General features: G+C 36.6%; 3 protein-coding genes and 1 pseudogene across 4 annotated transcripts; all 4 read right to left on the bottom strand.

Annotated features, from left to right (window-relative positions):
• Positions 1 to 17,943: 17,943 nt before the first annotated feature.
• Positions 17,944 to 18,892, bottom strand: LOC107827406 (dirigent protein-like; annotated as a pseudogene).
• Positions 18,893 to 21,623: 2,731 nt separating this feature from the next.
• Positions 21,624 to 22,519, bottom strand: LOC107827409 (disease resistance response protein 206-like). Its single transcript, XM_016654545.2, has one exon. It carries the CDS (start codon positions 22,431 to 22,433, stop codon positions 21,858 to 21,860), a length of 576 nt encoding a protein of 191 aa, XP_016510031.1. The 5' UTR covers positions 22,434 to 22,519; the 3' UTR covers positions 21,624 to 21,857.
• Positions 22,520 to 26,875: 4,356 nt separating this feature from the next.
• Positions 26,876 to 27,609, bottom strand: LOC107827407 (dirigent protein 5-like). The gene has a single exon (XM_016654542.2). The coding sequence runs from the start codon at positions 27,511 to 27,513 to the stop codon at positions 26,971 to 26,973; it is 543 nt and encodes a 180-aa protein (XP_016510028.1). The 5' UTR covers positions 27,514 to 27,609; the 3' UTR covers positions 26,876 to 26,970.
• A 2,049-nt stretch (positions 27,610 to 29,658) lies between these two features.
• Positions 29,659 to 37,256, bottom strand: LOC107827408 (cation/H(+) antiporter 18-like). 2 transcript variants are annotated; one of them, XM_016654544.2, is made up of 4 exons: positions 36,926 to 37,256; positions 34,678 to 34,879; positions 31,224 to 32,225; positions 29,659 to 31,098 (listed from the first exon to the last, which is right to left on the bottom strand). In XM_016654544.2, exons 2-4 carry the CDS (start codon positions 34,870 to 34,872, stop codon positions 29,884 to 29,886), a joined length of 2,412 nt encoding a protein of 803 aa, XP_016510030.1. In that variant the 5' UTR covers positions 34,873 to 34,879; positions 36,926 to 37,256; the 3' UTR covers positions 29,659 to 29,883. The 2 variants fall into 2 exon arrangements, with proteins under 2 accessions (XP_016510030.1, XP_016510029.1); XM_016654543.2 differs by having other exon boundaries at positions 34,678 to 34,940; positions 36,926 to 37,226.
• Between the last annotated feature and the right edge of the window lie 34,833 nt (positions 37,257 to 72,089).

Raw genomic sequence — 72,089 nt, forward strand, 5'->3', positions numbered from 1 at the left:
GAAGAATTTTGCCCCGGACTTACACAAAGTCAACGCCCAATAAATGTCTGATAGAATGATCGGGGCAAGAGGGTGATGTTCTTTGGTAGTGAGGACCTGTACAACCCTGGCTATGCGGGTATCATTGTCCGCTCCTCGTTTAGGAAGACCATAATTCCTAGAAATGCCACTATGAAGGCGAAGCAGCGGTGAATCTGCCATGTGTCCTTGTTCTGCTTGTTGTTAAGGCCCTTTTCATGCAGTTCAAATCCATTTGGCTGCCCGAACCTGGAGTACATGAAGTAGAAAGAACAACACCCTCCGACTACGTTGGTCTTTTTGATATGCTTACCGATGTTCAGAAGATCGAAGAACCGGTGTACCGAGGTAACCCTTGGGAATATGACTGGTTTCTCAAATCCCTGCCAAACCTGAAATATCCAGCTATTTCTTCTAAAGTGAGAGTAAGATCAAAATCAGAGAAGCGGAAGACATTGTGAACGGGATCCCAAAAGGTCACTAGTGCCTCAATCAAATCGCCATGTTGTTTAACTTTCATAATATCTATAAGGGCCCCAGGTGCTTGGTGACCCATTTCTGACCATCTTGCCCGAAGTCATACCACCACATTTGAAGCTGAAGTGGAGCCTCATCTACAACCGTCAACGGTGTGTTCTGGACAGTACTCATTTTGTATCTGTGGGTGGTTAAGGTTAGGGTTGACACTAGTTTCAAAAGACAAAACCAATGAACTCTTTTTTACAAAATAATCTTTTATAAATTACCTAATTTTTAATAAAAGTCAAAGAGAGGGTGGCTATTTGTGCAATTATGGCCGAGAAAAGGGTGGCTATTTTTGCAACTATGGCCCCTTCATACTTTCAAGGAAAGCTTTAGGGTCGGGGGGAGGACATTATGGTAAAAGTGACGCCCCATTAACAAACACATCCGTTCTTGCGAGAACATCCCTTCGACACTTTGAAGATGTTCTGGACACAATACTTTCTTTTTGATTATTTTGCAAAAATAGGGCCGAACGCTATGAACGTTGCCTACATATCTCACGTCCGGTGAGAATCAGACTCGCGTAGTTCGTACAGTTTTGACAAAATAGGGGAAATATGACACTTGAAAATTTTGGCTCATTTTGAAACGACCTTTCTTTCTTTTTCAAAAATTCGGCAGAGTTTCAGGATTTTTTAAATATCGGGATTTTTTGGAAATCGGATGAATTTTCTCTCTCCTAGTTCTCGTTCTTGCTTGTTTTCAATTTTCTATCCTTATTCTAGAAACTGGTCAACATGCAAACCAGATCAAATAAAATGCACAAGTAGCACGTAAGATGCATCAGGATGGTCATGTAATTTTGGGTACACTTGTCCTAGACAGACCCAACCCCTGTGTTAAGTCTCCAAAGCCAAATGTACATGATGCAAATAAATGTTCTTACTAGGAATCCGGCATGAGGCTATTTTATTCTAGGTTTAAATTCTGAGGGGGGAGTGTTTTATACCTGGCTTACCCAAGCGGACAGCTCGTGCCGAGGTGGGGGCAACATACCGGGAGCACGAAAGTCTACTTGGCCTAATTACTGACCCAGCCTCGTTCTAATTGGTATAACCTCTAACAGAAAAGTGGGCCACGCATACGTGTGCACTATAAATTCAGAAGACTTAGAAGGGAGACATAAGAAGGCAGTTTATACAGTTCAAATAACATCAAAGCGGTAAATGAGCGAAAATTAGCACATTAGGCCACAAATATAGTAATATCATACAATCAACAAAGCCAAGTATAGATCACATTACAAGCTCGAATTTTGAACCCTGAACTAGAGATTCTGGGTTCGTATTCTCCAACCGAGTTGTCAGAGCTGTCACACCTCCTTTTTACGGGAAAAGGAGGTTTTTCAATTTAAGTGTCATTAGTAAAATTAGATTATTTTAATTTAATAGAGTCGCCACTTGAAATAATTATTTACGGTGTCCCAAGTCACCATTTATTTTAAATCCCAAATCAAGGAAATTTTTTGACTCTGTTTAAATTTGCGAAACATAGAAGACCGAGTAAGGAATTCAGTTAACCCGGGAGAAGGTGTTAGGCACTCCCAGATTCCGCAATTTTAGCATGGTCGCTTTACAATCATAACTTGGCTTGATTATTTGTTAATTACACATTTTAGGAACCTATGAGCATTTTTAACTTTTACCGCTTTTAATTACTTGATTGTGGCGTTATGGAATTAATCTTGGAACGTATCATATGTGTGTGAATCTATTTTATTTGGTGTGCTAAAATCATGTCACGTGTACGTGTACACAATTAGTAACACTTTATTATTATTAAGATTGTTTAGCCAAAGTCGCATGAATGCATACCTTGATTTATTTTTGAAATCATAATTATGTTACACGAATGTATACATAATCACGATACTACATTAATAACGCGCCTAAAGCATTCTACGAGTGTTCATAGGTTAATTAATTTCTAAATGTTTGAGAGTATTGAAAGAGGTCTCACAACTAAGGAATTATTTGGTGAACAAGCATGTTTAAAGAAGTAAATCAGATGCCCAGCCTTTAGTAAAAAGATAATTAATAAGCTCATGACCACCTAAAGTTGCGTTGCTGAATTGCTGACCAAACACGAGACTGGTACTGTACTTTGGTGGAAAATTCGAAATTGTAACGTGATTTTAATGAACATGACTTATTTCAAAATTGATCACATATTTTCTACATTAATTAATTACTTCATCATGGATTAATAACTAGGTGACAACATTATGGACTCAAATGATCTAACCAAATGCACCAGACGTTTAACAGGTCTTGTAGTCATAAATGGGCTAAACTTGAAGCCCAAATCATTATGTTTCAATGTCATTAATCTTTTCAGGAGTCCATAAATTATCGCGGGCCTCAAAAATTGTTGGACCAGGACATACAAATTCGAAATTCTAAACAATAGATTTGGGCCTCAGAAATGAGCCCAGCAGCATTAACAATTGAATAATTACAAATATAAATTAATTAACAACTCAACTAGATACTAAGACAGAGACGAGCAATTTAAATCATACATTTCACTAATCATAGCATGAATTACAAACTCATTAATATAAAATTAAATATAGGCTTCTATTCTATGAGCTTCCATGACAAAAGTCTGCCTCCCATGTTGTTCTCTTTTCTCCAAACAACTTCTAAATTTACAAAGACATAGCCATTTGGGTTACTCTTGTAAATCACTTTGGCTATTTTAAAATCCAGCAGATAAACATACGCTCAAATCAATTACTATTAATGACCACATTAAGTAGGAATTATTATTTAAGAGTGTAAATCATTGTCAGTAGTAGACAAATAATACAAAGGTCAATTAAGAAGGCAAACTAGGCAGATTTGTAACTAACATGCTTGGATCTATAGGAATAAACACAAACAGAGCATAGGCAACTCAAAATTCATTCTCAAACTCAAAAAAAAATGCTACAGATGAAAGTACACGTACCTAAGGCAGAAAACATCAAAACAAAGACCAAACAGTAGCAAACAACAACACTTCTATATTGAAATTCCTAGAGAATATAAAGTAAATGAGCTGAGATTTGGATCAGCTTCTGATTCCCTTTTTTTTTTTCAACTTTGGGTTTTTGAAACTTCTCTGAAGTTCAGATATGGAATTCTCAAATTTCCAGCTGCTATAGGGCACAGGCGTGTGAAAAAATGTGTGTGTGGTTCTGTGAGAAAGTGTCCTTTTATAGCCAAAGATTTAGGACTTCTTCCTTAATTTTCTTTTCCTTTCAACCCTTTTAGTTTTCTGTTTTTACTCATTAAATCCCTCACATCTGCCGTCAAAGGATTTAACCAGTAGCAACGACAACCAAATTTGGGAAAAGAGGAATGAAATCCCAAGAATGCCTCTTCAAATAGCCAAAAAAATTTAGCTGATGAGTATTCATTCTGTCTTTCAGTCCGATAAATACTTCATAGGTCAGAAATCTATGAGGAATCAAAGGCTTGGACGAAAAAGAAATCTAAGAGAAAGATTTGGGAATTCTAGCCGGTCAATGGCCATTTGACCGGAATTCGGCCATCAACGAACTAAGTCAGAACCAACATCAATCAACTGTCCTCATCAAGAGTAATCGATTGATGTAAGTTTTATCACCAAAGAGGGCTGGATTAGGAAAAAATTGGAAAGGGGATGAAAAGCTTGAATTTTTATTTTTTAGAACCACTAATCGTGGAGCTTGGATGGATTTTTGAAGAAATGGTTGATGAAATAAGGATGAGGAAGGGGTGAGGATTGTAAGGTGAAACTATGATGACCCAAAATATCATCTTTAAATTTAATGATTAATTATGTGATCTAAGTACTATTTACCATTACTCGACTTGAGCGTGCATTCCGTAAAAATATTTCGGAAAGTTTTCAGGTGAAAAATGAATTAAAATGTGAATTAGAGCTTTAAAACTCAACTGAGTTGACTTTGGTCAACTGTTTGAGCAAATAGACTCGGATCAGTATTTTGATAATTTTGGTAGATCTGTATCGTGATTTGGGACTTAGGCGTATGCCCGAAATCAAATTCCGAGGTCCCTAGCCCGAGATATGGAATTTTGATAAAAAATTTAAAGTTTAAGTTCAAATAGTGACCGGATGTCAAATTATGTGCAAACGACCCCGGAATAGAATTTTAATAATTCCAACAGCTCCGTATGGTAATTTTGGACTTAGGAGCGTGATCGAAATTTTATTTGGAAGTCCGTAGTAGAATTAGGCTTGAAATGTCGAAAGTTAAATTTTTGGAAAGTTTGACCGAGGGTTTGACTTTTTGATATCGGGGTCGAAATCCGATTCTGAAAATTTTCATAACTGAGTTATGTCATTTATGACTTGTGTGCAAAATTTGAGGTCAATCGGAATTGATTTGATATGTTTCGATGCAAAATATAGAAGTTGGAAGAACTGAAAACTCATAATTCGATTCGATGCGCGATTCGTAATTTCGGCGTTGTTTGGCATAGTTTGAAGCCTCAACTAAGTTCATATTGTATTTTGGGACATGTTGGTATATTTCATTAAGGTCCCGAGGGCCTCAGGTGGATTTCGGAAGTTTAACGGAATAGATTTCGGACAAAAAGGAACTGCTGGAATATTTCTGCTGCAGAAGCTATTTTTGGACAGCAACCGGTGCAATCGGAGAGCTGATTTTGGAAGCTTATATCTCGAAATCTATAAGGAATCTGAATATTATCAAAACATGAAAGTTGTATCTCTTTGATTCTAGTTTCCAGAATGATAAACCATTTATCATTCAGACATTTATACAAAATGTTATAATCGATTGACTGAAGCTGGTACTGCAGATTTTTGCTACAGCTGTGTGCATCGCCAGAAATTTCTGCTGCACAGGGCTGATTTTGGGAGCTTATATCTCGCAATTTATAAGGAGTTGGGCAATGAGCAAAAGATGAAAGTTGTAGTACTTTGTATCTAGTTTGCAGAACTTTAAACCGTTTGGCAGTTGGAGTTGAGTACAAGAAGTTATGATTGATAAACTACAGGCTGTCGAGGAAGAGTTTGATGTTTTCAACATAAGCATGTAATGATCCAAAAGTCCATTTTTAGTTCTATAGATCGAAATTTGATTTCGAGACTTTCGACATTTTGATAATGAATTATAGGAGTGATCTGAAAAGTTTGGTCTAATTTCATCAAGTCGCGATTGAGTTTTAAGCGCGAAATATGAGTTAATTGTTTAACGAGCGAAATTGGTATCACATTGAGCAAATTAGCTCTGAATTGAGTTTCGATTGAACGAATGGGTTCGTAGTTTTATTTGTGACTCATAGGAACAAGAATCGTCGAATTCCGAGTTCGTATGATGGAGTTAGAGCCTTTTTAGTGAAATAAAATTGCTGGTGTAAATAGTCCTGGTGTGCACCTTTAGCGACCAGATGTGACACTTTTAGCGACGGGATTGGACTTTTAGCGACCGGAATAGTATTTTTTGGGGCAGAAACTTAAGGACCAAAAATGGTCATTTCCTTCATTTCGTTTTGGAGTTTTGGAGCACGGTTCTTGGGCGATTTTGAGGATTTCTTCAAGACTTCAACTTGGGTAAGTGTCCTATATCCAAATGTGATTATATCTCATAAATCCATGGTCATATTCATCATTTATTTCGGATTTAAATGGAAGAAATCAAGATTTTTGCAAAATCTTTTAAAAACGAAAATTTAAGATTTGGAGGTCGAGTTGTTATCGGATTTTGGTAAAATTGGTATGGGTGGACTCGTAATTGAATGGGTTGTCGGATTTTATAAGTTTCGCCGGATTTCGAGATATGGGCCCCACGGATAAAGTTTGAGCTAATTTCGGATTTTTAATGAAAATGTAATATTTTCTTATGAAAGTGAATATTATAATTTTTGTTGATTGTATCGAATTAATTATGACTAGATACGAGTCGATCGGAGTCGAAAATTCGAGGAAAAAGCATAATACTTGATTAAATTGGAGCAAGTCGAGGTAAGTGACTTGTCTAACCTTGTGTGGGGGAAATTTCCTCTAGGATTGGTATTGATGTGATTATTGAAATGTGTTGAAAGTCGTGTGCACGAGGTGACGAGTATGTACACGGGCTAAATTGCGAAAGATTATATTTTAAAATTGTGTAGATTACTGTTGCGCATTTATTAAATTATTTTATCTTGTTATATTCTTCATCATTGATCTGAGATATATACTTCAAATTTGTTTGATCTTTTCTTACTAATTGTTTTACCTGTTTAGTTGAAACTTGGTTTCTTTTATTCTGTGCATTATTTGAAGGTTGATTTTTTTAAAATTAAATATTATTAATATGAAGTATTTGACATTTTTAAACTTGATATTGAAGCAAAATAGTAAAGATTTTGAAATATTATTTTCCTAAATTATTTACTCATGAATATTTTTATACTCATTGAGAGGGAGCCGTGAGCTCTTTATTGTGAAAAACTATTATTGATGATTTATTTTGGCATGAGCCGTGAGCTCTTTATTGTGGAAAAATATTATTGTTGAATTATTTTGGCAAGTTAAATTATTTGAGCACTTGAGGTGCAAATTGTGATATATTGTGATATTGATACGCATGCGGTGGTATAAGGTCTGGGTGTTGAAACGCATGTGGTGAGATAAGGGTGGCTTGATACGCGTGGCTAATAGGGAAACTACTAGAAGTCATGCGGTGTGAGAAGGGTGGCTAAAACGCGGGATGCTATTTCGGAAAAAATATTTTCTTTAAAATAAATTGTGAAGGCTCCCGCAGTGATATAAGGAAATGAGATATTGTGAATTTATTTATGATTTGGGACTACGAGGCGGTACCTCGGGAGTGCCCTTGTTGATATTGATTTATGGCCATAGTTGCTTTCGATTAATTGTTGTGATTTTCATAAAGTTGAAGAAAATTCTGTTTTGATTCCACGAGATATTATTTGTAATTATTTGATATCATTAAACGTGACATACTATTTGATTCATTTCCAATGTCATTTTATTTTTACTACATTGATAAACATTTTACCATGTCATTATTATATTCCAGTAGGGCCTCACCTGACCTCGTCACTACTCTACCGAGGTTAGGCTTGGCACTTACTGGGTACCGTTGTGGTGTACTCATACTACACTTCTGCACATCTTTTTGTGCAGACCCAGGTACATTTTACCAGCCTAGACGTCAGTGAGTTACATGCGCACGGAGACTTCGAGGTATATCTGCCAGCGTCCGCAGACTCCGGAGTCCCCTTCTATCATTTTATGTTGCTTCCTTATATTTTATTTAGATCTTGACATATAGAGATATTGAGAATAAATTCTTAGAAGTTTGTGACTTATTTCTACCGGGTTTTGGGAGTTGAAATTATTTGAATTGTAGTTTATTTATTTCAGATATTTATTATTATTCTGCATTGATAGGCTTACCTAGTCTTACAGACTAGGTGCCATCACGACATCCTACGGAGGGAATTTGGGGTCGTGACAAGTTGGTATCAGAGCACTAGGTTCATAGGTGTTATGAGTCACAAACAGGTTTAGTAGAGTCTTGTGGATCGGTACGGAGACGTCTGTACTTATCTTCGGGAGGCTATGGAACTGTTAGGAAAATATTCACTTCTTTGATTCCTTATCGTGCGGCATTGATTTAGCTTGAAACATATATCTCATATTCCTTTGTATCCACTCGTGTATGACATTGCGCACTCAATATCAGTTGTGCGTCGACGGTTCGTGATGCCGCAGATGGACTACGAGGGAGCCAGAAATGCTCAAACATTGCCTTAACGTGTGGTTCCGACTGAAGATGTGGGCGTATTGAGAGATCACCTAGTGAATCATGTGCGGGGTGCAACGGACATTGGCGTCTGGTTGATTTATACGAGCTGTGAAGGTTATTATTGTGGATCATCGGACGTTGTGACCTATGACTTCACGTCGTCCACTACCAATGGGTGGATTGCGGGGTCATGTATTATATCAGTTTTGGCCTGAAATGTATATATATGATACTGAAAGGTTCCCTAAAATTTACACATGTTTAAAACCTGAGATTTTGTAGAGGATAAGGTTGGGACTTAGGGTATGTACGCCTCCTTAATAATCATGTACTTCAGTACCAAAGGAGTTATAGAAACAACTCTAAATTTTCAGAAGGTCTACTCAGCGTGGACGTCACGGTTGCGGATTTTGGGGTGCTTCGGAGGAAGTACACTTGTTGACGAGAGTCTGGACTATGTGGTTCGTGACAAGATTTGTCTGTATGGAGCTCTACTTTTGTGATTGTTGTGTATAAATAGGGGTAAGGGTTACCCCAAAGAAGAATCTAAGAGTATATAAGGAAATTGGCTGCTCAACAGTGTTGAGTCAGCATAACAAAAGAAGAAATTTGCCTTGGGAGATATAAAATTCTCCACCGGTGTTCGTGGAAAGCCTATGAAGAGGGCAGACCAGCCAATGCAACACCGCCCACTTGGCTCAGTTCTCAGAAATGCTTTTGAAAGAGTTTGTTTCCTGGACTCTCCGTAATGCGTGGCGCATAGGGTATGAACGGTTGCATCAGGTCATCATTGACGGTGTCAGAATATGCCATCAAGTTCAATAAGTTAGCCCGTCATACCCCTACTTTACTTCCTATAGACAGAGGGCGAGTCCACGGACTCATTAAATGAGTCAATTATGATCGTAAAGTTTTGTACGACTCGGGAGCTACAAGCTGATACTTCATTTCTGCTAGTTGTACAAATTGCCAAGTTATTAGAACGTGTTCGGGGTAAGGAAAAAGGAAACTGAGGAGACCAAGACGTCTCGAGGTTCTGGGGGATTCAGTGGATTCTACTCTACAAGTATAAATCATTATGGCGGGGGCTTAGGTAGTCGTCCAACCCAGTCTGCACATCAGATTACTCGGGGTGCTCTAGTAAGTTCTTTTAATGCACCACCGACATGAGTTCCTACAATGGTTATTCTAGTTATCTGGCACAGACTCAATATGAGCAGCCTAACCCGCAAAGGAGTTGTTATGAATACGGTGATACTAGGCACATCATGAGAAAATGATCCCAAACTTGGGAGAGACATATTTCATCAAAGCACTCAGGCTACGTGCCCCATTGCAGTTACTACACCACCCACACGACCAGTTAAGTGTGAAGGACAGACGGGTAAAAAGCATCCTAGAGGTGGAGACCCAGCTGTTGATATATTTATTTTACGGTATGGCGAAGGTCGCTACATCAGATGGTGTCGTTACAGGTACGACCTCGATTTAATATAAAGGAATAATTTCCTTAAGTTGATTCGGTTCTCAATATCGAAACGAGTCTTCCTATTGTGCTCCACTTATGAGTGAGCTTCATAATTCTATAATCTACTTATGTGTTTACCCCTGTTGGGAGATTTTATGGAGATAACTATGCCTATCATTTTGTGTTGGTCACTAATAAGAGCTGCGAGGCTAAATGTGGCTTTCTGTTACTCATTTGGGTAAATTTTGATGTAAATTCCGAATAATTAATTGCAAATTATGAATTATATGCCCTACCGGTGTGAGGTTCATTATATGTTGTGATTTGGTGTAACCGAAATTATTTAAAAGGAGAAAATAGAAATTTGCAATTGGCACGATGTGCATATTACTTGAATATTTGGTGGCATTATTAGTACGGTGTCCATTGTGAGGTCTACACCGATCACCGAAGTCTATAGCATCTATTTAAACAGAAGGATCTTAATTTTCGGCAGCGGAGATGGTTGGAGTTACTTAAGGACTATTATATCACCATTCTTTATCATCTTGGGAAGGCCAATGTAGTGGCTGATGCCTTGAGTCATAAGGCGAAGAGTTTGGGCAGCTTAGCATATTTACCGGTAGCAGAGACGCCTCTATCCTTGGATGTTCAGGCCTTGGCCAACCAGTTTGTTAGACTGGATGTTTTCGAGTCGAGCCGAGTTTTGCTTGTGTGGTTTCTCAGTCTTCTCTTTATGATCGTATCAGGGAGCGTAAGTATGATGACCCCTATTTGCTGGTCCTTAAGGACACAGTTCAGCACGGCGATACCAAGGAAGTCACTATTGGAGATGAAGATGTATTACGGATGCAGGGCAGGCTATGTGTGCCTAATGTAGATGGTTTTCGTGAATTGATTCTCCAGGAGGCTGATAATTCGCGGTACTCCATACATCCGGGTGCTGCGAAGATGTAGCAGGACTTGAGGCTATATTATTGGTGGAGGAAGATGAACAAAGACATAGTGGAGTATGTAGCTCGGTGTCTAAATTGTCAACAAGTGAAATATGAGCATCAACGACCGAGTGGATTGCTTCAGAAGTTAGTGATTCTAGAATGGAAATGGGAGAGGATCACTATGGATTTCGTTGTTAGGCTCCCACGGACTCAGAGGAAGTTCAATGCAGCTTGGGTGATTGTGGGTAGATTGACCAAGTCAGCTCATTGCAATCCTATGATGACTACCTACTCTTCCGAGCAGTTGGCTCGAATCTATATTCGCGAGATTGCCAGATTTCACGGCATACCGATATCTATCATTTTTGATCGGGGTATGCAGTTTACATCACGGTTCTAGAGGGTAGTACAACATGAGTTGGGTACTCGGGTAGAGTTTAGTACAACATTTCACCCTCAGACGGACGAGCAGTTCGAACGCACTATTCAGATACTGGAGGATATGCTTCGTGCGTGTGTGTTAGATTTTGGGGGTGCTTGGGATCAGTTCTTACCACTTGCGTAGCTTGCTTACAATAACAGTTGTCAGTCAAGCATTCAGATGGCTCCGTATGAGGCCTTGTATGGTAGGTGGTGCCAGTCCCCAGTGGGTTGGTTCGAACCAGGCGAGGCTAGACTTTTGGGTACAGACTTGGTGCAGGATGCCTTGGAAAAGGTTAAGTTGATTCAGGATTGACTTCGTACAGCCCAATCTAGACAGAAGAGTTATGCGAATCGGAAGGTTCATGATGTTGCATTCATGGTTGGTGAGCGGGTATTGCTCCGGGTTTCACCTATGAAGGGTGTGATGAGGTTCGGGAAGAAGGGCAAGTTGAGCCCTAGGTATATTGGGCCTTTTGAGATTCTTGAGAGAGTTGGAGAGGTGGCTTACAAACTTGCATCACCACCTAGTCTTTCTGCGGTTCATCCGGTATTCCATGTTTCTATGCTTCGGAAATATCACGGCGATCCGTCTCAGGTGTTAGACTTCAGTTCGGTTCAGTTGGACAAGGATCTATTTTATGTTGAGGAACCAGTGGCTATTTTAGATAGGCAGGTTCGAAAGCTGAGGTCAAAGAATATTGCTTCCGTGAAGGTTCAGTGAAGGGGTCATCCGGTCGAGGAGGCGACTTGGGAGACCGAGCATGATATGCGCAGCTGTTATCCACACTTATTCACCAGCTTAGGTACTTTTTCTAACTCCGTTCGAGGACGAACGTCGTTTTAGAGGTGGAGAATGTGATGACCCAAAATATCATCTTTAAATTTAATAATTAATTATGTGATCTAAGCACTATTTACCATTACTCGACTTGAGCGTGCAGTCCGTAAAAATATTTCGGAAAGTTTTCAGGTGAAAAATGAATTAAAATGTGAATTAGAGCTTTAAAACTCAACTGAGTTGACTTTGATCAACAGTTTGAGCAAACAGACTCGGATCAGTATTTTGACAATTTTGGTAGGTCTGTATCGTGATTTGGGACTTAGGCGTATGCCCGGAATCAAATTCCGAGGTCCCTAGCCCGAGATATGAAATTTTGATGAAAAATTTAAAGTTTAAGTTCAAATAGTGACCGGATGTCAAATTATGTGCAAACGACCCCGGAATAGAATTTTGATGATTCCAACAGCTCCGTATGGTGATTTTGGACTTAAGAGCGTGATCGAAATTTTATTTGGAAGTCCGTAGTAGAATTAGGCTTGAAATGTCGAAAGTTGAATTTTTGGGAAGTTTGACCGAGGGGTTGACTTTTTGATATCGTGGTCGAAATCCGATTCTGAAAATTTTCATAACTGAGTTATGTCATTTATGACTTGTGTGCAAAATTTGAGGTCAATCGAAATTGATTTGATATGTTTCGGCGCAAAATATAGAAGTTGGAAGAATTGAAAACTCATAATTCGATTCGATGCGCGATTCGTAATTTCGGCGTTGTTTGGCATGGTTTGAAGCCTCAACTAAATTCATATTGTATTTTGGGACATGTTGGTATATTTGGTTAAGGTCCCGAGGGCCTCGGGTGGATTTCGGAAGGTTAACGGAATGGATTTCCGACAAAAAGGAACTGCTGGAATATTTCTGCTGCAGAAGCTATTTTTGGACAGCAACTGGTGCAATCGCAGAGCTGACTTTGGAAGCTTATATCTCGAAATCTATAAGGAATCTGAACATTATCAAAACATGAAAGTTGTAGCCCTTTGATTCTAGTTTCCAGAATGATAAACCATTTATCATTCAGATATTTATACAAAATGTTATGATCGATTGACTGAAGCTGGTACTGCAGTTTTTTGCTACAGCAGTGTGCATCGCCAGAAATTTCTGCTGCACAGGGCTGATTTTGGGAGCTTATATCTCGCAATCTAAAAGGAGTTGGGCAATGAGCAAAATATGAAAGTTGTAGTACTTTGTATCTAATTTGCAGAACTTTAAACCGTTTGGCAGTTGGAGTTGAGTACAAGAAGTTATGATTGATAAACTACAGGCTGTCGAGGAATAGTTTGATGTTTTCAACATAAGCATGTAATGATCCAAAAGTCCATTTTTAGTTCTAGAGATCGAAATTCAATTTCGAGACTTTCGACATTTTGATAATGAATTATAGGAGTGCTCTGGAAAGTTTGGTCTAATTTCATCAAGTCGCGATTGAGTTTTAAGCGCGAAATATGAGTTAATTGTTTAACGAGCGAAATTGGTATCACATTAAGCAAATGAGCTCCGAATTGAGTTTCGATTGAACGAATGGGTTCGTAGTTTTATTTGTGACTCATAGGAATAAGAATCGTCAAATTCCGAGTTCGTATGATGGAGTTAGAGCCTTTTTAGTAAAATAAAATTGCTGGTGTAAATAGTCCTGGTGTGCACCTTTAGCGACCATATGTGACACTTTTAGCGACGGGATTGGACTTTTAGCGACCGGAATAGTGTTTTTGGGGCAGAAACTTAAGGACCAAAAATGGTCATTTCCTTCATTTTGTTTTGGAGTTTTGGAGCACGGTTCTTGGGCGATTTTGAGGATTTCTTCAAGACTTCAACTTGGGTAAGTGTCCTATATCCAAATATGATTATATCTCATAAATCCATGGTCATATTCATCATTTATTTCGGATTTAAATAGAAGAAATCAAGATTTTTGCAAAATCTTCCAAAAACGAAAATTTAAGATTTGGAGGTCGAGTTGTTATCGGATTTTGGTAAAATTGGTATGGGTGGACTCGTAATTGAATGGGTTGTCGGATTTTATAAGTTTCGCCGGATTCCGAGATGTGGGCCCTACGGACAAATTTTGAGCTAATTTCGGATTTTTAATGAAAATATAATATTTTCTTATGAAAGTGAATACTATAATTTTTATTGACTGTATCGAATTAATTATGACTAGATACGAGTCGATCGGAGTCGAAAATTCGAGGAAAAAGCATAATACTTGGTTGAATTGGAGCAAGTCGAGGTAAGTGACTTGTCTAACCTTGTGTGGGAGAAATTTTCCCTAGGATTGGTATTGATGTGATTATTGAAATATGTTAAAAGTCGTGTGCACGAGGTGACGAGTGTGTACACGGGCTAAATTGCGAAAGATTATATTTTAAAATTGTGTAGATCACTGTTGCGCATTTATTAAATTATTTTATCTTGTTATATTCTTCATCATTGATCTGAGATATATACTTCAAATTTGTTTGATCTTTTCTTACTAATTGTTTTACCTGTTTAGTTGAAACTTGGTTTCTTTTATTCTGTGCATTATTTGAAGGTTGATTTTTTTAAAATTAAATATTATTAATATGAAGTATTTGACATTTTTAAACTTGATATTGAAGCAACGTAGTAAAGATTTTGAAATATTATTTTCCTAAATTATTTACTCCTGAATATTTTTATACTCATTGAGAGGGAGCCGTGAGCTCTTTATTGTGGAAAACTATTATTGATGATTTATTTTGGCATGAGCCGTGAGCTCTTTATTGTGGAAAAATATTGTTGTTGAATTATTTTGGCAAGTTAAATTATTTGAGCACTTGAGGTGCAAATTGTGATATATTGTGATATTGATACGCATGCGGTGGTATAAAGTCTGGGTGTTGAAACGCATGCGGTGAGATAAGGGTGGCTTGATACGCGTGGCTAGTAGGGAAACTACTAGAAGTCATGCAGTGTGATAAGGGTGGCTAAAACGCGGGATGCTATTTCGGGAAAAATATTTTCTTTAAAATAAATTGTGAAGGCTCCCGCGGTGATATAAGGAAATGAGATATTGTGAATTTATTTATGATTTGGGACTACGAGGCGGTACCTCGGGAGTGCCCTTGTTGATATTGATTTATGGCCATAGTTGCTTTCGATTAATTGTTGTGATTTTCATAAAGTTGAAGGAAATTCTGTTTTGATTCTACGAGATATTATTTGTAATTATTTGATGTCATTAAATGTGACATACTATTTGATTCATTTCCAATGTCATTTTATTTTTACTACATTGATAAACATTTTACCATGCCATTATTATATTCCAGTAGGGCCTCACCTGACCTCGTCACTACTCTACCGAGGTTAGGCTTGGCACTTACTGGGTACCGTTGTGGTGTACTCATACTACGCTTTTGCACATCTTTTTGTGCAGACCCAGGTACATTTTACCAGCCTAGACGTCAGTGAGTTACATGCGCACGGAGACTTCGAGGTATATCTGCCAGCGTCCGCAGACTCCGGAGTCCCCTTCTATCATTTTATGTTGCTTCCTTATATTTTATTTAGATCTTGACATATAGAGACATTGAGAATAAATTCTTAGAAGTTTGTGACTTATTTCTACCGAATTTTGGGAGTTAAAATTGTTTGAATTGTAGTTTATTTATTTCAGATATTTATTATTATTCCGCATTGATAGGTTTACCTAGTCTTACAGACTAGGTGCCATCACGACATCCTACGGAGGGAATTTGGGGTCGTGACAGAAATATTGGGGGTGATTGGGGTGGCCCGCTGCCGTAGGGCAATTTTCGACGGCGGTTGGACGGTGGTCAACGGTGGCGGATAGGCGGCGGAGGTGATTTTCGGTCGGCCAGGATTCTAGAAATTGGAAGAGGACATTTGGGAGTAGGGTTTGAAGAAAAACAAAAATCAGATCTTTAAAGGGGTATTTTATAATAAGGGATCCAATCAACAAAATGATGTAGTTTGGTTATAGAACTACGTCGTTTGGGACGGTCTGAGGGGTCAGGTATTGGACCGGGCATGGGAGTGGGTTTGGGCAGATTTTGAGCAATTGGGATTCAGAAAATTGTGATCAAAGAGCAGATTTTAGAGAGATTCTTCATCGATCTAGTGGCCAGTGAATCACTGATCAAAGAGCGAGCAGCCACCAGATTTAATGATTTGATGGGATCTACAGATGTAGTGGATGGTGAACCGTTTCTTCTTCTTCCACGAAGATTCAGACAAAGCCACACCGACTCCCCTTTCGTCATAAGGCGTGGAATTAGACCAAGGAGAATCTCTATAGGAACTAGTCCCTTATATTTCCCACATAGGAGATTGAGACACAGTCTCAGGGCTATGGGGAAAGATGTAGATCGATCGCCCTAGATAAACAACTACATAGAGGGTCTCTACTAGTCTATATATTCTTTGATTTCGTTCCCCCCGTAAGAAAAATATTACAACCTATGAGGTCTGCAAGTTTCATATCTAAGTAATACCCGAACTCCCCAAAGCCACTAAACCGCTCTCTTCCACCCGATTTGAATTGAACCGCGTTCTAGTGAGATTTTTTCTCTTTTTTAAACCGAAACTCAGTTGCCTATCTGATTGTTGGTCTAATTGGGTCTTTCTCTATAGCTCGAATCGAATAGCTGGGCTACCCCTTCCCTTGGCTTGGTTGGTTATGTAAGAGAATCCCGGGAGAAAGCAAGTTAGACCTTACTTAGGGCGAAAGATTTATTGGATGGTTTATTCCAGTCTGAAATTAGTCAAGTCATGGAATTGGCAGAAGTTCCCCCTTAACCAACCCTAAGAGGGAATTCTTCTATTTATTAAGATGAAGCCATTCAGTCAGCTCTGAATCTGAACTCAATGATTGCAAATCAAGAAGGGCATGAAGCTTTGGCTCAGCACAATAGCATTTGATTTTGGGAAAGAGAATCGATCGCTTACCTTGCTTTGGCATGCTAGAAGCATTTCGTTGTGGTTCTCATTGATTGAGTCGATTCCGAGACATGGCCCAGTCTCATTTGAACTCAAAAAAGCTTTAAGCTCTTTCCTCTTCATTTTGTATTTAGTCACTAAACAAACTAACTTAATATTTAAAGTTCAAATAACGAAAATTTAGTGTATTGGGCTGCTTTTTTGGTAGAATAAATTGATAGTACCAAAGTCATGTCAATCGTCATGACTTGTGAACAAAAAACAAATAGTAACAGTCATGTCAATCTGTCATGACTCGTAAACAATTGAAGGTAAAATAATGATAGTACTAAGTCACTGCTAATTTGTCATGATTTGTGAACAATTCTAAGAAGGGGACTTTGATCATGAGAAGAGTGTAGATTAGCTTTTCGATACGACTGTTGCTCTTCAATCTTTTTTGAACGAGTTCTGCTTACCATTTACTTATAAATAAAAAAAAATGGAGTTCTCCTTCTGTCTGGTTCATTAAGCTAACAAAATTTAAAAAGGATTCAGAAGTTTGTCCTCAATCTTGAATGTTGCCAAAGTTGACGACTCCAACCAAGATGGATTGCAGGAAGATATCGAGTATATGTTGATATTCCAGCAGCTTAAGGCTATTATTTTAGTTCAAATTTTCATTAAACTTAAAACGATCTTTTTTTAAAGGAGTCTCGGAACAATGGTAAAGTTGTTTGTGTATGATCTATAGGTCACAAGTTGGAGTAGTAGAAGCACCTACTAATACTTGCATTATAGTAGGGTGTCTACATCATACTCTTTGGGGTGCGGTACTTCCCCGAACCCTACGTCAATACGGGATACTTTATCTACCGGGCTACTCATAATTTGATCTTTCTGCACAAATTTCTAAAGAGGGAACAGAATAAATAGCGACGCAAAATGATTCTAAAATCTCCCTAATTTAAATGGCAAGTGGAAAAAAATTGTTTGGTGAAACAATAATAAAGTTGCTCGTCAACCATCTATCGTACTCCTTACATAGGAAACCTTATTACATAATATGTACTAAAGAAAAGAAGAGAAAGAAAGTGGCTATTCCTCTAGCCATGAAAAAATCACCAGTTCCACCAATTACTGAAATGTCCCTAGTTTTGTTCATTAAAGGGTCATGACCAGCAAAATTCAAGCTTCCTTTATAATCTGTATTATTGAACACAAAAGAGAAACCAAGCCAAGAACTAAAAGTGTCCATTTGATCGTAAAAGTACATGCCTTGTGCCCTTCCAACTAGGGTTGAGTGTAAATTGTTGTCAAGTATAATTGGATCATCAAACACAATTAAGTCCCCAAAATTGTTAGGACTTGCCATTATGGTCTGGTCTTATTGCCCCATTCTGGCGCGCCTATTATGGCTGAAGTCGCGTTCTTATAATTTTCACCATTGTAAACAATGTCGTGAAAGTAAAACACCATTTCTTTACAAGGAGCACGAGCACGACGAGTGTAGCTCTCATGTGCATAAATGGAGAGAAGAAGAATGCATAGAAGTGTAAATAATGACTTAGAAACCATTGTTATACAAAATTTGGGAGAGAAAAAGAGACTCTAATTGGCTTTGTAATTGGCTTCTGTTAGGATCGGGAACCCGGGTAGCGCGGAATATAGCCAAACAACGGTATAATGGCAATAACAAAGATAATGGAAGTTGATAACAACGGCAATTAAAGTAGATAAAGAAGACACAAATTTAACGTGGTTCGGTCAAAGTGACCTACGTCCACAAGCGGAGAGGGGCAATTTACAATAACAATAAGAGTACAAAATTAGAGTAAATACTCTAATTAATCCCAAATATCCTAAGGGAATAACCTCACAAGATCATTCCAAAGAAATGGTTCAAACAAGTGTTTTCCAACACTAACTCTCATATAAAACACTCTTAATAAAGGAAGAAAGGAAGAAATAAGAAATGAAGACTCAAGTATTGTTGGCGTGTTTCCAAATGAATAGAGAGTCCTTAGGAAGAGAAGAAAGAAATGCTTGGCCAACAATTGGTCACATCCTCTCAAAGTACAAGGCCATTTATTTGGCCAACAAGGCCTTAAATAAAAGGTTTCAAATGTGCCAACAAGGCTCACAAATAAAAAGCCTAAAATAAGACCACCTTTTACAGATTCGAAGGACTTGCTATTCTTGGTCTCTTTATATAGAAGTGTGTGTGTGTTTTGATAAAATAAATTAAAAGTTAACTAAGGTTTTGGATTATTAAACACCATGCTTCCAGAATAAGGATACTGATGTTTCAACATTAATTTATTGGTTTTATTAATTAACCCTACATGTTGTAATAAAAATATTGATCAGTACCGACATGTGAAATGCTTTCCATCTGTTGAACCTGCTTTCAGCTAATACACAGCTAAAATATTGTAACTAGCATATTAACTACGGGTTTGATGATTCATTACAGTATTACATGGAGTAACGTTGAAGTAAACAGAGTTACTTCCTTGATCACATGTAGGGGTCTCAAATGGGCGGGTTGGGTTAATTTTGGGCGGTCAAAATGAGCCGAGTTAATAAATGGGCGGGTCAATAACCCATCCAAAAAGTCACTTAGACTGAGATGGACTGGATCAAGATGGGCTAAAATTTGGGTCATAACCCAACTCGTCCAACTCTTACCGAGCTTTAATTAAGAGATTTTTACCTTCTTATATATTATTTGAAACTTTATTACCCCCTTACTCAAGTTTTAATTTAATTACATAGGCATATACAATTTACTAATTATATACATTTTAAAAATTAAATGAGTATCTCTTTATATTAGGAATTGAATAAGAAAATCAATTATTTCACATCCTTATTCTCTCTCCCTCCTGCGCTCTCTCTCCGTCTCTCTCTCTCTCTCTCTCTCTCTCTCTCCCCTGCGCTCTCTCTCTCTCTCCGTCTCTCTCTCTCTCAATCTCTCACTCTCTATTCTTTCTCCAATTTTTCTTCCTTTAATGTTCTTTATTTTTTATCCTTTCATGTTGTATATATTTTTAAAGGAATTCATCAATGAATTTCAATCGTTTTACTATAGAGTTTTAACTTAGCAATTTCCTTTCATAATGCACAATTGGTGTTCAAATTGAAATTGTTAATCAATAAATTTTGAAGGTATGTACTCTCCACCATTGGCAGCCATTAAAAAGTTTTGAAGCTTTGAATTCGAATTTGGATTTTTAAAAACCATTATTTATTTGGATTTGAATGTTGTTGCAAACAATTGAGAATATTGTTTGGAGATTATATCTCAATTTTGAGGGTGTTTGGTGAAGATTAGACTTGATTTTGGCTGAATTTCAGATTGAAACTCGAAGAAGAAGAAGAAGAAGAAGAAGAAGAAGAATACATAACATACAACATACTTACGAAATTGTAGTAAAGTTGTAGTATAATTGTATGTAAATTGTATTCTGTTGTAGGTATATATGTATATTTATTTTTTTATTTTTTTATTTTTTTATTTTTTATTTTTAAAAAAAAATTGAATGTTGTATGAAAATTAAAAAATAGTTGTATAATGTATGAATCGTTGTGTAAAATTTATATTTAAGTTATCAATACTACCTTTTTACATAAAGTTGTTGATATGTATCAAAATTGTATTAAGAGAGTTTTGATTGGAATTTTAGAGAGGAAGAAGCACACACCACATACAAAATATATACAAATCAGATACAAAATATACAAAAGACATATTGTATGAAATTTGTATTTAAGTTGTATGATGTTGTAAATGTATTTTAACTGGTAAAAATAATGTATGAAAGTTGTAGATAAGCTGTAAATAAGTGTATACTATATAATTAGTTGTATGAAATTTATTTTTAGTATGTATGAAAGTTGTAGATAAGTTGTATATTATATAATTAGTTGTATAAAATTTATTTTTAGTTTATATGCTATTTTAGATGTATCAAATTTATATCAAATTTGTACGAAATTTATTTTTAATTATATATTATTGTACAATATATTACGGTCATCACGTTATTGAACGTAAAATAGAAGATTTTAAGTTACTATAAATTCAAAAATAAAAAGGCATCACTCTTTGAAGTACTGAAAATAGTGTCAGATAAAAAGAAAGATATTGATAATACAATTCTCTTTAGAATTTGGATTAATAGTATTTGGCTACTGACAGAAAGAATGTCAATGCCAGAGAGAGCGGAAGAAATGGAAAAGTCCAAACGAAATTATACGAGAGAGACAGACAGAGAGTGTAGTAAAACATGTGAATAGCACGCACTTTTGTGACTGGAGCAAGTTTCATATGTTTTTGGACGAGTTTGTGTTTAGCTTAAAATAGGTAATCCACAGAAAAAAGGATAAGGGTGTAACTTAATACCCTAATTTAAGGTACTAATAATGGATTGTATATAAATTATAATCAAATCTTATTTAGAGCGGGTAATTTTCAAAATTGGGACAATTTTGCTAATAAGATTTCATATAGTGTATAGAAAAAAAAATTTTCTTTAATTAATTTATATTTTTTCTTATGAATTGTTTAATTATCAAAGAAGTCTCTCTTTTTTTGTTTTGGTCATATATAAAATATCAAATAAAAATGAATTATTTTATTCCAACACATGAGCCTTTGTTCGAAAGATAGGGATATATTTAACGTTGATTATTAATAGAGCGTAAATTTGAACCATTTCACAAACCTCAGGATAAATTTGAGCATATTTCCTTGTATTTAATACAATTTCACTATCAATACAAAAAACTTAAACCGAAAATTAAATGGTGCATCTTATTGGACAAAATTCTTGGATTCTTTAACCAACAATAAACCCTCCAACATAAAAACAAAAACAACCAACCTCTTCTCTTTCTCCCCACACAAAAAAAAGAAAAAAAGAAAAACGACAATAACAACAACGACAATAATAACGTCTAAAATTATTACCAGCACTCATATAGTTTAATATCAACACGAAGTCGAAAATAAACTTCACCCTCAAAGGCATCAGTCATGAGAGTAGCAATTCCTCTTGTCATGAAAAAATCACCAGTTCCACCAATTACGGAAATATCCCTAGTTTTGTTCATTAATGGATCAGCTCCAGCAAAATTAATACTACCCTTATGTTCAGTAGAATTGAAAACAAATGAAAACCCTAACCATGAAGTAAATATTTCTTTTTTATCATAAAAATAAAAACCTTGTGCTCTTCCCACTGGAGTTGAATGAAGATTGTTATCCAAAGTAATTGGATCATCAAAAATAACTAAATCTCCAAAATGGTTTTTTCCTCCCAATTTTGTAAAATTTCCCCATGCTGGAGCTCCAACTATAGCTGAAGTTGCATTTTTGGCATTTTCACCATTGTAGATTATGTCATGGAAATAAAACATTAGGGTTTTACACAGGTGGCGAGCGCGTATTTTATTGGCTGATTCGACTACGAAAAAGTTTATGTGACAAAGAAGGAAAAGGAAAATTAAAATGGCCATGGAATTAGATTTCTTGGCTGCCATTTTTGAGAGAATTATCCAATAATTGGTTGGAAATGAAGAATTTGAAGGTTGGTTTCTTAATCTTGACTTATATATAAGAGGATTTCTTCTTTAATTTCTTCCAATTGTTGTCTTGTAACAGAAAATGGTCCAAAATATTAACAAGCTTGGCTTTTAAGGGATCTAAAATGCCCATGTTGTATAGACGTAAAAACTAAGGCACATTTCATGGATATTATCTTTAAGTCTATGCCAGATGAATATTTTCTTGGTAGCTATAATCATTTTTTATATGCTACAGAAACATAAACGGTATGTCTTATTTCCATGGCAATATCGGATTGGATTTCAAGCCATGTCTATGAAATCAACCAGACCAGCTTTATTCCAACAAATTAGTGTAAAATTGCAGTGCTGAAATATCACGCAATAACATTGAAGTTAGTGTGAAGTGTTGGATATTGGGTTAGAGTTACGGGTCGCCGATGTGTACTACTCCGGCCCACTTAGAAGAGAAGAGATAAGACTGAAGTAAGTTAATTATCAGAGAATTTATTAACTCCCAAAAGATTAGGAGAAGTGTCGCACGTTACATTAATAGTTGGAGTGTGCAAACGGTTGAAGCGATAGGCAAATCTCCCCATCTTCGATACACATAGATTCTCCCTCATACAAAAAGATTGAACACAGTAAAGTTAAGGCATCTAGGATGTGTTTGCTATGAAGGAAAATATTTTTCGGAAAATGATTTCCAATTTTCTCATGTTTGGTTAGCCTAAATGTTTTCCCTATTAAGAGAAAGGAAAACATTTTCTAAAACTCCTTCTCAACCTTCCCCACCCTATTCCCCATCCCCACAAATACCCACCTCCACCTACCCACTCCACCCCACCCCACCCTAAATAAAAATATTATTAATAGTACTTTCTTTTCATGTTATAAATAGATTTTTTTTTCATTTCAACAAATGAGTATTTTTTTTTCATGATATAAAAAAATATTTTTTTCATTTTAACAAAAAAAATACTTTCTTTTCATGTAGAAAAAGTATTTTTTTTATTTCAACAAAAAAATATTTTCTACTCTCTAACCAAATACTAGAAAATATTTTTCACTCACCAACCAAACAAGGGAAAATGAGTGATAAAACCACTCATTTTCCATGAAAACATTTTCTAGGAAAACATTTTCCTTCATACCAAACACACCTCTAATTTGTGAACAAGAACTCTGTTTTAATTTATTGAGATTCAGAGTACGACTTAGGGCTATTATTTTGGTGGTGAGTTTAATAATTCTTCCGTTGCGTTATTAACAAGTACGCTAATGTTGTTCTCGCCTCGCGATTTAATCTGTCATAAAGGATTTTGCCTTTAATCGTGTACAATTTTGGTCTAATTGAATTTTCAAGTTATCATGTCTTGTTTATTATAAAAAAAAGTTTGCGTATATTGACGTGATAGTATATTATATTATATATATAGTGCACAAAACATAAACTCTTTATTAGCTGGTGTCAAGCTCATGAACATTTGCCGAAACCGACACACAAAGATATAAACGTTAAATAAGACTCAATCATCAAGGATTGTGATAGGATGAATAGGATTTCTCCATCCTTTTGAGTTCGAACCAGGCCTGAGCCTTATTACGCGACACAGATTCGAATTAATCGGAGGCTCATGCGGTATGGAATACATAGTGGGAAATCAAAAAAGAGTTACATAAGACTCTGAATATAACTGCATATTACTTTCATTTTCGGGAATATGTATGTATAATAGTAAAAGTCGTTGAAAAGAAAAAAAGTACTTAAGAAGTAAACCATAATGTGCAGACGTAAAAATACTATATAGAGTTAATTAAGTTCCACCTTTACACTCCTCACTTTTTCCAACACCGTACAATTTGTTTTTTTTTCCTTTTCTTTGTTGCTAGAGATGATATGTTTGATAAAGAGGATATATTTGGTAATGTATCTTAAAGTCTAACAATCCATCAACTTTCATTTTATTTTCCATTGTTTGACTTGTGAATTGTGATGAACATAGAGTAAAATCATAATCTAATTATCATATGGCTGATCAATAATTGGATCACCAAAGGTCAAAGAAATATAATTGGAGGATAAAACCTTTAAGTCTCCTACGTGGAAACAACAGCTTTCGAAAGGGAAAGAATTACAATAGAGCTAGCAAAAAATTAGGTGTCCAAATCCATTAATTATGAAAACGTAAATCCTAAGACGAAATAAATCTAAAATTTGTTAATATGAGAATTCAAAGTACTACCCACCTTTTTATTGAGCAAAAAATACTTTTAGCCCGCGGGCCAAAATTATTTATATTTGATAGCCACAAAAGTATCATTTGTATATTTTTCGTATATAATATAGAAAATTTTACCTCCTATAGCAAAGGTATACACCGCATTTATTATAAACCAAAATTATTTTAAAATATTATTTTCTATAGCTACCTTTTATATTTTACAGAAAAATAAGTATTTATGGTATATACTACAATTGATGCATGAAATACGCTGTTTATGTTTTTCCTCTCTCTTTCTTTCAATTAACACATGATTCTCTCTCAGAATTTTTCTTCTTTCTCTCTCTCTTCAAATCATAGATACACGAACGAGAAACAAATCATGAAAGAAGACCGAAAAAACTCATAATCAGAAATATGAAAGTAAACCTATAATCAAAAAAAGGAAGCAGAGATACCTTGGGCGACAGAGAGATTGAAGAGAAAGAGGGATTCTTAGCGTGGTAAGTAAGAGAGAAAGGAGGAAGAAGCGGTCGAAGAAGCGGTCGAATTGGAAGCGTTGTAAATTGTAATGGAAGAGGTAGTGATGAGATACAAGGAGTCTTGGCCGGAAAACGCCATCTTCGATGAACTATCTTCTCTTCTTTGCTGTTTAGTTACATACAATGATACAAATACATTGTATTCTGTACAAATTCACTCAAACACATTGTATTTTTGTATAAATATATTTTATTTGCCTGTGTTTATGTATTTCGAAGGTCTGTATTTTTTTAATACAGCTGAATACACCTGTATTCATGCATACTGTACATACAGTACGCATGAATAGAGGATATAACCATTGAAATATACTGAATATAAATAGTGAATATATTTAATTTTAAAATATAGTAAAATACAGTCAAATACACTGAATACAACCAATGAAATATATTGAATACAACAGTAATAACATGTATTAGGAATAACCAAAATACTATTAATACGAATATATTTGAATACACTGAATATAAAATAGCGAATACAGTAAATACAAACATTGAATCTAATGAACGCAACAGTAAAAAATAATATTGAAACACACTAAATATGAAAGTTATATACAACTGAAAAATTATTCTAATTAATTGGGTTGATAATGAGGCATGATAGAATTGATTTTGTTGAGTTATATTATGAGTGTAGCTAATTGATATTATTTTCGTTATTAGATAGCTGGACATACCTATTTTTAAGGTGATTGCAGTTGCTGTATTCATGAATACATGGCGCGAATATATGTGAATACATGCGCGTACAGCTGCACTGCCCTGATTTTAGGCCTTTTTTGAATACAGCAGCGCGAATACATGTGAATACATGCGCGTACAGCTGGACTGCCTTGATTTTAGGCGCTTTTTGCTGCTATATTCATGAATACATGGCGCGAATACATGTGAATACATGCGCGTACCCTGATTTTTAGGCACCTTTTGTTGTTGTATTCATGAATACAGCAGCGCGAATACAGCGAATACACTACCATAACAACTGCATAGTAGCTATAGGAAGTACTTATGTATACGGTAGCTATAGGAAGTTAATAGCCACTAAACAATAGTGATTTTTGAAAATTCCTCTATTTTAGGGGTAGGAAGGTGCTATCTACTGGGCCAATTAAATAGTGTTATTTTTTATTTTTTATTATTATTTAATATTAGATTTGAAATGTAGTCGAAATCATAGCTAGCGTCAGACTTCCTCAAACCAAATAATAACGGATCTTATACATTAGGTGAGCCAGCCAACTTTGTGTTCTTCCATTTTCACCAACCACTTTTCTAAGAGTTATTGAAGATATAGTTTTTTAGAAAAAAAAAAAAAAAAAAACCTAAGTTAAGTTTACCTATCACATTCTATTTTTCTGTACATCTGAAGGCAAGTACCTCAACTTCAATTCAATTTTATTTTACGAATTGTTTTTGTTTTGTTTTTTTTCTTTATCTTTAGTCTCTTTGAGAATATATGTGTATTTCTTTTGATTCCCGAGGAGAATACTGTACCAGGTCTTCTCAATATTAAAAATTTCACATTTTAAGCAGGCTTAAATATAGATATCCTTCCTTATTATAACTACTTGACAACGTCGCAGAAAAGAAAAAAGAAAAAGAACACAAACACAGTGATCTCTAGTCTATAATAATGCTAGTATATATCTAATAGTATAATTTATAATTCAGTAACTTAAAAAGATAAATTTTGAACTCATTAGCTTCAAATTCTAACACCGCTTGAGTATATATCTATTAGCATTCGTACAACTTAATATCCATTTTTAGACGAAAATAACCCAACCCTTCAACAGCATCAGTACTAAACGTAACAACACCTCTAGCCATGAAGAAATCTCCTGTCCCTCCAACTATAGAAAGATCCCTAGTTTTCTCCCCTATAATATCTGCTCCCATAATACTTAACGTACCATTATACTCACTAGAATTAAACACCAATGTATAAGCAAACCATGCATTATAAGTAGTCTTCATATCATATAAATAAAACCCTTGAGCTCGTGCCACGGGCGTTGACACCAATTTCTGATCTACTGTTATTGGATCGTCGAAAACAACTAACATTCCAAAGTTGAAATCGCTTATGACATTTGGAGGGTTTGAAACATTTGCAGAGGTCGCATTCGCAGTATTTGTAACGTTGAAGAGGATGTCGTGGTAATAGAGAACGAATCGTTTGCAAGGTTTTTCGGGTTTTAGGGTTTTAAAATTGGCTATGAGGAAACATGAGGAAGAAAGTATAATGGAAAGGATCTTGAAATAAGAAGATTTTTCCATGGTTTATAAGTTTAATGGCTTTTTTCGTTGAGAAATTGAAGTGATTTTTTCGAGTTATATAGGGCAAAAGACTCATGTTACTGTTATATATTATTTAGTACGGCGTGAATTCAGTGATCAAAGAATATACCTTAATAGCTTAGTACTAAATTTGGAGAAAATGTTTATCTGCTTGTTTCAATAGTTGTACAGGGTTGAAGACAAAGTTAAGTTGCACGAACTCCATTTTTTAATCTTGTACAGAAAGATTGACCATTCGACTTGTCTTATTTAGTGTTTCATACTTTAAAATCTTACAGATATAGCAATAAATTTTGTACGCTTTTAACAAATAAGACAAAGCTGCCAAGCTGATTATTACACAAACTTTAAAAATTGGGAGGATTTTTTTTTTTTTTTTTGGTCTCAAAGTTTTATGGGAAGTTATATATTTGGCCGGTTGACAAAAAATAATTACATTTGCTAGCCAATATACAAAATATATATATATATTGATTATGCATAAAATATGAATAAATTTTGTATGTTATATATTAATATACAAAAGATATACATTTTGCGGGCTATTATTTTTTATAAAGGCTACACTATATTCTTTTCCCAAGTTTTATCCTTTTGCTAAAGGAGTAGTATCATAAGATTTGGGCCGACAAGTGAAACAAAGTTGGGCCGAGAAACCAGGCCCATATCTTATCAGACTGTCATCATCAAAATGGATTGGAAGTGGAAATTAATTCTTTATTGATTCATAGTGTGGTTAACCAATCAAAATTTAAGGAAATGCACAACTCAATGAATAAAGAGTTCCCACTTCAAATCAAAAGGTCAACAATGAGCAAGAGAGAGTTATCGGTTGTAAAGGGATGAAAAAGCTTTTTCTTCTTTTGATTTCAACCTAATTTGTAGCTTCGAATAGAATAGTAGGCAAAAAGTCCTAAAGATAGTAACGTCCGGTCATAGGCGGATCCAGGATTTAAACTTTATGGGTTCAGCTTTAAAGATTTTAAACATTGAACCCATTATATTTTTAAAGTTATGGGTTCAAATCTATTATTTTTGCAATTTTAATGAATTTTTTCATATAAATTTCTACTCAGCGTCTGAATGTTATGGGTTGAATTGAACCCACAACTACCACACTACATCCGCGTACAATGCATCCCCGTTCACGCAGGGTCTGAGAAAGGACAGTACCCCAGCATTATTGGTTACTTCCATGGCTCGAACACGTGACCTATAGGTCACACGAAAATAATTTTACCGTTGTTCCAAGGGTCCCTTCAAAGAGTCCAAAAGAAAAGAGAAAGATTGTTGTATGTTGATGCTCAGTGAAAGAATAAGCTAACGATGTATCATCAGAATATTAAGAACAGAATGGAATGAGTAAAAATGATTCACTACATTTCCTAGACAACCTTATGTAACACTCACTATTGTCACAACCTGATATATTGAAACATCTGCAAAAGCAACAGTGTAGATAACAATACTATAGTCAATAGCTTCATCATTAAAACAGCCAGAAAAATGTAGTGTCTACAATTATCTAGGTTTATAGAAGTATATGGTGGATAAATGTTATCATTCCTCTTAGAATTATTAATCAGATTATAAAGATTCAAATCTCATGACCTTCATAAGTAAACCCCTTGTTTATAGGCCAACAAGCAAACAACTGCCATAGAAGGGACAACATATATTCATACTTTTACATCATCTATAATTTCTGTATGCCATAGCAGAATACGACTGTAGTTGCAACAAAATGATAAAATGGCAGTCTAGTGCACAAAGCATCCCGCATTCATGCAAGGTCTGGGGAATGGCCGCACCTGTAGGGGTGTGGCCTACCCTAATGCAAGCATTCGTGGCTGCTTCCAAGGGTATTCAAACTTGAAAGAAAGTGAAAAAATTTCTCCGACAAATGTTATTCAATATATATTATATACCTCTAAAACCTAATATATTACCTATGTATACAGTGTAATTTTTCGACGAAGAGTGGTCAATTGACCACCCTTAGGACAATGTGGCTTCGCCCCTGCTTCCACGGCTCGAACTCGTGACCTATACGTCACACGGAGACAACTTTACCGTTTCTCCGAGGCTCCCCTTCAACAAAATGATAAAAGGTGATAATTCTAATTAGGCAACGAAGTTAAACAATTGATACAAATGCCAATTAACAAAAAACTTCAAGAGTTTGCAGTTTTACAAATAATAGAGCAGAAGGAAAAACAAGGGAAAGGAGTACATGTATATAAGCCTTGAGTGCCAGTAATGTATCTTTCTTAGTTGGTAATTCATTCTTGATCTATTACTGTACATTAAACACTTAATAACCTTGATGAATTGCTAGCAAATCGACGTTTATTCTGAATTATAATCACCGTCTGTTGACTCTCCTTCTTCCTTCAAAGAACTGAGTGATTCTCGAGGTAACTGGCTGCGATACTGCTGCACCACCAACACTGACGCTGTCGTTGAAAATTCTGGTGATGTCAATAAGTTCCCTAAAGATCCCAATTCTGGGCAGTCACTTCTTTTATCCAAAGCTAGAACTAATTGTCCCTCGGGCATTCTGCCAACCAGAAACAGATTGCAGCGATTGTATTCACGGATTGCTTCTATAGTCCCTCGAGCATCTTTCACCGTCCTCTCCTCAAATTTGATCGAGCCATCCATTGAAGATTTGTGCTTCACATCAGCAAGGTACTCTTCATCCTCGGATCGAGCCTCGGGGGTAGAGTTGTCGTTCATTTCAATCTTGACACTGCTCCCAGTAACCTCAGGGTCCACTGTGAACCGAACCACCACCAAACTGATCCCCGGGTGCTCAGCGATACGCACACCGTAAGCTAGCGCTTCGCGATCATCATGTCCACCGAAAAACAAGACGGTTATCGAAAAGTCAACATTACTTGAAGGTATATGAGAAGCTCCACCGAGACCACGGTCTACTAATATGCCAACCGAACATGGTGCATGCTGAAGAACTCTCCTGTTCACATGCCTAAGATCACCTCGGGTTGTTTCCAAATGTCCATCAAGTCTCGGGTGCTTATGAAATGGGAGAATTATCATTGCAACCCTTTTTCTCTCAGCACTAGTCACTATGTCCTCATGCATGCTGTTCATAGGAGAGATTGCAGTAGTCGGTCGAATAGACACCTTACTAAGATGCTGGAAAGTCTCAAAAGCTACAACAATTTGATTTGAATCTTGTACCTGTTCGGTGTTCCAAAAGGGCAGCCCATTCTTTTTAGCCTTGTGGACCATCAGAATTGCAGAGGACCTTTCCGAAAGCTCCGTGAGGTGCATCGCATAGACACGAAGTCCTTCCCTCTTCTCAATACCCCGAGAAACCTCAATGAGATTGAGCATTGTAGGAATGTTTCTTGTGCTGTGGAAACAGGTCAAGATTCGGAGCTGTTTACTCGTGTTTTTCCTCTCTATTGTTCTGTGCTTGTATGCTGTCACGGCTAATTTAGCTGGCTTATATACTGATATCACTATAGGCGTCGTGATGAATGTTGTGAAGAGAGCCATCAACACCATGATGGCAAATGTTTGATCATTAAGTACCTGCAAAACCGATCATCAGTCAAAAACGATACAAAACTATAAGTAAAAAAAGGGCAGCCCGGTGCACAACAAAACTATAAGTAGTAAATCTAAAATAAAGGAAGTGTTATCAAGCTGAAGCTTACTCCTCTATCTTTGCCAATGTTGAGAACAATGAGCTCCACCAAACCTTTAGTGTTCATCAAAAAACCGAGAGTTACAGCCTCTTGGACCGGCAATTTGCACAATAGTGAGACCACAATAGTGCCAACAATCTTTCCAAAACATGCCGTAACTATGACAAGAACAAGAAGACCCCATGATTGAGCTCCTTGAATAGTGGCTATGTTCGTTTTCAATCCACTAGACACAAAGTAGAGAGGAAGAAATAGACCAGAGACAAGATCCTCGACTTTTTCCACTAGAGCACCCGCAAAAGGTCCCTCCTTTGGGACAAGAACACCGAGCACAAAAGCTCCGAACAGGGCATGAATGCCAATTGTGTCAGTCACAAATCCTGCAGCCAAAACAGCTGCCAATGTAGCGCACACATATTTTTCGTCCACTGGCTCACCCTCAGAACAACGTCTCGCCATCCATTTGAATATAAGAGGAGCGATGAGTATGCATAGTAGCACAAAACCAGTCCCACACAAAAGGACCCACAACGAAATAAGAGGAGAACGACCAACACCTGAGAGGGCAATAGCTAAAGCGAGTAGAATCCATGCGGCCACATCATTGACTGCTGCAGCAGACATAGCCATTCGACCAACATCAGTTGTTAAAAGCTTGAGTTCAGCTAAAATACGAGCCAAAACGGGGAAGGCAGTAATAGAAAGGGCAACTCCCATGAAGATCAGAAAAGGGCCTTGGTTTACTCCTTGAGAAATAGTTGCCCGGAGAACAATGGATGTCCCGATTCCTAATGCAAAAGGAACACTGATTCCTGCTAGGGCAATGCTTAGAGCTTTCTTTCCAGTCCGACGAAGGGACTTTGGATCTAGCTCCAGTCCAACGAGGAAAAGAAAGAAGAGGAGGCCAAAATTGGCTAAGGTATCTAGCACTGTAAGACTCTTCGGTGGAAATATAGCTTGCAGATACTTCTCGTTGCGGCCTAGAGCAGATGGACCAAGTAGAACCCCTCCCTAACAAAATAAAAATTCAGATCAGATCAATTTCTTGCACTAACAAATAGCAATCAATTTCATAATTGGATGTTCTTATGGGGCTTGCCGTAGCACAATTTCATTCAAAGATTCGTCCATGATATCACAAAACAATAATAAGAATATTCAACCACAATAAATTGTTTAGACACATCACTACATGTATCCAAGAGAGTTATCTCTACTACATGCATTGAAAAGTTCTACTTAAGTCCTTTGCATTATGATGGTAATTGGTTTACTCCTTCCATTCTCAAACTTTGATCAAATCAGTGGCAGACCACAGAAAAGTTCATCAAAAAAAAAAAAGGGCAGCCCGGTGCACTAAGCTTCCGCTATGCGCGGGGTCCGGAGAGGGCCGAACCACATGGGTCTATTGTATGCAGTTTTACCCTGCATTTCTGCAAGAGGTTGTTTCTACGGCTCGAACCCCTGACCTCCTGGTCACATGACATCAACTTTACTAGTTATGCCAAGGCTTCCCTTCAAAAGTTCATCGAAAATTCTTCATAATTTTTTCATTGTGATGTTAAATAACTGGTCAACTTCTACATCAAGATTACATCAAATTGGAGGCTCACAGATGAATCTAGTCAAATTAGATTCCAATAGAAACTTAGAATTATGATCTCAGACAATTTCCAATTTTCCTGGAACAAATGTTCCTTATAGGTTGGTTTTTGACTGCCAGCTTTAACCAATAACAGCATATCAAATGCTTTATGATTAGTTAAAGTCATCATATTTGATTCCTAGTACACATTTAAGCAAAGGCTTGCTTTACTGGCAAGCTGTTGAGAGAAAAATAATAGGGAACCATGTGTTTTGACTTGATCTAAAGCATAAATTAACAAAAGCAACAAGAATGCTGAACTTTCAAGATATCAATATAAATATACTTTATCAAAAAACATAGCAATATACAAAATATATAACACCAATCATCTTATCCCACAATGTTTCCTAGAAGAGGGCAACTATAAACTCACTGGAGAAAATTGTGAAACACCAAGTGAAACTCACAAAATATCAAAATATATCCAAGTCTTGGTGGACAGAGTTAGCGGTATCTGTGGTGTAAGGCACTAAGGCGGAGGTAATATATAGTCAACTAAATCCACCATTTTCAACATATAGTACAAATATATATGTGAAAAATTACTAAAATTTCAAAAAATATTAAATCTTTAGACTCGTTATTTTAAAAGTTTAAGGGGTTCAATTGTAAGAATTTAATCTGTCAAATTTAACTCTTGAATCCGTCTCTGAGTAACTAATGGATTAGTCAAGGTGTGCGCACAATGAGAGAATCACGACTTTCACTAAGTGAATTCAAAATATAAAGAAGTAAACATACAGGAAGCCAAGAAGATTCAACATATAGCATATACACTAAAAAAATGACTTATCTATACAGTACAATTTTTCGACGAAGTGGTGTAAATTGACTCCCATTGGACAATGGTAGCTAGGGGTGGCAGTGAATATTCGAAAACCGACTAAACCGACCGAACCGTACCGCACCGAACCGATTTTTAGGTTTCTTTTAAAGAAACCGTAGGTTTTTAAATAAATCTATTACAACACCGATAATTAGTGTAAGTTTTTTATTTTATGAAAATAAACCGAAAAAATACCGAACCGTACCGAATAAATTTACATGTGAAAAATATATTTATATAGTAAGTTTAAAAATAATAATGCATTAAATTTTTCTTTGGGTCTTGGAATTATGAAAATTGTTGCAAGCCAACAAGTAATTAAACTCAAAATACTAATTCCTAAAACCTATTATGCTACTTCTACTTAAACTAAGTTATTTCAAGTATCTTCATTAGCAAGACACAAAGTATTCTAGCGATTATGAGTAACAAACTACAATATATTGAATATGTCTCCTTTCATATAATTTAGATTTATCTTTTTGAATATTTAATCTTCTATAGACTTTATTGTTGAATCCTACCTTGGTTAATATCTTTTCACTCGTGTGATTTATATTTTCTTTGCCTTTTGCTTGGTTTCTTTTACGTTGTTGTAGAATAGTTGATGAATCTATACTCTAACCATCTTTCATTTTTTTTTAAATTCATCACCCTTTAAATAGTAAAAATGTCTAGAGAGTTTTGCTAAGTCCTATAAAAGAACACATGTTATTGCATTTTACTTTTACTGGTGAATTTTACATGATATTTAAAAAAATACCGAAAATTAACCGAACCGTACCGATACCGATATGATTCGAACGGTTTCGAAAAGTCTAATTTTGATTATAACCGAAAAATTGGTATGGTACAAATTTTATAAAATAACTGGCTGAACTGAACCATTGACACCCCTAATGTTAGCTCCGCCACAAGCTGACCCAAACAACACCATTATAAAAACAAGAAAGAAAATACTAACATAAAGTCAGAGAAAGAATACTTACAACAATCTCAGCAATGACACGAGGTTGTCTCAATGGCCGAAGAAGATAGGCAAGAACACGAGTGAGTACAAGTACTAAACATATCTGAACAATGGCAAGAGGAAGTGCATAATCCAATGGATTATCCCCTTGAAATACACCATTAGATGTAGCTTTCATTGGTGTTGGACATTTCACCGTTACGTTTGAAGCCATATTTTGCCTAAAATTAAACAACCCCAGTTGATCAAAAACACCAAAATCTTAAAAACTTCTTTCAATATCTGCAAATTATGAACATATTCAAAATCAAACCATAGTAAGACGTAGGGTCTTTTACACATTTGGGAACTTTAAGATTTAGATATAGATGGAATGTTGTCCTAGTATGAGTCAAATTTAGAACAGGATTAGAACCTAATCCTATTATGACTGGGCAATTAATCCAAATTTAATTTTGATTAAGTCACTAGATCAGCGGAAAAGGTAAACTCCGCACCCCTTGTTAATTTTGTCACCTTCTTTTATTTTTCTTCCTATTTTTCTTTTTTAGACCCTAGCTCGAGTATGTGTGCTTGGAAAATTTATTGATAGAGCCTATAGTTTGGAGAGTCAAATACATTTAATTTGTTTTTCTTTCCCGAGTAAAATATGTTTATTTTAATTTGGATAATATTATAAAAAGTAAAAAGATTTAAGTTAAATACTACTCCCTCCGTTCACTTTTACTTGACACGTTTTGATTTTTCGCGTCCCTTAAGAAATAATAAATGAAGTGCATAATTTGTCATGATACCCATATTAATTGATGCATATTTTATTGGATTTGAAAAAATGATTTGAAATGAGTAATAAATATTGTGGGTATAACAGAATTTTTTTTTTATCTTCTCTTGATATGTGTAAAGTGACAAGTAAAAAAAAAAATTTATTTTTAATATACCTGCCAAGTAAAAGTGAACGGAGGGAGTACTAACTAATAGTGTAAAATTTCATACTTTCAGTACAGTTTAATTTTCTGTAGTTGGTTAGTTACTATTCCAGTGCAAAATTATCATTTTGTCCTAGAAAGATTGAGAATCAAATAATATAGTTAACACATCATATTTGTACAAATTTGACAATTTTATAGCAGGTTATCTACTATTTTTATCAGTACAAAAATATCATTTCGTCCCAAAAGATTGAGAATCAAATGGAGTTAACACATCATATTCGTAAAAAAATGACAATTGAAGTTCTTGGAAACTAGATTTACGCAATTACAAAAATAAATAAGATTATAAAACATTTCTTTATAGCTAAGAATATTTTTTTAAAATATAGTTAAAGAAAAGTACTTATTATTGGCCCTAACGGTGCCAGAAGAAGCAATTAGTACTTACTCTGTCTCAAAAAGAACAAAGGAGTTTTAGACTACAAGATTAAATTATTTAGTTTTCAGTCTCAATTTGAGCATTAATTTGTAATTTTTTTAAAAACAAAAATTTACAGAATTAGTTGTAAATAAAAAAATATTATACATTAATTTGAAAAAATATTCCTAGATAATATTCCTACGTATATATAGTGTTACCATCAAAGATTATGGTGGGATGGTATCCTTCCATCCTTATGTCTTGCATTTGAGTCCTAAATATAATATTGTCCTCGGTAGAAAGCACTTTACCCCAAAATAAAACTTTTTCGCACAAAATTGAAATAGTAAGGCCCTAATTAATATTGGACACCAAATGAAAAATTAAAAAAACTATATAATGTAGAACGGAGTTTTAAAAAAAAAAACTAATGGTGTCACCGCATCACATTAAACACTTAATTTGGCTTCTAGCGTATAATATAAGATGCTGGTGGATGATGGCAGAACCAACTCCCCTAAGTTTGAAGTCTCTGCTCCTCCAATTAAATGTGTTTATTAACTAATGCTCAAAATCTGCAAAGTTGCAGACTCACATACTATCACCTTATACGTGTCTTCATTTTTTCTCTTGAATCACATACCTTACCTTTGCCACCTTAATTACCCTATTTTGTTTTTACCATGCACCTCAACTAATTTTATAAAACCTGCTATTTCACACTGAAATTAAATATCCTTATGAAATGTTGATTTTCTCACATTTAATTTGTTTAAGCGTTGATAGACAGAGTTATCAAATACTATAATAATAAAGTAGTCGAGGTGCATGCAAACTGGCGTGACAAGAATTCTAGAACAGTTATGGGTATGAAGATAAGTAGCGAATTAAAAAGAGAAATTAAGAGAGACCTGAATTTTGATGAATCCGTCACCCGTATTATTAGTGCAGCATTATATTCTTGGCCAATTTTTAGAGAAGAAAAAAACCTAAGTTTGTGGATTAAACCTTTTGTTGTTTAAGGAGGATAACAAGAAGATACTGAAGGAGAAGGGGGAAAGGAAAAGAAAACAGGTAGTAATAAGGAACCAAACAAAGAGAAGAGAAAAAGGGGTTGTGTTATGACTTTTGGAGAAAGAGGTCTCTTGTCTTACTCTCATCTTCCACTAATACTACTGTTATTTATACCAATTTTGTGCTCAAGTGACACCAGGGATAGATCCACTATACTTGAACTATATAGGGAAAAATTTTAATGTAAGAAGTAGAATGTATTTATAAAGAAAATCATTAAGATTTTTTCTGCACAATTTAAGTTAAAATTTTAAAATATGTCTCTAAGTGTAACAAAGTAAGTGGTTTTAGAATAACTTAAATATATTACCTATAATGCATTAAAGATATCAGATATTATATGCAACCGTAGCAAGAAAATTTGGATATATATTAAAGTTTTTTTCTTTTGGTAGGAGAGTTGGAGTGAGTGTAGGGGTTGGGGCGGGGGGTAGAATCCTTGAATCTAAGATACTATATCTAAAAGGGAAACTTTTTAAAAGTATAAGTGGTGGATTAAGATAGAAGAAGTTTCATGGCTGGCAATTTGTTAGAAAGAAAAGCAAGCTGCATGTTTTTGCCAGTCGGTCTCAAGAGCACGTGTAGTAGACTTCTGAGTTGTAAATTAAAACAGTAAGGCCATTCAAAATTTGAAATTTATGATTTTTTATATTGGCTACAAGTTAATACTATAACAATAATTAAATTTACAATCAAATATTTATAAATATAATAAATAAATAAAATTATTAGGTTCACGTAAACTCAAAACCGACCCTCTAAATCTGCTAGAAAAACTTGTTAACTAGCCCTAACTACATATATGATAGTAATAAAGATCACATTATGCCTGTGGACAATCTTCAGTAAGTTTCAGCCATATTTTTTAACATAGCCCCCTTCACATCCCAACAGTATCCACTTGTGTTGCCTTTAATCTTACATTTATAAAAAGCACTCAATAATTAATTAAGAGAAGAAACTGAATTCGGTTCCAAGTATACTACTCTCAAATCTCAAGCATAAGAGCTTTTATCAAAATTAGTCATCTTTAAACGTCTCACTTAATCTAAGAGTAGATCTAAAAAATGTAACTAATAAACGACTCCTTGATTTTTTAAAACATTATATATTCTGAAACAAATTCTTTCCAAAATTTTCACATGAGAAAGTATTTACCCGTACCTGATGTACGTTTGCACCAATAAACTTCATAACACATAAATTATATATGAAGTCCTCTGTCAATAAACTATAAATATATATTCTTTAAAGTGGAGTTATGAACTGAGAGGCCATTGCTATCATTCAAGAGACTAAAGGTTTTGAGGGAATATGAGAGACATGAGTTGTTGAGGTTTTATTTTTAAGATGTAATATTCTTAAAATGAGGGTGAATGGGAAATGGAGGAAAAATGAAATTTTGAGTAAAATTTTAAGTTTCCCCCTCTTAACAATGAGACATTGTCCCATATTGGAAGTGGAAGACATTTTTGATGGGTATATATATAATTGCTCTTCTTGTAGCTCTTAAAGAGTTAAGAAGAAAGCAAGCCTCGCGCCGTCGTCGTCGTCGCTCGCTCGGCTCGGCTTCGGCTTCGGCTTCGGCTTCGGCTTCGGCTTGATTGATTAATTTTTTGGACCAAATTTATTTGTTAATAGTAAATATTAACGTAAGATTATCCGTATTTGTAAACGGATATTTTTCAATCCGTGTATTGATAATTTGGCAGCCGGATAATGGTCTTCCCACCATGAAGTGCTTGCTCCACAAATATGAAGTGCTTGCTCCACAAATATGTAATGCTTGATCCACCATGAAGGGTGGACGTTTGGTCTTGCACTCCTTCTTGGCTGCTATATATATGAGCAGCAAATGTTGAAGAAATAAAAAACTCAACATACAATTCGCTCAACAAATTGGCTATACATTGCACTCCTTCCTCTCAGAACTTCCATACGTTTTTCTGAGTATATACTCCTTCGTTCTGCATTGTTTTTTAACTTCAAACAAAGCAACTGTAAGTGTGATTTGCTACCGAACTTTGTGTTCGCCGAAACACTGGGGTTTGAAGTACCGCTACACCAGTGTGTTATTCGTTCTATCCTGGGAGGAAATAATTCATTACCTTGGGTACTAGGAGGGGATTAAATTCCTTAAGGAAACACTGTGAATTCAGTGGGCTCGAATTTATTATTATTGTTTCATTACGTTAACTTATATTTTGCAGAATTAATATTTACAAATACAGCAATATTGACCGGGAATAACAATCTTAAGGAATTTAATATTTATTTCTGTACTTGTGTTATTCTTATTATTCTGCAAACTAAAACCTTTGTGGTTTGTGTACTCCCGTTTTGGAGAGTTAAGCCTTCGTGGCATTTTGTTGGATATTAAAATCTACGTGATTTTTACTCCAGTTTGAAAACGTGTATTAAACGTTTGTTTGTGTCATTTTTTTACATAAAAGATGATGACTGAAAACGAAAACCAAGCTGTTCCGATGGCGACTGCCAACGCAACGACAAGCCGAACACCGGCGTTGGCACCGGCAGAAAAACCCGGAAAATTTTCCGGGATTGATTTCAAACGCTGGCAGCAGAAGATGTTCTTCTACTTAACTACGTTATGTCTACAGAAGTTCATCAAGGAAGATGTTCCTGATCTGCCGGATAAAACTCCAGATAATGAACGCTTTCTCGTGATTGAAGCGTGGAAGCATTCTGATTTTTTATGCAAGAATTATATTCTTAGCGGACTGGATGATAATCTGTATAATGTATACAGTAGCATGGAGACATCCAAAGAATTGTGGAATGCGCTTGAAAAGAAATATAAGACTGAAGATGCCGGGATGAAGAAATTCGTTGCCGCAAAATTTCTGGACTACAAAATGATAGATAGCAAGTCTGTTATTACTCAAGTCCAGGAATTGCAAGTGATTATTCATGATCTACTTGCTGAAGGTCTTGTAATCAACGAAGCATTTCAAGTAGCAGCAATGATTGAGAAGTTGCCTCCGTTGTGGAAGGACTTCAAAAATTATTTTGAAACACAAACGAAAGGAAATGTCCCTTGAAGATCTCATTGTTCGGTTGAGAATCGAAGAGGACAATAAAGCTGCTGAAAGGAGAGGCCGTGGAAATTCAACAATAATGGGAGCAAATATTGTTGAAGCTAACAAAAAGAGGAAGAAGGCTTCTGGTCCGAAATACAACCCAAGTAAGAAGCGGTTCAGTGGAAACTGCTACAACTGTGGGAAAATCGAACATAAATCTACGGAGTGTCGTGCTCCGAAGAAAGACAAGAAAAGGGGTCAAGCAAACATGGTAGTAAACCATGATGATGTTGATAACTTGTGTGCCATGCTCTCTGAATGTAACTTGGTGGGAAATTCTAAACTGTGGTGGTTTGATTCAGGAGCCACTCGCCATGTTTGTGCAGTTAGAGAGGCTTTTGCTACCTATGCTCTTGCTGAACCCGGAGAGACAGTTTATATGGGAAATGCTTCAACAGCAAAAGTTGAAGGATATGGGAAGGTATTTCTAAAAATGACTTCTGGCAAGGTCATGAATTTGAACAATGTCCTTCATGTTCCCGAAATGAGAAAGAATTTAGTCTCTACTGGACTTCTTGTTAAGCACGGTTTTAAGTGCGTTTTTGTATCCAACAAGGTTGTAATTAGTAAGAATGAAATATTTGTGGGAAAAGGTTACTTCACCGAGGGCCTTTTCAACCTAAATATAATGGTTGTTGAAAATAATAATAATATTTCAGCTTCTTCTTACTTACTTGAGTCAAATGATTTATGGCACGTACGTTTGGGTCATGTCAATTATAAAACCTTGCGGAAAATGATTAACTTGGAAGTACTGCCCAAGTTTGAATGCGAAAAATCAAAATGTCAAACATGTGTGGAATCTAAGTATGTTAAACATCCTTATAAGTCAGTTGAAAGGAATTCAAATCCTTTAGACTTAATTCACACAGATATTTGTGACATGAAGTCAATACCATCTCGCGGTGGAAAGAAGTATTTCATAACTTTTATTGACGATGGTACTCAATATTGCTATGTTTACTTACTGAATAGTAAAGATGAAGCAATAGACGCATTCAGGCAATACAAAAATGAAGTTGAAACGCAACTTAACAAGAAAGTAAAAATGATAAGAAGTGATATGGGTGGTGAATATGAATCTCCTTTTGAAGAAATATGTTTAGAATATGGAATTATTCATCAAACAACAGCCCCTTACACGCCCCAATCTAATGGGATTGCGGAAAGAAAGAATCGCACATTAAAGGAGATGATGAATGCGTTGTTGATAAGTTCTGGTTTGCCACAGAACTTGTGGGGGGAAGCCATTCTTACGGCTAATCGAATATTAAATCGAGTGCCCCATAGCAAAACACAATCCATTCCTTATGAACAATGGAAAGGAAGGAAGCCCAACTTGAATTATTTTAAAGTGTGGGGGTGTTTGGCAAAAGTGCAAGTTCCTAAACCCAAAAGGATAAAGATAGGACCGAAAACCGTTGATTGTGTTTTCATAGGATATGCGACAAATAGTAAAGCATATCGATTTCTGGTTCATAAATCAGAAAATCCCGACATTCATAATAATACGGTTATAGAATCAGATAATGCTGAGTTTTTTGAAAATATATATCCGTATAAAAAGGAATGTGAGTCGTTTGGTGAAGGATCTAAACGACCTCGGGAAGAAACAAAAGAAAGTACATGTAATCAGGAGAATCCAAGACGTAGTAAACGTCAAAGAACGTCTACTTCATTTGGACCAGATTTTGTGACTTTCTTATTGGAGAATGAGCCTCAAACATTTAAAGAAGCTATGACTTCTTCGGAATCATTGTTTTGGAAAGAGGCAGTCAATAGTGAAATAGAATCCATATTGAACAACCATACATGGGAATTGGTTGATCTTCCTCCTGGAAATAAACCTTTGGGTTCTAAATGGATTTTTAAGAGAAAAATCAAAGATGATGGCACTATTGATAAATTCAAGGCAAGGCTCGTAGTCAAAGGGTATAGACAACGAGAAGGTCTAGACTACTTTGATACATACTCTCCAGTTACAAGAATTACGTCCATACGGATGTTAGTAGCATTAGCCGCAGTGTATGGTCTTGAAATTCATCAAATGGATGTTAAGACGGCCTTCTTAAATGGAGAGTTGGAGGAAGAAATTTACATGGAACAACCTGAAGGGTTTGTGATTCCAGGTAAAGAAAAGAAGGTATGTAGACTTGTTAAGTCTCTTTACGGACTAAAACAAGCACCCAAACAATGGCATGCGAAATTTGACCAAACAATGTTGTCAAATGGTTTTAAGATAAATGAATGTGATAAATGCGTGTACATTAAAAATGTTCCAAATCACATAGTCATTGTTTGCCTATATGTGGATGATATGTTGATAATGAGTAATGACATTGCCAACATAAATGCTACTAAGCGTATGCTCAATAGCAAGTTTGATATGAAAGACTTGGGAGTTGCTGATTTAATTCTGGGAATTAAGATCAATAAGACTCCTCAAGGTCTGGCATTGTCACAATCTCATTATATTAAGACAGTACTTGAAAAATTCAAGCACTTGGGCTTTAAAGTTGCAAAGACTCCAATTGACGTGAATCTTGCATTAGCAAAGAACAAAGGCCAAAGCATATCACAATTGGATTATGCTCGTATATTGGGATGCTTAATGTATATCATGAATTGTACACGACCAGACATAGCTTGTGCTATAAGTAAACTGAGTCGATATACGAGCAATCCAGGCCAATCTCATTGGATGGCAATGAAACGAGTTTTGGGATATTTAGAACATACCCAGAACTTTGAATTGCACTACAGTAATTTCCCTGCGGTGATTGAGGGATACTGTGATGCAAATTGGATCACCGGTTCAACTGATTCTAAGTCCACGAGTGGATATGTATTCACTATTGGTGGAGGAGCGGTATCTTGGAAGTCGTCCAAACAAACATGTATTGCCCGCTCTACAATGGAGGCTGAATTCATAGCCTTAGATAAAGCCGGTGAAGAAGTTGAATGGCTCCGGAATTTCTTGGAAGACATTCCATTTTGGCCCAAACCGTTGGCACCAATATGCATACATTGTGATAGTCAATCGGCAATTGGAAGGGCTGGGAGCGTCATGTATAACGGTAAATCTCGTCATATACGACGAAGACATAAAACCGTTAGGCAATTACTCTCTAGAGGAATTATCACAATTGACTATGTAAAGTCAAGTGATAATGTGTCGGATCCACTTACAAAAGGCCTAACTAGAGAGGTAGTTGAGAAATCATCAAGGGGAATGGGGCTATGGCCGAGAACAAGTCATTGTGGCGGTAACTCTACCTAGAAGACTGGAGATCCCAAGATCTAGGTTCAAAGAGATCAAACAAAGTCATTAATGACGGTTCAACATTGTCAAATAAAATTTTAGTCCATTCTCGTGATGAGACAATGTTCAGTACCAAGGATAAAGCATTAAGGCTTTTTAATGATTTCTAAATTTGATACGGGGTATATCAAATAGTGTATCTACAGGATGACACGTTTAGGAATCACCTATTTAAGTATGAAGTGTGAGCCGCTTCAAGGAGAACTTTGTAAGGCCAGTTCTCTATGCACTTATGAAACCAGGCGGTGTTCATGGCTGAAACGAACACAACAATGAGAACCAAAGACGGTTAAGGGTTGATTGTGTGACTTATGGTTGTCTAGGTATACACCAAAGATCGACGGTTCAAAGATATCAAATCTACCGATTGACCGAGTATATCCGACATAAGTTTACTACGGAAAGTTCAAAGGGAAACCTACTTATCCAGATGCAATTAATCCTTGCTTGTAAATCACACAGTTTTTCATGCATACTTCCGTGATATAGCCATTCCCCATTCATGTGGGGGATTGTTGAGGTTTTATTTTTAAGATGTAATATTCTTAAAATGAGGGTGAATGGGAAATGGAGGGAAAATGAAATTTTGAGTAAAATTTTAAGTTTCCCCCTCTTAACAATGAGACATTGTCCCATATTGGAAGTGGAAGACATTTTTGGTGGGTATATATATAATTGCTCTTCTTGTAGCTCTTAAAGAGTTAAGAAGAAAGCAAGCCTCGCGCCGTCGTCGTCGTCGCTCGCTCGACTCGGCTTCGGCTACGGCTACGGCTTCGGCTTCGGCTTCGGCTTCGGCTTCGGCTTCGGCTTCGGCTTCGGCTTCGGCTTCGGATTCGGATTCGGATTCGGATTCGGATTCGGATTTGGATTTGGATTTGGATTTGGATTTGGTCAAATGATCGATTGATTGATTAATTTTTTGGACCAAATTTATTTGTTAATAGTAAATATTAACGTAAGATTATCCGTATTTGTAAACGGATATTTTTCAATCCGTGTATTGATAATTTGGCAGCCGGATAATGGTCTTCCCACCATGAAGTGCTTGCTCCATAAATATGAAGTGCTTGCTCCACAAATATGTAATGCTTGATCCACCATGAAGGGTGGACGTTTGGTCTTGCACTCCTTCTTGGCTGCTATATATATGAGCAGCAAATGTTGAAGAAATAAAAAACTCAACATACAATTCGCTCAACAAATTGGCTATACATTGCACTCCTTCCTCTCAGAACTTCCATACGTTTTTCTGAGTATATACTCCTTCGTTCTGCATTGTTTTTTAACTTCAAACAAAGCAACTGTAAGTGTGATTTGCTACCGAACTTTGTGTTCGCCGAAACACTAGGGTTTGAAGTACCGCTACACCAGTGTGTTATTCGTTCTATCCTGGGAGGAAATAATCCATTACCTTGGGTACTAGGAGGGGATTAAATTCCTTAAGGAAATACTGTGAATTCAGTGGGCTCGAATTTATTATTATTGTTTCATTACGTTAACTTATATTTTGCAGAATTAATATTTACAAATACAACAATATTGACCGGGAATAACATGAGTTTTGTAGGAGAACAAAATCGCATTTGGTAAATGGACATATAAATCGCAATAGAAATGCGACATATAAAATGCGATAGGATCAATATAATGCGACTTATGAAATAAGGCGCAACAATTGCGAGTTATAAATTGCATTTGACAAATGCTGCTTATAAATCGCATTTGAAAAATGCGATGTACAAATGGGACTTATAATGCCATATCATAAATGCCACTTATAAAACTCATTTGTTAAATGCTACTTATCGCATTGATCAAATCGACATATCCTCCTACTTTTGTTTAATTTGTATTATCAGTTAGATTCAGATATTTTGTTAGTTATGCGATAAAGATTCAGATATTCTGTAGTTATGCGACAAATCCACAATCTTAGCATCTGTCTCATACTATTTTACTTTTACTTTTTAGTCTTATGAATTTGCAGTTTCGCACTTATTACATCTTCTGTTGTCTGAAAATAGATAATTAATCCTCTTCCAGAAATTAACAAAAAGAGAATAAGAAAAATGTTCATGATTAAACAATGGCAGTACTTCAAAAGATAAGAAATATTCATAGTACCAGAAAAGATATCTTCAACTGAAAAATGTCAAAGTAGATATCCCAACTTGAAGTGTGATTAACACCATGCGTACGTGTTAATTGTTTAAAACTTTAATTAGAGTGAAAATTATATAGTTAGCACAAGCATAAAATGAATTAATACGTTTCCATCGATAAGTCAATTCTTGAACAAAAGGTAATTAAACATGTGATTTTCCAGAAGGAAAGCCATCAAAAAGGGCAAAGAGAGACACCTGTTTGTTCAGGTGTTCCGGCCCTGCACTTTAATTATTAAAATAGAAAATTAAAAAGAAGAATAGATATTGCTTACGAATTCAAATTTCTTTTTACACATCATGCAAATAGTTAAATAAGTTGTTATATTTCTTCTTTTGCACACTAAATGCTGCAATACAATATAAGTATATGAGATATTATTTCTTATCTAAATATGATAGAAAAGACCTGGCTGTCACAGAAGCGGAGTTAGGATTTGAAACTTATGGGTTCGATATTCTAGTTTTTTAAGTTATTAGTTCTAATTAAATAATTTGTATATAATTTAATAAATTTCTTAAGACAAATATAGAATTTGGATCAAGCTGCAGGGTTCAGCCGAACTCACGACTGAAAGACTAGCTCCGCCCCCTAGTCAGTCATCCTACGTATTATGATTTAAGTTATATACATTGATAGCGTAGAAAAGAAAATTAATACAACTGTTGTTTATGGGTGATTGTTTGTCTTTTAATTTCTTCTACTTTTTTTGAATTAGCGATAGTTCATGCTCGAGTTTCTAATGAATTCTAACAAAAGAAATAAAGGTAGATAAAAATTGAAAGACAAGAATTTTAATCCCTCTTCTTTTTGTCAACCAAATCTTCCTTTTTAAGTTCTCGGTAATTTAAGCTTTTTCTAAAGTGATGGTCTGACTATATCACTACGTAATAAATATAAACTTGTAGTTTCATGTGCATGCAAATGGATAGGTCCGTGATTCTTTTTTATTTCTTCTTTTGTTTTTTCAATTATATTGCCTGAAGTTATAATCCTGTGACTACAACCATAAATTGCCTTTTGACTATCCAAATTGTGGAAATTGCTCAATTTTCCACCCATCACATTATCAACAAACAAACAAGCAAGATAACACTTCAAACCCCATTGCCCCCAAAACAAAAAATGTCAAAATAACCTTTCTACCTTATAGTGAGATGTCTGGAAGTTTACTCCCTCCGTTTTAATATATTTGTCTTAGTTTGACTTGTCACAAAGTCTAATAAAGAGAAAAAGACTTTTGAAACATTAGTGTGATTATAAACTTATGATCTTAAACAAGTCATAATATTTTGTGTGGCTATAAAAGTTTCTTATTAAGGAAATATTGGAATGTCTTAATCTTTTTTTAAACGGACTAATAAGAAAATAGTCCCAATCTTTTTGAAATTGAGAGAGTAGAACGAAATTACAGGATAATTATGATTACAAATAAATTATAACAATAACTTCCTCACTTAATCATAGAATTATTGTTCATCAAATAAATGTTGGGTTTCCAAAGGGTTAGAGCTTATGTTAATATAATAAAAGTTAACAAATCAAGAAAAGGAAGAATTAATTGTGCTTTGTGTTTTGATCTTCTAACACCACGTTTTGATTTCAACCTTTTACTAAAAATTTCAATTAGAGCTTGCTAATAGCACTAAATAGGAGAGGAATTAGTACAATACCCAAACACACGATCTTTTTCACAAACTCTTCTCTTTCATTTTCCTCTACTCTGAGCTAACACGAGATGTTGTACCAAATTATTGTGAAGCCCATTAGTTTATGGGTCTAAAGCCTGTTAGGTCCAAAAATCAAGTAAATGGGTCTCACTCTTTCAGTTTTGCCGCTTTCTTACTCTCGCAATTTTATTTATTTATTAATTCATGTAAGATTATCATTGCAATATATATTTATGCACCACGAGGTAATAACTAAAAACCAACACCTTTTAACATGCTAATAGTGTATTACTATTCTCGTAACATTAATCACTTTACAGGAATTTAGAGGTGTCTAGGGAAGTATAAAGTAGAATTAGATTTTCTTGGAAATGGTCCATTAAAGAGAACGAACGGCCCAAAATTCTATTGTGGTTCAGTTGAGTCTACGGAATTAGGCCCAACTGGAATATATGTATAATTTATGTATTAAATGTGTATAATTATGTATAATTTATGTATATGGCTAAAAAAAAGTAAACAATTAATATGGCTGACTAATTGTGTAAAAATCCCTAATTCATTCACATCCATTTGATGAAATTTCAAAGTTAGAGCAATCGTGAATTTTGGAATTTGATCTTTTAAAGATATGCCAAGAGAGTTCTTGAGTTGCATAATGGTCTTACTGAATCCTTAAGATTACAAATTATTAGAATGAGTGAGAATAAAGGATGTCGTGATTTGACTTGCAAGAGCCAAATTAATGACGGTTCAATGTATTCAACGCTTCCGTCTATGTGAATTTTGCGAAGAAAGCGACTATTTTCGATAAACACTCGACTCAAGAAAAGCATGAAAAGAAAATACGGTAGTAGAGAAGCCATGAAAAATAAACAGTAATAGCAACAAGATAATAAGAAAATTGAAACAAAAAAGAATAACATGTAATAATAGAAATCTAAAAATAAGAAAATATGAGAATAATACTAATATTAATAATACGAAAAGAAAGACATTCAAGGATGCCCATTTGAGTACGCATTATTCAAGAAATACATATGATTCATATAAATCGACCTCATTTAATATTAAAATGATTTTATTGATTAAGGTGGAAATTAATTGGACATGTGATTTTAAGATAAGTCACACAAATCCAAAAACATGATGAAGAAATCGAATTTATAGGTGGTATAAAGGGATTGGTTACACATGTTGAGACCAAAATAAATTAGAACCCAGCGCTATATATAGGAAAAGTTAAGCCATCAATAGTGGCTCTGCAGTTTTCTCCACTGCTCTATTCATTAATTCTACTCTTATAAAACATGATCTTTTCATTCCCTTTTTCTTTTGATTTCAACCGTTGTTTTTGCTCTATATACTATTCTAGCTTATTTTATGTGTTTTTGTACCTAACAAAGCAAAAACATGTACGTTATTTTACTTCCGACATATTCATGCCGAATATTCACCTACCCACCCCCATTGAATTAACAAAAGAAATAATCAATGGTCTAATTATTTCCTTCACAAATTTATTATCAATTTGGAAGGGGGAGGGACATAATACAACTACAACCTAACTTGTACGAGATTCAACAATCGGAGTTACTAGTGTAGATGGCCTTGCCAGCTTAGTGCGGAAGAGCGTAAAGTAAAAGTTAATTGCGAGTTTATAAGCTTGATGAATGTAAAGCGCATCGATCATAGGAGTACTCTAAGATATAAACCAGAACAACAAACAGAGGCGGATCCACGATTCGAAGGTTGCGGGTGTCACTATATTATGCATACATATACATGCCAGTAGCTACAAAGACAGATTAGGAATAATGGGTCGGTTCGATTAGTTTTTGGTTAATTTGAATAGGCCTTTCATTCACAAAGCAAATAAATTCGATTTTAGTTCAAATTATTAACGCTTAATTTAAACACATTCTAAATAAAAATGCAAAAGAAAAATAACATTTCATGAAAGAGCGTCTCCAATATAAATATTTGCTTAAAGGGTACCTTAACTACACTATATTCTTTGTTTGACTAGATTAATTTACTTGTATTGTTCTTTGTTTATTTTTTCATCTTAATTGTTGAGTTATATGACAATTATTTTCAAAGAAAAACCTTCAACATTCAACATATGATATTCAACTCAAAACAACTATCAATCAAGCCATTTAATTTTTTTCAAAACCCAATAGAAGATATTGCTCAAATTATATTCCAATATATAAATTAATATCGTTTCATTAAAAATAAAGAAATTATATTCTAATTAAAATCAATTAAAATTACTATAGAAAATAATTATTTATAAAGTAAGGTATAATGATAGAAACAAAATTAGGACTGAAAGTTAAAAAAATGAAGAAGAGAGACTTAACAAGTAATAAAAGGAGGGAAAGAACCGAAAAAGAAGGAAAAGATATGAGGCCCTAGGGTTCAACTAAAAATAAAAAAAATCTTAATAAGTAGAAAGAAGGAAAAATATATATTCTTTGTATAATTTTAAGTATATATACACTTACGTATGTTATATATAAAAACTATACAAAATTTATACACTTTTACGGAAGTAATCTTTACCCAAAGTTGTTTGGTTTGGATAGAATCCTTCTATAGTAATTAAAGATTTTAGGTTAAAGTTTTTAAAATAGAAAATTTCTGATAGATAGCGCTTTTTTTAATTGATTTTATGTATCACGAATTAGAATTAATCGAATTTTAATATGACTACCGAGGGTGAAAAACAGAAAAAAGAAGAGAGAGGATGTGAAAAGAGTATTATTTAGTGGAAATTATTGAACCAAAATTGTTTTCAATCGACATGAAAGGTCACTACTATACCTTCATTGATAATGTAATAACAACTTCAATTTGTCATTTCAACTTCAGTAATACAATCAATTTTTCCAATAATTTATGTGAATTATTGTAGTGTAAACAAAAGAAGTCTTCTTATGGCACTTTCGTTTTTCTTTCTTTTCCTTTTTACTTACTTTCTGTGAAATTGGGTCACAGTAGTCCATAATTGACTATTTCTTGGTTTGTTACCCTTTCATTTTATTTATTAGTTTTCTTTCAAAAACGATTGATTATTTTGACAATTAAAACGTGATAAAGTAAGAGATCGACGTCATTAGCTGTTTTCTAAATATGAGATTGGTTTATAAGTTAATGTTTTTCTTATTTATAAATATTCAACTGTATATTGAATCAAATGTCATTACCCTTTTCATAATTCAAGATAAGTTTTTGGTTCGATGCCTCTCACCCACCAACTACTCAAAAATAAACAAAAACTAATACTCCAAAGTTTATGTAGCAAAAGAGTTGTCTCTTAAGCAGCACCAGAGTCAGAAGTTTGAGCTGCAGGTTCGATTGAACTGAGTAACTTTTATTTAAATAGTGTATTTGTATTAAAAAATCGTTAAATATGTACAAATATTAAATTTAAAATTCAATCATTAGCACTTGATATCGTCGTTCTAAAGTCTATAACCCATATGATTAAAAGTCTCGCTCCGCCTCTACTCTTGAGCATCGTTTTCTCGGAAATTTCATGTGCTGTTCAGGTAATTTTCCGAATCTATTAATTTGTATGCTGCTGATTAAACAATTACATAATTAACCTATAGTTTGAAAACTAGAATCAATGAGTAATCGATAAACGTGAAATGGTCAAATTTTATTTTTTTATTTATATATTTCATAATCAGTAGATCTGATGGACCAAAAGACAGGAATGCACTGAATAACGTCTCAGTAATCAATACAATTAGGGAAATACGCCAAATTTACCCCTCTTTTCGGATATTATTTATATTTAACCTTTATTATACTATTCAACCAAATTTATCCCTTCCGTTATTTTATCCGGCCAAATTTACACATACTATCAATAAACTTTTAAAAATTATTTCTCAGTTCGTTATGTAATCCAAAATCTCCCAAATTCCTTTTATTCAAATAACTTGTTTTTCCTCTTGATCCACTATTTTTCGAAATTACTATTAATGTGAATGTTAAAGGTATTAAACTATGCAAATTATCCATGAATATTTTTAATTACTATTATACCCACTTCTCTTCTTGTGATAATGGGATTGGAATTGGTTTATATTTTTATTATTTTTTAACCATATACACACTGCAGAATGCAGTTGGGTCTATTTGTCATGTATTGTATGCGGTTGTTCATCCTCTATGTACATGTATATTCGAATATATTTTATAATTGTCTTGTTAGCTGAGTTCGGTCAACTAACTTAATAGTACACAATGCGTAGGGATTTGATTAAAGCAAAGCTGAATTTGATAATATAACACTCCTCAAATCTACAAAAGCTTCAAGACACGCTAAGTATAGAATTTAAATTTTTTTCCCCTTAAATTATACTACTATTACGGATTTAAACCCTTGTTATTTACTTTTGAGTTACTTCTCTATTTATAAATAATTGGATGTACAATTAGGGAAATATTAATAATTTTAATATTATTAATTTTTAACAATGGGTCAAATTAAATACTAGTTAAGTAAAAAAAAAGCAATAAAATAAAAAAAAGGGAGTCACGTGACTAACCCATAAAGTGGGTATTGAAAAGAAAACAAAGGGCTTAATGCCTTTAAGAAAACAAAAAAAAAAAAAAAAAAAAGCATTTTGTTTGTCACACACACACAAAAGGCTTAAAGCCTTAATCGAACAAACCTCTGTTCATTCACAAGCGGAAGGCTAAAAAGCCTAATTCGAAATAGAGAAACATAACATTGTTCTGTTCACGCAGCAAGCACAAAGGCTATGAAACTTACACACGCATGCAACGAAAATTCTAGGGTTCTTTACAAATCACTAATTCTTGAACTCATGTATATAAAATTCCCTATTGTCAATTATCCTAAAGTAGTGGTAGGTAAGAATTGAATAGTTATTTTCCTTCTTTCTATGTATCAAAATTAAATTTCATGTTTAGGTATGAAACTTTAAAATTAATTAAAATGCACTGGTTGTATAGAATCAATTGTTTGACAGGTATAAATTGGATTGGGGCTTGCGTACTGGCTCAAGGAGTTTTGAGGTGAGTTGATATAACCCTTTACTAAAGTGTTTTAACTCACAAAAGCACGCATACAAGGTGTTTGATGAATTGAAGTTTAGATGATTTATTATGATATATGTGCATAAATTTTCAGAATTTTGTGTTATTCTTATATGTCATTTTTATGTTGAAAATTTATGAAAAAGCAAGAATCTTTAGAAATACTTTCGAATGTTTATTTTATTCTTATGCAATACTTTACATTTAAGGATACCAGCATGAGTATGTATAGGGTGTTCTAGAAAAGATTTAGACTTGAAAGGTCACAAGAAGAAGTTTTAGAAAGAAAAGATTTTTGGGAGTATCATTTATTATGAGAAGGACTCATCGTCCAGGCCGAGGGTCCTGACCAAGGCGTTGACTTCCTGAAACTACTTGTGCCAAAGTAGGGAGCACACGAGCCGAGGGTCTTGTTACTGAGAATTTACTTAGCCAGGCTAAGGTATGATATATGAGCGCTGAGAACCATGAAACGAGTGGCACCTCGTGGATTGGGCCTATTCGATCAGGTTGGGATCGAACCCATGCCGATCACACGGTGACTAAGACGGAAATAAGTCAGGATAGTAGGAACTCCCGAAGTATAAAGTGAAGTATTTTTTTTATAAGAAATAAAAAGAAAAGAATTTCTTTTAGAATATTCATAAACTGTTGTTATGCAATTATTTTAGAATTGTTCTTAGAAACTTTATGTTTTTCATGCATTTAGAACATTTGCTCGTAATTTATATTTTATTAAAGTTTCGCCCCCTGTCGTTGAGACTCACTGAGTACAATGGATGATACTGACGTTCTCTTTTGGGAACCTACGTTAGTCTACGGTACAACGTAGGCACCAATTTTGCAGGCGAGCAGGCTACAAGTTAGGACTTCCCTCTCTTCCAGTGCTATTGGTGAGCTCCGCTTTTGTTCGTGGAGTACTCCTTTGAGTCGTCATTATTTAGCTATTTCTTTGTTTACTTAGAGAACTGGCCAGAAAATCTCATGTCCTGAGCAGTGCGTCAGTTTATCAGTAGAGGCTTCATAGACACAGACGGTGGGTTAAGATTCAGGTATTTTTAATAATAAATTTGTAATATTTCAGTAGTTACTACGAATAACGTTTTGAAGTTGGTTTATTTTAGATATTTAAATTAATTAAAAGTATTTGGTTACAGTAGTGCCTTGTGGCATATAAAGTTTGAAGTTATGATAGATTTGATAAGCGCAGATGGTTCGCTCGGTCATGTTTAGTGATCAGGTGCCGGTCCCGGCTTGTTCAGAAAATGGGTCGTGACAAACTTGGTATGAGAGCCTCAGGTTTATGGAGTCCTAGGGGTCTATGAAGCCGTTTTAGTAGAGTCTTGTTTATAGGTATGAAGTGCGCCATACTTATAAACAGGAGGCTACAAGCATTTAGGAAAAGTCTCATTTTTTTTCATACTTTAGATCGTGCAGTAGAGCCTACCTCTAAAAAATTATCTAATGTATTCGTTTCTCCAAAACTCGCAGAAATTGCTCGTACTCGCAACTCTGACACTGACACTCAGGATGCTGCTCAAGAAACTATTGCTACTATTATGGCTCAAGATAGAACTAAGAAGGTTTCAACTCAGAAAAGGAAGGGTAAATTCACAAAGGGGGTTCAAGTACCCCGGGTTGAACATGAAGAAGGGGTGGAGCATGATGATCCAGTACCTCAGGATCCAGTGCCGCCCCCAACAACAGCTCCGGCTCAGACAGCTATATCTCTAGAGGTGGGTCAGATGTTTAATATTGTCAACAGTGTTATGGAGATGTTTAAAGCCTTCATGGCCAGCCAGAACGAGAGAAGAGACTCAATCAAATAGACAGAACAATTCTAAGTCCTCAAGAGTGAATGAATTTTTAAAGCTGAGTCCTCCATTGTTCCATGGTTCTATAGCTGATGAAGATCCAATATTGTGGCTGAGGGTGCCTGATGTTTGGCATATTTCGATATGTGTTAATGTTACTTTACCCATGTTTTAACCACTTCTTGATGTTATTTAATCTTTAAAACACCCAACATGGTGTAATTATTGGTTTGATGACTAATTAAGTTATGTGTGACGATTTAAGGTGTTCGGAGTGCAAAATATGAAGAAAAGGTGGTTTAGCTAGAGGAAGAAGGGTTGGATGCGTCGCATCCAACCTAGGAAAACATCATCCTGCATGCAACCTTAGCAGTGAAGTTGGGCCATCGCATCCGCCATCGCGTGCGAAACTGGGAAGTAGAAGTGAAGCTGGATGCGTCGCCTCCACCATCGCATGCAAGCTGAGAAATAGAGGACAAGGTGGATGCGTCGCATCCACCTTCGCAGGCAAAAATTGAAATGGAGGACAAGGTGGATGCGTCGCATCCACCTTAGCATCAATCCCTGAAGCCGAATTGGACTAGGAATAGGAGAGCTTTGGCCCACGACTTTTGTACGCAATATATAAGCTAAAAACGCCTCTTTTAGGTTATCTAACATATTGGGAAGGGGGAAAAAGCCACGACAAAGCTGTGGAGGCCGGAATTCATCAAGTTTCATCTTTCTCCCACCAAACTTAGTAATTTTTATGTTTCTTTGTATGATTTGTTGTTTGGCTACCATGTCTATGTGGAGCTAAACTTCACGTTCTAGGGTTGTGGTTCTTTCATGACTATTGTTATTCGGATATTGATTTTGACTTCTTGATTTATCATATTAGTTTATTTATTCAATCTTGCACTTAATTATTTAATTGCTTGATCACCAATTGAGTATTATCTACGAATCTAGAATTGAACTCGAAAGTGGGAATTCTATATTGCATATAGGATTGAGTAGGGCAAGTTCTTGAACTCGGGCATCGGGGAACGGATTCGTGGTTAGGATAGACATATACCTAATTACCTTGCTTGGTTGATTTACAGGAATTATAAATGCGTTCTTGTTGATTCTAACTCCATAGACATATAGGCGTTAGGTTAGCTTGAATAGGCGAGTAAGAACTCGACAGATTCTTATGAGCAATATTAACCCTGTCAACCAATAAGCTAGATAAATTAGTCGGTCAATTCAATTGAAGAATACAATAGGATTGTTAGATAGCCCATAACCCTAGATCGTTTTTCTTACATTGATATCATAAAAATCTGCTCTTTCTCTGTTCAAAGTTCATTATTTATATTTTTCTTATTTAATTAGTTAGAATAAAATATTTTTAGATTTAATTCTTGTTTAGATAATTAAGATAGGCTAAGTTAGTTAATAGTTAATCATAAGTCCTCGTGGGTTCGACATCCGACTTTTAGTCACTTTATTACTTGACGACCGCGTATACTTGCGTGAGTGTGTTTGGTCGCAACAAGTTTTTGGCGCTGTTGCCGGGGACTTAGAAATTAGCTACGTGACTAAGTTAAGCTTTTATTAGATATTTGTTTTCAAGTTTTAATTTTCAGTTTGCCTGGTTTGTGTCAACGCAGGGTTTACTCTCGAATGCAGAGGAGTAGAAGTGCAAACAACCTCATTCCTCTTGATCCAGAAATCGAACGAACATTACATAGAGTGAGAAGGGAACACGAAGCTAGAACGAGAATAGAAAGAGATTTGGACATCGCAATCCAACCACAGCCAATAGATATGGCAGGCAATGAAGAGCGTCCGGTAATCGAAGCCGCAAGGCCCAATCTTGCGAATATGACTCAGGCTATTGTGAAGCCTGATATCACTGGGCATTTTGAACTCAAACAGTACATGGTACAGCTGATTCAGTCCACAGGACAATATGTGGGTCTATCTCATGAGGACCCGCAGAGGCATATTCAGAACTTCTTGGAAATCACGGACACTTACAATTATCCGAATGTCTCCAAGGACTATGTCAGGCTGACACTATTCCCTTTTTCACTGTTGGGGGAAGCTAAAGAATGGTTGCAAAAGGAGCCTGCGAACTCTATCCACACTTGGGATGATCTAGCAAGGAAATTCCTGATCAAGTTTTTCCCAACTAAGAAGACAAAGTCGTTGAGGAGCCAAATTCTTGGGTTCCAACAACGGGATGGCGAGACACTTCGTCAAGCTTGGGAAAGATACAAGAAACTACTCAGAGACTGCCCGCATCATTGTCAAACTGATGAGGTATTGGGTCACACTTTTGTTGATGGGTTAGATGAAGCATCAAAGATGAATCTTGACTCAGCTTGTGGGGGTAGTTGCATGGCAAGACCGTATAGTGAAATACAACTCCTGCTAAATAATTTCACTGCTAATGACCATAATTGGCAAGGAGAGGGGGATTCACGAAGGGTAATTAAACAGAAGGCCGCCGGTTTGATTGAGCTTGATGACTTTTCCGCCATGAGAGCCGATATAGCAAAATTGGCAAATCAGATGAATAGAATGACAACACAACAAATGCAACATGTACAGCAGATGTCTATTTGTTGCGAACTATGCGGAGACAGTCATATGATTGACATGTGCCCCACGAATCCTGAATCTATATACTATGTGGGACAACAAAACAGAGGTCCTATGAATCAACATGCGCAATATGGGAACACTTACAACCCAAACTGGAGGAATCATCCTAACTTCTCATGGGGCGGGAGTCAACAGAATCAGTATAGGCCTCAAGGGAATTTTACTCAACCTCAGAAGCCACCCCAACAAATGGAAGAAAGTACGAATGACTTGCTGAAAAAGTTGTTACTAGACAATCAACAGCTCAGGACCGATTTCAGAAATCTTGAGAGGCAAATGGGGCAGTTAGCAGCAAACCAAAATACTAGACCTACAGGCTCACTCCCCAGTGATACAGAGAAGAACCCTCAAATTAATGCAGTTACACTTAGAAACGGGAGGGAACTAGAGGAAGCGCCAAGGAAGATAAAAGAAAAACCTATACCTGGGGGGAGTTGACACCTAAGGCAACACAAGAGTCAAAGGAAGATGATGCAAGTTCAGAGCGAATGGAGGTTACAAGGCCACCACCACCTTTCCCCCAAAGATTGCAGAAAAGGAATGACGATCGCATGTTCAACAAATTTCTCTCCATGTTGAGTCAGGTTCAATTAAATATTCCATTAGTGGATGTACTTCGTGAAATTCCAAAGTACGCTAAGTACATAAAAGACATAGTGGCTCATAAGAGGAAATTGACTGAGTTCGAGACGGTTGCACTTACTGAGGAATGCACATCAAGGGTCCAAAACAAGCTTCCCCAAAAGCTTAAGGACCCTGGCAGCTTCACTATTCCAGTACAAATCGGTAATATTAACGTGGGACGTGCTCTGTGTGATTTGGGTGCAAGCATAAATCTGATGCCGTTATCCTTGTTTAAGCAATTAGGTCTGGGAGCTCTGAGACCAACCACCGTGATGTTGCAATTAGCTGATAGGTCCATAGCCTACCCCGAAGGAGTGATTGAAGATGTGCTGCTGCAAATTGGAAAATTCATCTTCCCAGCTGACTTCATTATTCTAGACTTCGAGGCTGATGAACAAGTTCCAATCATATTGGGACGACCTCTCTTGGCTACTGGCGATGCAATAATTAAAGTGAGAGAAGGGAAAATGATTATGAGAGTGGACAACGAGGAGGCAGTCTTCAATGTCTACAAAGCAATCCAACTCCCCCGCCACTATGAGGAGCTCTCTATGATATCTGTGGTGGAGGTGGATGAGAAACTTCTTAACACGAGTGTATATCTAGGCGACTGTTTAGAAAAAGCAATCATGCTGTTTGATAGCTTGGAGATGGATGATGAGGTTGAGGAGATGAAGGGAATCCTAGATACATCATGTGGTTACATGCAAGGAATAATCCCGTTTGAGCCCCTGAATAGGCCAAGTGGCCCCCCACCAAAGCCGTCAATTGAAAAAGCTCCAAATTTGGAACTTAAACCCCTACCCCCTCACCTTCAATATGCTTATTTGGGAAGTTCTGACACTTTACCTGTTATTATTTCTGCTCACTTGTCTAAATTACAGGAAGAAAAGCTATTAAGGGTGCTACGTGAGCACAAGCGAGCAATTGGGTGGACAATGTCTGACATTAAAGGCATTAGTCCAGCTTTCTGCATGCACAAAATCCTCATGGAGGACGGACACAAGCCGAGTGTAGAACACCAACGCCGACTAAATCCAATCATGAAAGAAGTGGTAAGGAAAGAAGTGATTAAGTGGCTTGATGCAGGTATTGTATTTCCAATCTCTGATAGTAAATGGGTAAGCCCCGTTCAATGTGTGCCGAAGAAAGGGGGGATAACCGTAGTAGTTAATGAAAATAATGACTTAATTCCTACAAGAACTGTAACTGGATGGAGAATTTGCATAGATTACAGAAAACTAAACAATGCCACCCGGAAAGACCACTTTCCCCTGCCTTTTATTGACCAAATGCTTGATAGATTAGCTGGCCAGGAATACTACTGTTTCCTGGACGGTTATTCGGGGTATAATCAGATTGCTATAGCCCCAGAAGACCAAGAGAAAACTACATTTACATGTCCTTATGGCACGTATGCGTTCAAGAGAATGCCCTTCGGTCTTTGTAATGCACCTGCGACTTTTCAAAGGTGTATGATGGCTATTTTCACTGACATGGTTGAAAGATATGTAGAAGTATTCATGGACGATTTTTCTGTGTTTGGATGTTCTTTTGATAGTTGTTTGATGAACCTTGATAAAGTGCTAGCTAGGTGTGAAGAGACGAACTTGGTGCTAAACTGGGAAAAGTGCCATTTCATGGTACGTGAAGGTATAGTTTTGGGGCACAAGGTTTCAAAAGATGGTCTACAGGTGGATAAAGCAAAGGTAGAGACGATCGAAAAATTGCCCCCGCCGACATCCATCAAAGGCATTCGCAGTTTCTTGGGTCATGCAGGATTTTATCGTCGTTTCATTAAAGATTTTTCGAAAATTTCTTCCCCTTTGTGCAGGCTTCTAGAGAAAGACGTTACCTTCAAGTTTGATAATGCATGTCTGAAAGCATTTGAGGAGCTGAAGGGAAGATTGGTGACTGCACCAATTATCATTGGCCCCGATTGGGCACAACCATTTGAGTTGATGTGCGATGCAAGTGACATAGCAATTGGAGCGGTGTTGGGGCAAAGGAGGGATAAAATCTTTCACTCCATTTATTATGCAAGCAAAACTATGAATCCAGCTCAGATGAATTATACAGTGACTGAAAAGGAGTTGCTTGCAGTGGTGTGGGCGTTTGACAAGTTCAGATCCTATCTAGTGGGAACCAAAGTCATCGTCTACACAGATCATTCAGCTATCAGATACCTATTTGAAAAGAAAGACGCCAAGCCGAGGCTGATTCGTTGGGTCCTCCTCTTGCAAGAATTTGACTTAGAGATCCGAGATCGAAAAGGGACAAAAAATCAAGTGGCCGATCATTTGTCCAGATTAGAGAGCCGGAACCATGTAGCGGAAGGAGGGTCAATTAAAGAAACATTTCCGGATGAGCAAATATTGGCAATCACCTCAGGTGAAGCCCCATGGTATGCAGATTATGTGAATTTTATCGCAAGTGGGGTAACGCCACTAGAATGGACAGCTGACAATAGAAGAAGATTCCTACACGATGTAAGGTTCTACGTGTGGGATGAGCCATTCCTATATAGGCAGTGTGCAGATCAGTTGGTGAGAAGGTGTGTTCCTGAGGAAGAGATGAGGGCTATACTACATGACTGCCATGCGTCACCATATTGAGGTCATCACGGCGGGGATAGAACCGCCCAAAAAGTGCTACAATCAGGTTTTTATTGGCCAAAATTGTTTAAGGATGCACATACCTTCGTTAAAAATTGTGATAGATGCCAAAGAACTGGAACTATCACGAGGAAGCACGAGATGCCCTTGCAAAATATACTGGCGGTAGAACTCTTTGATGTTTGGGGGATTGATTTTATGGGACCATTCCCATATTCTAACGGACACAGATACATCTTGGTGGCGGTCGACTATGTTTCTAAGTGGGTAGAGGCCATAGCTCTTCCTACTAACGACGCAAAAGTTGTGGTAGGCTTTGTAAAGAAGCACATCTTCACACGTTTTGGGACCCCAAGAGTGTTGATAAGTGACGGGGGAACTCACTTTTGTAACAAACTGCTGAATAATATTCTTGCAAAATACGGAGTCAAGCACAAAGTTTCCACTGCCTATCATCCCCAAACGAGTGGTCAAGTAGAAGTTTCCAACAGAGAGGTCAAGCAGATTTTGGAAAAGACAGTAAGTATGAATAGAAAGGACTGGGCCGGGAAGCTGGATGACGCATTATGGGCATATCGCACTGCGTACAAGACCCCAATAGGCACTTCTCCGTACAGGTTGGTTTATGGGAAGGCCTGCCATCTGCCCGTCGAGCTTGAACACAAAGCATATTGGGCGATTAAAAAGCTAAATATAGAGATGGACTTGGCCGGTGAAAAGAGATTGCTACAACTCAACGAGCTTGATGAGTTTCGATTGCATGCGTATGAAAATGCCAAATTGTATAAAGAGAAGACCAAAAGATGGCATGATAAGCATATCCAACATCGTGAGTTTGAACCAGGTCAACAAATTCTACTGTTTAATTCAAGGCTAAAGCTTTTTCCAGGAAAGCTTAAATCTCGATGGTCGGGTCCGTTTGAAGTGGTTAGTGTGAAACCTCATGGTGCGATAGAATTGTGTGATAAGGGGTCCAATACGACATTCTTGGTAAATGGCCAAAGAGTAAAACACTATTGGGGTGGTGACATTGCACGTCACAAGACAACAATGGACTTAGTGGAGGCATGAAGAACATGTTGCGTCGTGCTGCGACGTTAAATCAGGCGCTTCTTGGGAGGCCACCCAAGTTAGTTAGTTTTTTATTTTTATTTTAATTTTTTTTTCTCCTTTCTTTTCGTAGGACATAGATTTTATTCAAGAAAACGAGGCGGATGCGTCGCGTCCCCCTCAGCAAAAAAATTGACGGGCCAATTGCTCAAGGCAGTGAAGTCTGCCTATCGCGCCCGTATCGCGTCCGAAAATTTTTGAAGGAAGACAAGGGGATGCGTCGCGTCAAAGCTCGCACGCACAGGTAAGTAATATATATTTTAACACATCTTAAGATAACCTATTCGAACAAAAACGTTTCTTGCGATGCATCCACTCGTCTCGTTTTGGCGACGCCTAAGAACGCAGAACAGAATTCTCTCATCGAAATTGTATCGCAATAAGATCAAACGCGACAGGTACGCATCATCCTCTTCGTTCTTCCGTTGGCTTCTCTCCAAATTCGTCTCTCCTCCCTCCTTCAATGGTAGCAACAAGTAGGTTTTGCAATTTCAAGATTTTTAGGGCTGTCGTTCTTGGTAGTTGTAATGGTTGAGAGATGATAAACTATAATTCCCTTCATCTCGTCCAACTTTGGGAGGGTAGTTGCACTGCTCAACTGATAGAATGAACTAGGCACACTTGTTGCATACCACATGTTCGACGAATTGTCCCTGAGAAAAATTTAGGCGTCGGTGAAGTCTGAGTAACCGAGCAACATTGGTGTATGCTTGAGAATAAGTGTGGGGTCGAGTGAGGGGCTATGTGAAATTGAATTTTTGAAGAGAGTTATCACATACTTGCTGAAAGTCATGAGCTACAATTCCATGAAGAGTGAATGGCATGACTTTACGAATAAATTGAAGTCTGCAAGCTGTCGCAATTGCTTTCAAGCTGAACTTCGCTGTTTCATCTGCTAATTGTTGAATTCTTTGCATTGCAGGTACTTAGATTCGTAAAATGACAGCAGCGAGTAAACCATCCAAGCAACAAGACAAAGATGGTAACAAGCAACCGCCCAAAAAGCCTACCGGAAGGGCAGCGGGCGGTCCAAATCCACAGAAAAAGAGGAAGCGGACGGAGAAGGAAATGGAACTGCTGCCTAGGCAGTTAAGTGATGATTCAGAGCAAGAGGAGGAGGAAACATTGGTCCGGAGGACAGTGAAGAAGGGTATTACACCAAGCAAAGGAATAGAGATACGAGAGCCTGTGACATACCAAAGAAAAGCTTCGAGAATGAGTGCTCCAACTGATAAAGGGAAGGAGAAGATTACTACAGAATCTGAATCCGATTCCGATTCGGACAATGACCACCTACAGATCAACATGAGTGATGAAGATGAAGGTGAACCCATAGACCGAGTTGATTGGGAGAAATACTTTGTTAATGAGAAGGCATTCCGAGCCTATAAGAAGATATTGGTTTCAAAGAAGTACATTCCGGAAAAGCCGATAAACATCGGACCACTTAAGACAAAGTACTCAGAGTTTCTCAAGTCAATTCGAGAGGTGCAAAAATGGGGACCCATTCTGAAAGGTCATGGCAAAGCCAACCTCACCATTGTTAGAGAGCTCTACGCCGATTGGCGTCACGCACGGGGAAACATTGTGCGAGTAAGAGGGGTAGATATTAATGTGTCAGCTGAAGCTCTGAATAACTTCTTAAGGGTGCCACACACACTCACTGACAGGTTTGACGCCATATGCAAAACACCAGATTATGCACACATTAAGTCTGTCCTATGCCCTACCAGGAAGGATGCAGAATGGAAGCATGGGAGTATGGAGTACCACTCTATAGCAAAGGAATTCATGAGTGCGTTGGCACGTGTGGCTCTAAATTTCATTTGTAACCGACTGCTGCCATGCCAACATAAAACTGATGTCCCTCGTTACCGCGCACTCGTATTATATGCTTTATTAGAGGGGATACCACTCAACTTCGGAGCCATCATGCATGATCAAATGCAGCGAACCAGGATGAATTACAAGTGGAGGCTGTTCTTTGCTAATACCCTAACGGCTTTTTTAACAGAGAGGGGAGTACTATGGGACAAGGAGAATGACGACATTGAGGCTAAAGCTCCAGGACCATATGATGTCACTCATGTTCTAGAGCCGAACAAGGGAAGGTCTTCTAAGCTCACCGTCCAACAATTATTTGAGCATATGCAAGCAGATATGCAAGAGAACAGGGCTGAGCTGATAGCGACTCGTGTCGAGTTGAGTGCCACCAGGGATGAGTTGAGACAGACTCGTGCGGATCTAAGCCGAGTTCAGACCGAGCAGGCCACGATGATGAAGGAGATATCATTACTCCTCAGAGCTCTGGTTCAATGTGCAGGTACAGACATCTCCCAGCTGATTGCATCATCCACTGCCGGACCATCCACTCCTGTTCCTCCCATAGTCACCGAGGCTCCACTCAACAGGCCTATTGAGGTCGCTGTAACACCTGATACAGAATCAGCACCAGTTGTTGATGATAGGAATGCTATGGATGCAGATGCTCCTCCACCTTGACTTAAGGGAGTCCTTCTCACCCTACTTTACCTTGTTTGTGTGCGTTGGGGACAACGCACAGTCCTAAGTGTGGGGTGGGGGTGATTTATGTTTGATGTATGGATGAATGTACTAATATATTCACTGGATTAATGGCATAAAATAGCAGTAAATTCATCTATATGGAGTAACTATCAGTTTATCTATTAGTTTATTTATTTAAAAAAAAAAAAGTATAAAAAAAGTATCTTTGTAGATAGTAATAATCCCCTGTGGTTTTTCTTTGTGCCTCGGTTCTTTTTCATGGGATGTAGTTTGAACCGGGTAATTTTGTTTTCTTTTTTAGAGTAGAGTAGGAATGTAGGGAATAAAAGGAGGAAGAATGATGAACCTAGGTGACCTTGACTTGGTTGATACTGGCATATTTAAGCGTTTACATATGTAATATCTTCCCTTCTCACTCTGAAATTATTGATGATGCCTTGTTAAAATGGATAGCATGTTTTGTTGCAGCCTATTTCTCATTTTCTTGACTTGTGTTCACTTTGCGCTTAATGCTTAATATCTCGTTGCTCCGTGAATACTTGCATTGTTTGAGAGTCGGAATGTAACCGTCCTTAATGAGTCATGTGCCATGTGTGGTGAGGTTTTTGTGTAGTCCATGTAGTGTACTTGTGTCTAGAACTTGCCCGGTATGTGAATTGAAGCGAAATTTTAGGTGATGCTCGGTTTGAAAAATAATTTTAGGCTTTCTTTGATCTTTTTGAGCTTATTGCTTATCACAAATAAAATCTATCCCTAGTTAAACCTTTTGAGCCTGTAGACCTTTTATTTGGTACCCACATTACAAGCCTATACCCTTTTTATTCTTAATTGACATTGTTTTGATCCTTTTACCTCTTAAAGCACTTTAAGTGTTAGATGAGCGCTAAAAGAAGTAAGAAGGGACTAAGTGTGGGGTGACTTTTGAGTGGAACCAATGAAAGAAAGAAGGGTGCACTTATTTTGTAAAATAATACACCACTAGCTGAAATTGAAAGAAAGAAAAATATAGAGGAATAAATTGTTGTCTTATTCTTGCTAGTGGGTATGAATTAAAGTAGTGCTTAAAGAAAGAGGAAATATTGTTGGGGTGATATTATTTGTGAAATTGAAGTGGTGTTGAAGAATTTGCGCTTAAGTTATTTGATGATGTGTTAAAGTGCTTAGGAGGGTGAATCACTATTCCTTAAATATATCCTACCCGTCCCTTAGCCCACATTACAACCATGAAAAAGTCCTAATTGATTTTAGATCGAGCGAGCTTACATTAGTAGAGATTTACATTAAGGGCAAGCCTATGGTACCAACTGCATGCATGCGACTTCTTTTGTGAGAGTGAGCGATTTTCTTTGTGAGCATGAGATTCGAATGTGTGGATTGATTTTACTCTCTCTGCTTTTGTTGTGAGGGCACATAGTTTCACGAGGGATAGGTAACGTTATTAGACTTCTCTATGATGTTGGTTGTTCAAGCCATGAGTGCATTGTGACATTGAGTCGGTTTTTGAGGTTAGGATTGTTGTGAGCATGTTGTCTTTGTTCGAATATGTTTAAAGAAGGGCATAAGAAAAGGGAAGTGTGTTGATGCATAGTCTAGAGCCTAATTGTAGCAAATAACCACGGTCATAGGTGCAGTGTGCTTTGAACGATAAGAGTTTAATTTTGTTTCGTCTACTATATGATGGTTTGTTCGAGGACGAACAAAGGTTTAAGTGTGGGGTAGTGATGTTTGGCATATTTCGATATGTGTTAATGTTACTTTACCCATGTTTTAACCACTTATTGATGTTATTTAATCTTTAAAACACCCAACATGGTGTAATTATTGGTTTGATGACTAATTAAGTTATGTGTGACGATTTAAGGTGTTCGGAGTGCAAAATATGAAGAAAAGGTGGTTTAGCTAGAGGAAGAAGGGTTGGATGCGTCGCATCCAACCTAGGAAAACATCATCCTGCATGCAACCTTAGCAGTGAAGTTGGGCCATCGCGTCCGCCATCGCGTGCGAAACTGGGAAGTAGAAGTGAAGCTGGATGCGTCGCGTCCACCATCGCATGCAAGCTGAGAAATAGAGGACAAGGTGGATGCGTCGCATCCACCTTCGCAGGCAAAAATTGAAATGGAGGACAAGGTGGATGCGTCGCATCCACCTTAGCATCAATCCCTAAAGCCGAATTGGACTAGGAATAGGAGAGCTTTGGCCCACGACTTTTGTACGCAATATATAAGCTAAAAACGCCTCTTTTAGGTTATCTAACATATTGGGAAGGGGGAAAAAGCCACGACAAAGCTGTGGAGGCCGGAATTCATCAAGTTTCATCTTTCTCCCACCAAACTTAGTAATTTTTATGTTTCTTTGTATGATTTGTTGTTTGGCTACCATGTCTATGTGGAGCTAAACTTCACGTTCTAGGGTTGTGGTTCTTTCATGACTATTGTTATTCGGATATTGATTTTGACTTCTTGATTTATCATATTAGTTTATTTATTCAATCTTGCACTTAATTATTTAATTGCTTGATCACCAATTGAATATTATCTACGAATCTAGAATTGAACTCGAAAGTGGGAATTCTATATTGCATATAGGATTGAGTAGGGCAAGTTCTTGAACTCGGGCATCGGGGAATGGATTCGTGGTTAGGATAGACATATACCTAATTACCTTGCTTGGTTGATTTACAGGAATTATAAATGCGTTCTTGTTGATTCTAACTCCATAGACATATAGGCGTTAGGTTAGCTTGAATAGGCGAGTAAGAACTCGACAGATTCTTATGAGCAATATTAACCCTGTCAACCAATAAGCTAGATAAATTAGTCGGTCAATTCAATTGAAGAATACAATAGGATTGTTAGATAGCCCATAACCCTAGATCGTTTTTCTTACATTGATATCATAAAAATCTGCTCTTTCTCTGTTCAAAGTTCATTATTTATATTTTTCTTATTTAATTAGTTAGAATAAAATATTTTTAGATTTAATTCTTGTTTAGATAATTAAGATAGGCTAAGTTAGTTAATAGTTAATCATAAGTCCTCGTGGGTTCGACATCCGACTTTTAGTCACTTTATTACTTGACGACCGCGTATACTTGCGTGAGTGTGTTTGGTCGCAACAGTGCCAAGAAATCCCTCCGAGCGATGAAGGCATTTGATGATGAAGCTGTGGAGCTGGCTGCTTATAAGCTTAGAGATGTAGATGGAGCTTGGTTTGAAATGTGGGAAAAGGAAAGAGATGAAGATGATGGTCCGCCTATTTGGGAAGAATTTGAAGAGGCCTTCATGGCTAACTTTATCCCGGAAGAGGATAGGGAAGCTAAGGCTACAGAGATCGAACAGCTCAAGCAAGGGAATAAAAGTGTGCAAGAGTACTACATGGAATTCATAAGGTTGGCTCAGCATGCTCCTCACATGGTTAAGATAAAACAATTCGCAGGTTTGTTGGTGGTTTGTCTTACCACATTAAGGATACGACATCAGCTGCAGCGGTAGGAATGCCAACTTTCTCCTTTGTTGTGGGATTCGCCAAGCACTTAGAAAAAGACAGACAACAAAGGAGAGAAGAAAAAGAGCATAACAAGAAAGCTCGGACAGCGGGCAAGTTTAATGGTACATCCAGCGGAGGTGGAAGGGGTCCCTCCAATAAGAAGTCATTAGCACCAGCTCAGTCCAGTCATCAGTCAGGTGGTGGGTCTTCCTTCAGACATACTCAGAGTTATGGAAACCAATCTCGCCTAAATCAGAATTTTAGGACATCATCCTCACATTGCCAGAGTCATGCTGAGCAACATTCACAACAACAAGGTCTTTGTGGAACATGTAAGTGGCAACATTCAGGTCAGTGCAAGCTCGGGTTTCATGGTTGTTATCATTGCGGAGACATTGGTCATATAAAGGCCAACTGCCCAAAGTTGCGACGTAATTTCAGTGGGGGATCAACTCGTCCTTCTAGTTCCTCAGCTACTACAGTTGTACCACCTCAGGCTCGTGGTTCTCATAATCAGGCAGGGCATGGAGCAGGCAGAGGTACAGATCGAGTTACTCATGGAGGGGGACAACCCTGTTTGTTTGCTACACTTGATTGTCAGAGTGCAGAGGCATCTGCAGAAGTTATTACAGGTATACTTCTAGTCTGCTCACATAATGCTTATGCCATAATTGATCTAGGTTCAACATTTTCATACGTGACTCCCTACTTTACAATTAACCTCGGGCTAGAACCGGAACAACTTAGTGAGCCATTCCTAGTATCTACTCCAGTTGGCGAGTCAGTGAAAGTCACAAGAGTATATAGATGTTGTATAGTTTCAATCCAAGGTCGCAGCACCGAGGCCGATCTCATAGAGTTAGAAATGGTGGATTTCAATGTGATCATAGGTATGGATTAGTTATCTTCCTGCTATGCCATGTTAGATTGTCGTGCTAAGATAGTCCGCTTCCAATTTCCAAATGAAGAAGTCTTACAGTGGAAGGGTAGTTCATCATCGCTTGTAGGTAAGTTTATTTCTTACCTTAAGGCACAAGAATGATTGGTAAGGGGTGTCTCACCTATTTGGCTCACATCATTAATCTAGAATCAGAACCACCAGCTCTTCACTCTATTCCAGTTGTTAGAGAATTTCTAGAATTTTTCCCAGATGACCTTCCCGGACTTCTTCCTGAAAGAATCATAGACTTTGGCATCGATCTCATGCTAGGCACTCAACCCATATCTATACCTCCTTATAGGATGGCTCCAGCAGAACTTAATGAGTTGAGAGAACAGTTGAAAGACCTTCTTGAAAAGGGCTTCATCAGGCCGAGTGTTTCACCGTGGGGTGCCCTGGTCCTGTTTGTCAAGAAGAAAGATGGGTCTCTTAGAATGTGCGTCGACTATCGACAGTTGAATAAAGTTACCGTTAAGAACAAGTACACACTTCCAAGAATTGATGATTTATTTGATCAACTTCAGGGTGCAAAGTACTTTTCAAAGATAGACTTGAGGTCGGGGTACCACCAGTTGAGAATCAGAGAAGAGGATATATCTAAAACAGCCTTTAGAACTCGCTACGGGTACTATGAATTTCTAGTGATGTCCTTCGGGTTGACAAATACTCCAGCTGCATTCATGGACCTTATGAACAGAGTTTTCAAGCCATTACTTGATACCTTTATTATTGTGTTTATAGACGATATTTTGGTATACTCTAAGAGCAAGGAAGATCATGCAGAACACCTCAGGATAGCCTTGTAGACCTTGAAAGAGAATGAGCTTTATGCCAAGTTTTCAAAATGTGCGTTCTGGTTGTAGTCAGTGGCATTCTTAGGCCATGTGGTATCTAGTGAAGGCATAAAAGTAGATCCTCAGAAGACAGAAACAGTCAAGAACTGGCCTAGGCCGACAACGCCAACCGAAATCAGGAGTTTCTTGGTGTTAGTTGGCTACTATAGAAGGTTTGTAGAGGGGTTTGCCTCACTTGCAGCTCCATTAACTAAGTCGACTCAGAAAGTAGTTAAGTTTCAGTGGTCAGACGCTTGTGAGCAGAGTTTTCAGGAGTTAAAGAAGAGGTTGACCACCGCACCTGTGTTAACCTTGCCGACAGGTTCGGGTGGGTTCATAGTGTATTGTGATGCCTCCAGAGTTGGTCTCGGTTATGTTCTTATACAAGATGGAAAAGTTATTTCTTATGCTTCCAGGCAGTTAAAGAATCATGAGAAGAACTACCACATACACGACTTGGAGCTTGCAGCAGTGATGTTTGCATTAAAGATATGGCGACACTACCTTTATGGCAAGCATTCTGAAGTATTTACAAATCACAAAAGCCTCCAGTATATTTTCAAGCAAAAAGAATTAAATTTGAGACAAAGAAGGTGGCTCGAGCTATTAAAGGATTATGACATAAATATCCTTTATCACCCAGGCAAAGCTAATGTGGTAGCAGATGCACTTAATAGCAAGTCAATGGGTGTCCTGGCTCATCTTGCAGTACAAAGGCGAACTTTGGGTCGAGAAATTCAAAAACTAGCAAATGATGGAATTAGATTGGATGAGACCGAAGAAGAAGGTATAACTGCTTATGCCTTAGCGCAATCCTCTCTTGTTGCGCGTGTTAAGGCTAAGCAAGACGAATATCCGTACTTAGTAAAGTTAAAAGAAGGAGTCAGAAACAATGATATCACTGCTTTCACTCTAGGAAGTAACAGAGTTTTGAAGTTGAATGATCGGTTATGTGTGCGTGATGTAGATGGTCTTAGAAAGGCCATAATGGAAGAAGCTCACAGCTCGAGGTACTCTATCCACCCAAGTGCTACCAAAATATATCTGGACTTGAAAGAGTTGTATTGGTGGAAAGGCATGAAGAAGCAAGTAGCAGCTCATGTGGCTAAATGTTTGAATTGCCAGCAAGTCAAAGCCGAGCATCAGAGGCCCGGTGGCCTAGCTCAAGATATAGAGATACCACAGTGGAAATGAGAGATGATTAATATGGATTTTGTAGTAGGTCTACCTCGCACATACCGTAAGCATGATTCAATTTGGGTTATTGTAGACCGACTCACAAAGTCCGCGCATTTCCTACCAGTAAAGACGACATATTCTGCAGAGTAGTATGCGTAGTTATATATCAAAGAAATAGTCCGATTGCATGGTATTCCAGTTTCAATCATATCTGATAGAGGCCCTCAATTCACAACGCATTTTTGGCAGGCATTTCAGAAAGGATTAGGTACCAAGGTCAATTTGAGCACCGTTTTCCATCCACAGACCGATGGTCAGGCAGAAAGGACCATTCAGACACTCGAAGATATGTTGCGAGCATGTGTTATAGATTTGGAAGGTAATTGGGATGATCACTTGCCACTTATAGAATTTACTTACAATAACAACTATCAGTCCAGCATCGGTATGGCTCCTTATGAAGCGTTGTATGGGCGAAGATGTAGGTCTCCAGTGGTTGGTTTGAACTAGCAGAGGTGTCATTGATTGGACCAGAGTTTGTTTGTGAGGCGTTAGAGAAAGTCCAGCTAATCAGAGAAAGACTGAAAGCGGCCCGGAGTTGTCAAAAGTCCTATTCTGACAAGAGGCATCGTGACTTAGAGTTCATGGTTCGTGACAAGGTGTTTTTGAAAGTTTCACCAATGAAAGGAGTTATGAGGTTTGGTAAGAAAGGGAAACTTAGTCCTAGATTTATCGGACCTTATGAAATTCTAGAAAAGAAAAGAAATGTGGCTTATGAGCTAGCGCTGACCGTTGAGTTGTCCTCTGTTCATCCTGTCTTTCATGTGTCTATGCTTAGGAAGTACATTCATGATGAGTCGCATATAATATCTGCCGATACCATAGAAATTAAAGAAAGCTTGACTTATGAAGAAGTACCTATAGAAATTCTCGATAGTCAAGTAAGAAAGTTGAGAAAAAAAGATATAGCATCGGTAAAAATTTTGTGGAGTAATCATGATTCAAAAGAGGCTATGTGAGAGGTCGAGGAAGATATGAGGAAGAAATATCCATATTTATTTGAGGAAAAAGGTATGTGAACCTAGGTTTGGTTTGGCATTTATATTTTATTTATTAAATACAAGTTAGCATGTGTTTATGCCTTTGCTAGATTATACTTAGTTGTTGAAGTAATTTAGTTTCTGTTAGAGTATATTTAGTTATTAAATAATTTAGTATCATGCCATAGTACATTTAATTCATTAAAGTTATTTACTTTTTGCTGAAGTGTTGTGCTTTAGATTTTGGTTGGTTATGTGGTATCTTCTTGCCGGAGCGTGAGTAATTAGTTTATGAGCCGTGTATGGTGCCTACAAATGGCCTGTTATGGTATATTTGGTTGTTGTTGGTGTAGTTGTGGTATTGGTGACAAGGATATGTTTTTTGGATAGTCCAATTTACAGGGAAGACTCTGCCGAAATTTTTGAAAATTTAGGGAGTTAGCCAAAATTTTGAGTCCCTTGGGAAAGTTAGTAGTGCTAAGAAAACTTAAAATTTCAAGGACTTAAGGAATGATTGTTAGCTTAAGAGTAGGACCCTAGCTACATTCGAGAACGAATGTTTTTAAGGAGGAAAGATTGTAACACTTCTCAAATCTATAAAAGTTTTAAGACACGCTAAATATAGAATTTAATTTTTTTCCCTTAAATTATACTTCTATTACGGATTTAAACCCTTGTGATTTACTTTTGAGTTACTTCTCTATTTATAAATAATTGGATGTATAATTAGGGAAATATTAATAATTTTAATATTATTAATTTTTAACAATGGGTCAAATTAAATACTAGTTAAGTCAAAAAAAAAGTAATTAAAAAAAAAGGGAGTCACGTGACTAACCCATAAAGTAGGTATTGA

The sequence above is a fragment of the Nicotiana tabacum genome, chromosome 23 (genome assembly GCF_000715075.1).
Source record: "Nicotiana tabacum cultivar K326 chromosome 23, ASM71507v2, whole genome shotgun sequence".
Taxonomy (NCBI): domain Eukaryota; kingdom Viridiplantae; phylum Streptophyta; class Magnoliopsida; order Solanales; family Solanaceae; genus Nicotiana; species Nicotiana tabacum.

Excerpts from the sequence above, each read along its gene's own strand:
- LOC107827409 (XM_016654545.2), bottom strand. The coding sequence starts at position 22,433 with ATGGCAGCCAAGAAATCTAATTCCATGGCCATTTTAATTTTCCTTTTC.
- LOC107827407 (XM_016654542.2), bottom strand. The coding sequence starts at position 27,513 with ATGGAAAAATCTTCTTATTTCAAGATCCTTTCCATTATACTTTCTTCC.
- LOC107827408 (XM_016654544.2), bottom strand. The coding sequence starts at position 34,872 with ATGGCTTCAAACGTAACGGTGAAATGTCCAACACCAATGAAAGCTACA. Across the intron at positions 32,226-34,677 it reads GTGTCATTGCTGAGATTGTT|GGAGGGGTTCTACTTGGTCC; the intron begins GTAAGTATTCTT and ends TTATTTTGTTAG. Across the intron at positions 31,099-31,223 it reads ACATTGGCAAAGATAGAGGA|GTACTTAATGATCAAACATT; the intron begins GTAAGCTTCAGC and ends TCGGTTTTGCAG.